The 72,089-nt window shown below is 40.5% G+C and overlaps 3 protein-coding genes across 3 annotated transcripts; 1 reads left to right on the top strand and 2 right to left on the bottom strand.

Moving 5' to 3' along the window:
• Positions 1-4,485: 4,485 nt before the first annotated feature.
• Positions 4,486-5,415, bottom strand: LOC134288308 (cathepsin B-like). Its single transcript, XM_062852740.1, has one exon. The coding sequence runs from the start codon at positions 5,413-5,415 to the stop codon at positions 4,486-4,488; it is 930 nt and encodes a 309-aa protein (XP_062708724.1).
• A 30,036-nt stretch (positions 5,416-35,451) lies between these two features.
• On the bottom strand, positions 35,452-36,694 carry LOC109402651 (cathepsin B-like). The gene has a single exon (XM_062844200.1). The coding sequence runs from the start codon at positions 36,662-36,664 to the stop codon at positions 35,495-35,497; it is 1,170 nt and encodes a 389-aa protein (XP_062700184.1). The 5' UTR covers positions 36,665-36,694; the 3' UTR covers positions 35,452-35,494.
• A 12,331-nt stretch (positions 36,695-49,025) lies between these two features.
• On the top strand, positions 49,026-50,094 carry LOC109413157 (cathepsin B-like). Its single transcript, XM_029855474.2, has one exon. It carries the CDS (start codon positions 49,059-49,061, stop codon positions 50,091-50,093), a length of 1,035 nt encoding a protein of 344 aa, XP_029711334.1. The 5' UTR covers positions 49,026-49,058; the 3' UTR covers position 50,094.
• Positions 50,095-72,089: the final 21,995 nt, after the last annotated feature.

Below are 72,089 nucleotides of genomic sequence, written 5' to 3'. Positions count from 1 at the left end.
GGAATTCCTCCATGAGTTTCTTGGGAATTCTTCCAGGAGTTCCTTGTGAATTCCTCCACAAGTATAAATTCTTTCAGGAGTTTCCCAGAATTTCCTCCAGGAGTTTTTTTTTTCAAGAATTCTTCCAAGAGTTTTCCGGAAATTTGTAAAGGGAATCCCCGGTAACTTCTCCAGGAAACTCTCTTGGAGTTCCCATGGAATTCCTTCTGGAGTTTTCCAAGAATTCTTCCAGGAGTTATTCAGGAATTTTTCTAAAAGCTTCCCATGAATTCCTCCAGTAATTCTCCGTTAATTTCTCCAGGAATTCCCCGGTATTTTCTTTAGGATTCAGGAATTCCTTCTGGAGTTCTACGGGACTTTCTCCAGGAGTTTTCCAGGAAACCTTCCAGGAGTTTCCTAGGAATTCTTCTAGGAGTTATTTAGGAATTCTTCCAAAAGTTAACTATGAATTTCTCTAAGAGTTTCTGGAAAAATCCTACAGGAGTTCCCAGGAATTCGCCGGGAATTCTTTCGTAAATTTCTCCAGAAGTTTTGAGGAAATCCCCCAGCAGTTCCTCGGAAATTCCTCCAAGAATTTTCTGGGAATTCCTTTAGGAGTTCCCCAGGAATGCTTTCAGGAGTTCCCAGAAAATCCTCCAGAAGTTTATAAAGAATTCTTTCATGAGTTTCCCGGAAATTTCTCCAGGAATTCCCTGGTTATTCCTGCAGGAGTTATTCCGGAATTCCTTCTGGAGTTCCCCGGGACTTTCTCCAGGAGTTCCCTGGGAATTCCTCCTGAAGTTTTTCGAGAAACCTTCCAGGAGTTATCCAGGAATTCCTCCAAGAGTTTACCAGAGATTCCACCAGGAGATTCCCCGAAATTCCTCCAGAATTTATTAGGAAATTTCTCCAAGATTTCCCCGGAAATTCATCCATGCATTCCCCGGTAATACCTCCAGGAGTATCCCAGGGAGTTCCTTCAGAAAGTCGCCAGGGAGATTCTCCAGGAGTTCCGCAGGAATTCCTTCCTGAGGTCTCTGGGTATTCCGCCAGGAGTTCTCCGGGCATTCTACCAAGACCTCGTCAGAAATTTCACCAGAAGTACCTCGAGATTCCCTCCAAGTGTTCTTCGGGGAATCTACCAGGAGTTCTCTAAAAAGTTCCCTAGCAATTCCTCTTGCAGTTCCTTGAGAATGCCTCTTGAGGGAAGAAATCCTGGAGAAATTCCCGCAGAACTTCAGGAAAAACTTCCGGGGAACTTTTGGAGAAAATTTCGGGGAACACCTGGAGGAATTCCCGGGGCACTGCTGCAAAAAAATGCCAGGGATCTCCTAGCAAAATTACCGAGGAACTCCTTAAGGAATCCCCGAGGATAATCAGGAGGAATGCTGGTATTAAAAAAACCTGGGAGAATTCCCGAGGTACTCCTGAAGTTATTCCCGGGGAAATTCTTTAGAAATTCTCGGGGAAATCCTGAAAAAAAAAATGCCGGGGATCTCTTGGGAATATTGCCGAGGAGTTCCTGAAAGAACTCACGTGGCACGCGAAGTCCTGGAAAGTTTTCAATAAACTACAGTGGTACTCTTAGAGGTATTCCCTTTAAACTCCTGGAGGAATTCCTTAGAAACTCCAGAAAAAAATCCTGAAAGAACTTCCGAGGACCTGAAGAAATTCCCACGAAATTCCTAAATATCTTAAACTTTTAAAGAAATTTCCAAGCAACACATTGATTAATTCTCATGGAACTCCTGGAGGAGTTCCCGAGGAACTTCTGCAGAAATTCTCGGAAAACTCCTGAACAAAATACCGGGGAAATCTCATAGAAAAATTGCCGCGGAATTTTTGAAAGAATTCCCAAGTAAGCTCTGGAAGATTCCCGGGTAGCTCCTAGAGGAATACCCGAGAGCAGCTGTAATAATTACCAGGAATTATTACATTTTTCAGAAATTTCCGGGAAACTCCATGAGAACTACAGGATCTCCTGATGGACTTCCTTGGGAAACTTCTAGAGGAATTTTCGAGGGACTCCTGGAGGTATTGCCGTGGAACTGCAGGATGAAATCCAAAAAAAACTCCTGGGCGAATTCTCGCGGAACTCGTACATGCAGTACCGATGAACTTCTTTAGGAAATACCGGGGAAACTCCTGGAATAAATTCCCAAAGCAGTCTTGGGGAATTTCCCGGGAAATTCTTGTAGAGATTTCCGATGAACTCAATAAGATATTCCCTGGAAAAGTATAGATGAATAGCCTCGTGAACTCCTTAGAAACTCCCGGGATAATTTTGGAAAAAAAAAACCGGAGGAATTTCCCAGGAACTCTTGTGGGTACTCTTAAGGAACTACTGGGGAGCTACTGTTGGAGGAATTGCCGATGAATTCCAAGAGAAATTCCCGTCGAACATGCATGATTTCTTGAGCAACTCCCAGAAGATTCGATGAAAAACTTCTGCAAGAACTCCTAGAGGACTACCTGAATAAATCCTTGGCAAACTCCCGAAGAATATTTGCATAAAGTCTCGAGGAGCTTCTGGAGAAAAATTCGAAAAGCCCCAGGAGAAATTCTCGATGAACTCATGGAAGACCTCTTAAGAAGCTGCTGAAGGAATTTTCGAGGATTTCATCGAGGAATTTCAAGGAATTTCTTTTGGAGTTTCTGGAGGTCCTTACAAGGAATTTCTGGAGGAATTCAAACAAAGGAGGAATCCTCTCCCAAAAAAAAAATCGAGAGAATCCTGTAAAATTTTTCAAAGAACTCCGGAAATAAATTCCCTTGTCAATCTTGGAAAAAATCCTGAGAAATTCCTAAGAAACTCTAAAGGTGATCACAAGGAACTCCTGGCGAAATTTCCGAGTAAAGGTTCTTCCCAGTATCTTTATATTCATCTGAGGCCACTAGCTGTTTTAGATAAATTACCCGGCTACCAGGTTTACCACTTGCTGTTCTTTATTGTATTACAGATTCTCCCCAAAATCAGAAAATTCCCTTCTTTGCGAAATAACTAACATTCGTAGATAACTGAAGTTATTTTGAAATTTACCATAAGACAAACCGCGCTCATTGCCTCGCTGATTTTTTTTTAGTACAAACTGCAATGGTTTCAATAGTAAAACTTCATGTGATTATTACATCTCTTTTCGCCGTCCATTGATTAAATAAGGATTTCTGGGGGATAGCTGTCAAGATATTTTACGCACCACACAAATGTCAAATATTGTGGCACGAGTAACGCAAAAGTTATCCCAATTCTGTGCTTTAGGAAGCTATTGCCACAATACAGTTGTGATGCAAAGCTCAGTGGTTCTCAGGGAAATTTCAGGGGATTCCATGGGGTCTTCAATGCGTTTTAATGGGTCTAACAGGCGTTTCAGGGAGCCTCAGAAGGTTTCAACTAGTCGCAGGGGAGTTCCAGAGTTCAAGGAGGCCTCAGAGGGCTTTGAGGGGCTTTAGGAGAGATCTAATGATTGTTTCGGTGAGATTTTTGGTACGTTTTAGGGGCCTCAGAAGCGTACCAGGTGGTTTCAAGGGGTTTCTGGGATTTCATTGGAGTTCCGATGAGTTTCAGGAGCATCTCAGGGGCTCTCAGGGTGTCCTATGAGGCCTCGGAGACGTTTCAGGGTGTCTCAGAAGCGTTTCAGTGGATCCCAGAATAAGTTCCATGAGGCTTCAGGGGCTTAACGGGCGTTTCAGGAGATCTCAGGAGCATATCAGCCGGTTTATGAAGTCTCAGGGACGTTTCGTTGCTTCTCAGGAGAGTTTCAGTGGACTCCAGATGCGTTTAGGAAGTATTTTTTTTAATCTTTTTATTAACTTATGCTAGTTCTTTTCACTTTCAGGAAGTCTAAATGGGTCCCAAGAGGCATCATGGCGTTGAGGAACCTGAGAAGTATGGCAGAGAATCTCAGGAGCATTGCATGAGGTTTCAGAAGGTTTAAGGGGCATCTCAAGGGGTCTCATGCGATCCAGGAGGGCAAAGGGCGTTTCAGGAGGTCTCCGGAGGATTCAGGGGGTCATAGGAGTGTTTAAATGGGTCTCAGGTGTCCATAGTGAGTCATACAGCCTGTCGTTATACAGCTTGTTGCAATCTATAGATCTTCTTCCCCTCCAAGTAGGGCTTCATGTTGTGGGTGGAGGCTTGACGCTCTCCTGCCATTTGGATCAGAGTCTGGTAACGGATACTCTGCATCTGGAGATTTCTCACCACTGACATATCCACTTTCTATTGATCGGATGATTTTTTTGCACTTCTGCCGGGCTGAAACTTTCGAGTAGCAAATTGACATCAACGACTACCGTGTTTTTTTTTTCGAGATATGCTCAATGTTAATTTTCTTTCAATAGCACAACGCTGAGGTCAATAGCAAAAAGCAAATGAGCCGATTGAGAGCAAGCTACCTACTGCGGGCGGTCAATCAAGTCCAAACTCAGTAAAGAAGAGACAAGATTATTCTTTTATATTTCAATCTATCTAAAAAACATCTTAATCTCGCCATAATAATAATCTCATTAAAATTCCACATAGCTGGGCAATCCAGCGTGAACATTTTCCTCGATGCCACAATGGTTTTCACCCCTCACAATCTTGAAGAACCCACAGTCACCCCAAACCTTTCCCCACGTATTGGCCACCAGCCAATACTTGGTTCCCTCTTCAACGCCCCATCCGATCAACTTAATCGCATGTCCTCCATTCAGGCGTCCAGTTTTGTGCCGATAAACTCCACCCGAATGGGGTACCAGATCAGCATACTGCTGGATCACCGCCTGTACCGGTCCGTTGATGAAAATCTCCTCCATAATCTTCTGCTCGTCGGCAGGAACCGAATACGCCACCCGGCCAAACCTTCTATCCCGCAAGCATTCAGTCACGTTGTAACCCGCGTTGCACTTACTGTTGCAGTTCGGTTCATCCGGATGTTCTCCCGTGGTCGGACAATGCGGCGGCATCGGGTACGGATGACATCCTTGTTTGGAGCCGTACGGTCCTCCGCTGGAAACGCCCTGCTTCACCCAATAGGACCAAATCGGCCCGGGAAAGCCTCCGCCACTGCATCCACCACCGCATTCGTAACAGCAGGACAGCAAATCGAACGCGCCGAACACGAACTGTTTCTCGCCCTTGGAGTGGATGCACCACCGGTCGGTCATGGCCGAAGCTCCCGAAACGTACGCGCACGATCCACAACAGCCCTGGGTGCGGATGTCCTGCAGACTGGGGCACTCGGGCCACCTTTCCCGGGCGTCAAACGATTTGGGAAGCAACACATCCTGGGGCAAAATGTTGATGGCCGGATGAAGGCGAGTTTCTTTCAGTTTTTCCAGAGGTATTCCTGGGATATCAAGAAGCCACGCAAACGAGGACGTTGTGCTGTTGAGAAGGATTTTACCGTGAACGGCTGCAGTGAGCACTAATGTTGATAGGATGATGTGAATCATTTTGATGGTGGGATGTTTTGTAATTGACAACGTTGATGAACGGTCTTCTTTTATACTTTTCGAAATCTTTTGTTACAAGCGCTTGCAAATTTGTAACAACGGTTGCTTCCTAGTCTTATCAGCGTGAATCTGTATCACCGGTGCAATACAGGTCTGGTTGTTGCAGGTTGTACTCATTAGAAGTTAATCCAGGTCAAATCTCACTGTTTACATAGAATGTTTGTAAATACGAATCAAGCGTGACACACTTCTACTGGCGTTGACCTGGAATTGAGGGATCGTTTCACGTTGCTCTCTTCTGGAAATGAAGCTAATGTCACCTTAACACGTTGTGAATAAAGTTACAAGCTAACTATTTCCATTATACGAATGTTTAGAAATAATTTTAAATACCAACAGATTTTATCACGATGGACATCGGCAGAAGTGTGAGACCAGTGTATGGGTTCTACATATTTTCCTTAAACAGGGGTGGAAAATTTCATGATCATGTCAAACGAGTCGCAGCCGACGGTCAGCGCAGCCCTCCCTCCTAGCTCTCAGGTAAACATTACCAGAACGGTAAGTACCGACAAAGGAGCCATCTCCAAGATCATCAAGGCAAAACCAAACGAAAATAAGTCTATGTCACCATTCGTTACTATCTGTTTGTAAGGGTGCAGTACAGCGAATGTGATGCGTGGTTTCATATTTCGTATGTTGAATTGCATCAGTCAGTAGTGGAGGAAATATGCCAGCTGTGCCCTGACGAATGTTTCACGAATTTACGGATCTTTTTAAAGGCGTTCTTTCAGGTTTTGTTGATGCTTTAATGGGAGAACAGGGAATTCAGGGGCATTTTAATACTATTGTTACGATCTACCACTGATAATTTTGAATTGTATAATTAAAACCGCTCACCAACAATTATTGTATCTACCCTACAACCAACACACTACACACGCACTCGATCGCCGAACAGATCGATGCTCTAGTACCATGTAGAACCACACAACACAATCAGTTATTAAAAGCAATGGGGCACGTTCGGTGTAGTACCAGATTTGTAGTAATGAGCTGAATTTTAGTATGGTGAGTAGGTCAGTTCTCTGTTTCTGCAATAAAATGATGGAAAAAGCGTGGGTATTATGAGTCCTTGCCTAATTTGATGCTGTTTGAACAAAACTTTGGATAACTATGTTGTTTATGTTGCAAGAAATGGAGAAAATAACAACACTGTTGCCCAAAATTTTGCTCAAACAGCTTTAAATTAGGCCAGGAATCATAATACCCACGCTTTTTGCACTATTTTATTGCAAAAACGGAGAATTGACCTTCTCACCAACCTAAAATTCAGCTCATTACTACAAATCTAGTACTTCTCCGATCTGTCCTATTGAAATAGAACGCACGCTTCTTTTGCTATCTCGTCGGTCGGCCAGTCCGAAGTGACCAACTTACCTTACCGCTCAGGCTGAGGCCGGGGTAGCCTCTGCTGTACATAGAAGCCTTCTCCATTCCACTCGGTCCATGGCTGTTTGTCTCCAGTTTCGCACTCTGCGTAGGGTCCGCAGATCGTCCTCCAATTGGTCGACCCACCTAGCTCGCTGCGCTCCACGTCTTCTTGTACCGGTCGGATGACTCTCGAGAACCATTTTAGTCGGGTTGCTATCCGACATCCTGATGACGTGACCCGCCCACCGTAGCCTCCCGATTTTCGCGGTATGGACGATGGTTGGTTCTCCCAGCAGCTGATGCAGCTCGTGGTTCATTCGCCTTCTCCAAGTCCCGTCTTCCATCTGCACTCCGCCGTAGATGGTACGCAACACCTTCCGTTCGAAAACTCCAAGGGCGCGTTGGTCCTCTGCACGTAGGGTCCATGTTTCGTGCCCATAGAGGACGACCGGTCTAATCAACGTTTTGTAGATGGTTAACTTCGTGTTACGGCGAACTTTATTCGATCGTAGAGTTCTGCGGAGTCCAAAGTAGGCACGATTTCCTGCCACAATGCGCCTCTGAATTTCTCTGCTGGTGTCGTTGTCGTCGGTCACCAGTGAGCCCAAGTACACGAATTCTTCAACCGCCTCGATTTCATCACCGTCGATATGAATTCGGGGTGGCGGGCGCGGTGATTCCTCCCTGGAGCCCTTTGCCATCATGTACTTTGTCTTCGACACATTAATGACTAATCCGATTCGCCTGGCTTCACTCTTTAGTCGGATGTACGTTTCCGCCATCGTCTCAAATTTACGAGCAATAATATCAATATCATCGGCGAAACCAAGCAGCTGAACGGACTTCGTGAAAATCGTTCCACTTGTGTTTATCCCCGCTCTCCTTATTACACCCTCTAAAGCAATGTTGAACAGCAAGCACGAAAGACCATCACCTTGCCGTAACCCTCTGCGAGATTCGAAGGGACTCGAGAGTGTCCCTGATACTCGAACTACGCACATCACTCGATCCATCGTCGCCTTGATCAACCGTATCAGTTTATCCGGGAATCCGTATTCGTGCATAATCTGCGATAGCTGTTCTCGATCGATTGTATCATACGCCGATTTGAAATCGATGAACAAGTGATGTGTGGGCACGTTGTATTCGCGGCATTTCTGCAACACCTGGCGGATGGCGAACATCTGGTCCGTTGTAGCGCGTTCACCCATAAATCCAGCCTGATATTGCCCCACGAACTCTCTTGCAATCGGTGATAGACGGCGGCATAAAATTTGAGAGAGTATCTTGTAGGCAGCGCTCAGTAGTGTGATCGCGTGGTAGTTCCCGCAATCCAACTTGTCGCCCTTTTTGTAGATGGGACACACGATACCTTCCATCCATTCCTCCGGTAATACTTCCTCCTCCCAAATCTTGGTAATGACCCAGTGTAGTGCTCTCACCAGTGCTTCTCCACCGTATTTTAGAAGCTCGCTTGGTAGTTGATCTGCTCCAGCGGCTTTGTTGTTTTTCAACCGGCCAACCTCCTCCTCAATCTCTTGAAGGTCAGGGGCCGGAAGTCTTTCGTCCTGTGCACATACTCCTAGATCTGTTACCACGCCACCTTCGGTACTTGCAACGTCGCCATTGAGGTGCTCATCGTAATGCTGCCGCCACCTCTCGACCACCTCACGCTCGCTCGTGAGAATATTCCCGTGATTATCTCGGCACATGTCGGCTTGTGGCACAAAGCCTCTGCGCGAGCGGTTCAGCTTCTCGTAGAACTTTCGTGTGTCCTTAGCGCGGTACAGCTCTTCCATCGCTTTGCGATCTCGTTCTTCCTGCTGGCGCTTCTTCATCCGGAAGACTGAGTTCTGCCTGTTCCGCGCCTGTTTGTAACGTGCCTCATTCGCTCTCGTACGGTGTTGCAGCATTCTCGCCCATGCTGCATTCTTCTCGTTTTTTAACTGTTCACATTCGCCGTCGTACTAGTCGTTTCTGTGATTCGGAGTCGCGAAGCCTAGTGCTGTAGCCGAGGTACTACCTATGGCGGATCGGATGTGCCTCCAGCCATCTTCAAGTGTAGCTGCGCCAAGCTGCTCTTCCGTTGGTAGGGCCACTGCTAACTGCTGCGCGTAGTCTTGAGCCACTTCTACGTTACGAAGTTGCTCGATGTTGAGCCGCGGCGTTCGACTTCGACGCGTGGTGATAACTGTCGAGAGTTTTGAGCGCATGCATACAGCGACTGAGTAGTGATCCGAATCTATATTCGCACTGCGGTATGTGCGGACGTTGGTTATATCTGAGAAGAATTTACCGTCGATTAGAACGTGGTCGATTTGGTTTTCTGTTTGATGGTCGGGTGATCTCCAGGTGGCTTTGTGGATATCTTTGCGGGGGAAGAAGGTGCTTCGGACTACCATACCACGGGAGGCTGCAAAGTTTACGCATCGCTGGCCGTTATCATTCGATACGGCGTGCAGGCTGTTTCGCCCGATTACCGGTCTGTACATTTCCTCCCTTCCTACCTGCGCGTTCATGTCGCCGACAACGATTTTCACGTCACGCGGCGAGCAACCATCGTACAGTGACCCCACAATTTATGAATCGGCAAAAATGACCACGGTTTATGGATCACTCATTTGATCAACATGGTGATTCATATATAGTGTACAAAATTAAGGTGATTCATCGGTGTGGGGTCACTGTATGTTTGCTCTAACTGCGCGTAGAACGCTTCTTTCTCGTCATCAGGTCTCCCTTCGTGTAGGCAGTGGACGTTGATGATGCTGTAGTTGAAGAAACGGCCCTTAACTCTCAACATGCACATCCTTGCGTTGATCGGCTGCCACCCGATCACACGTTGTCGCATCTTGCCCAACACTATAAATCCTGTTCCCAGTTCATTGGTGGTGCCACAGCTTTGGTAGAAGGTAGCCGCTCGATGCCCGCTTTTCCACACTTTCTGACCAGTCCAACAAAGTTCCTGCAACGCCACGATGTCGAAGTTGCGGGGATGTAGTTCGTCGTAGATTATCCTGTCACATCCTGCGAAACCTAGTGACTTGCAATTCCATGTTCCAAGTTTCCAATCGTAGTCCTTATTTCGTCCCGTGGGTCTTTGCCGATTGTATCGAGTCGTATTTTCTCCTATGTTATTCGCAATGGGGATTTTTACGGGTGGCTTATTGGGCCTACGCCAACACTCCTGTCTCACCGGAGGGCCATCGTGCCAGTTCTGTTTAACGTCCCAACCAACACTGGGACGACCACGCTGATGGGGCTACCACCTTGGATCTAGCTGGGCGTGGTGCAGCGTTTCTTACTCAGCCGCTGGATGCCAGAACAGACGCTGTTTGAGCCGCACCTCCTTGGTGAACAGACACTCGGATCATACCTCCTCAATCTAGCTGAAGTTAGAGGACAACAGTGCCCAGGCTGCACTACCAGCTAAGCACACAACTCTTAGCTGGCGGTCTTTGTCATCGCTTGACCCGTGGAAGCATGAGGTAGGAACTTGTGAGGACCAGAGCTATATTGGACGCTCTCCTTATCGACTCACCGTTTTGCAGCCCATGAAGTGACCAAATCGAGTCCAAATTATCCCGTCGTCGTCGCAGCAAATTTGCTATTTTGTTTGTCGTTCTTTAGTGGATTTTTCGCTAGTGATAAAGACTGTTTTTCCTCCCACGGTTGAGACTTTTCCGTCGTGATCATATCACGGAGCGTACCACGGGTCAGTGTCACGAGTGACCATCGTAATCGTGAACAACTATTAAGGGGTATTCGGGGACGTTTCAAGGGTCTTTAAGGACAATTCAGGGGATCTCAGGAATCTTTAAAGGGCGCTACAAGGGGTTTATAGGGCGTTTTTTGGAGTAATGACAGAGTTTCAGGGGGCTTTAGGAATGTTTATATGGCGTTCCTAGAGGTTTTAGGGGTATTTGATAACATTTCACGAGTTTTTCAAGGAGTTTAGGTGCGTTTCAGGGGATTTCTACTAAAGGCGTCCAAAGGGGTTTCAGAGTCATTTCAAATTAATTATGATATTTCAAAGACGTACACACTCAGTTGAGCTCGGCTAATTTCCATTCTTTTGCCGAGATTTGCACAGCCGAGTGCTCGGCAATCGAAATTTAACTGAGATATCAGAAAAAAGTCAAGTTTATTCATAGCAGCACCCATGGGTGCCGCTATCATCAAACAATAAACGTCAAGCGTTTAGCCGAGATTTCAGCAAATGAACTTTAACCGAGATTAGCACAGCCGATCTCGGCATTCTGTTTTAAGTGTGTATCAATGGGATTTTCAGGGAGGTTTCAGAAGCGCTTCGAGGCATTTCAGGTCAGGGTCATATAGGGGGCTTTAAGAACGCCCTTGAATCAAAGGGAATTTCAGGGGCGTTTTAAAATATATTGTGATGGGAACTCTGAAAATCATTTGAAATTTCCTGAAATGCATCCAAAATCCCTCCAAAACTCTCATGAACTCCATCTAGCGCAACTGAGACACACAGTAACGTCTTTGAATCCTACCAAAAATACTCTGAAACTTTCTGAAATGTCTCCGAAATTCCCCTGAAGCCCCTCGGACCCCATGTAACGCACCGAGACTCTCTGAAGTCTCCGAAAACGTCTCCGTACCGTCTCTGAATCCCACCGAAAATGCTCTGAGACTTCCTGAAAGGCCTCCGAAATCCCCCCAAAACCCCCACGGACCCCATCCCGGGTAGAGGTAAAATACTGACGATCAAATAGTGATATTGGTTTGATTGATATAAGAGATAAAAGATTTGAAAATAATATCTGAAAAATGTTCCTGGAACATCTGAACAATATCAAAATTTGATATTTCATGATCAAACGAATAGCTTGCTGCTATTGGTTAGATCTTACAAAATCTAAATATGATGTGATGATGATGTTCCAGGAGTAAATTTTTGATTTTATTTTTAGATCTTTTATCTCTTATGTCAATCAAACCCATATCACTTTTTGATCTTCATATCAAAATATGCTATTATTGAGCTCTTTTCCTCTACTCGGGATGTAACGCGCCTGAGATGCTCCGAAGCCTTCGAAAACTCTTCCGTAACGCTTCCGTAACGCCTCTGCATCTCACTGAAATAGCTTTGAAACTTTCTGATATGCTTACAAAATCCCCCTAAAATCTCCACAGACCCTTTGTAATGCACCAGCATAAAATGCTTTGAGACATTCTGAAATGCTTCCGACACCCCCTTAAGACACGCTTGGACCCCATGTAACGCACGTGAGCCTTCGGAAACCCCCAAAAATGTACTTGTAGCGCCTCCAAAACTCGTCGGATACCCTCTGAAACTATCTACAATGCTTTTATAACCTCGCTGAAATCTCCTGGTACCCCACTGAAATCCCTTGGGACCCCCTGAAACGCCCCTGAGACGCTCCTGCAACCTCTTTTTGCTCTCCTCCATAACACCCCCTGGGCGCCGTTGCAATACCTGCCGTCATTATTAAACTTTCTTATGCGCAATATTGGTTCTGAGTGGATATCTCTATTTTTATGCAAGTCATTGAAAAAGAAGCATAAAATAAAAGTGCATAAAAAGAGGTTTCCTAAGTAACACACTTGTCACCGAAGAGTCACGGTGGCGCAGGTTTTTGTTGCGCAGAAGTCACTGTGACTTACTTCTAACAAATCAACACTTACTTGCTAGTAGTAAGTCACAGTGACTTCTGCGCAACAAAAACCTGCGCCGCCGTGACTCTTCGGTGACAAGTGTGTTACTTGGGTTTAGTGTACTTTATCCAAGATCAGCCACCCTGATTCGATGGAAGTGAATGCCGCGAAAGATAGAGCAGTGGTTACAAAATACGGAGACCTGTGCAGACGATTCAGGTCTTGTCGACGTAGTCCCGGAAGACGAGCCTGTATTAGCTAACGTACAGGAAGCTCAACGGTGGCGTCAGCGAGACCAAGAACTTCAAGATGAGCAGAACTGCGACAGACTCCAGATCAAACAACTAATGAACAAGCTGCTGCAAGTTGCAGAGCGTCGTGCTACGTCCCTAGCGAATACGGTGGTGCAGAACAACTGCACGAATCATCACGATAGCAGTTATCAACCCTCGCGTTGACAAATTAGACTTGTGCATGCTGAGCTGATCGTAGACCAAAGAAAAGCATAACGAATATAGAGCTGCGGCAAACTACATCGGAAAGGTTTTAGCAGTATACCGGCAGAACATTCGATCCTCAAGTTCTATCGTCAGACCCAGTTCTAAACCAACAGCGATCACAGTACCTTCCAACTTCTGAGCTGTATACACGAGCTGAGAACCATGGGGAAACAAGATTCCTTACTACTAATGCAGATTTCGTTCGATGTTTTAGCGCAATGTATTTTGCCTTCATCTTAGATCATAGAATTCTGTTTGATTTGAGAGATTGCTTGCATAGCCATATTTGATTTGAATTACATAAGAAACTGTCAGTTTTCCGGAATGTAGCACCTTCTAAATGTTGTACACCGTGCGGTTTACTCTCCCGACACCGTGAGTAAGCCGTTTGTTGGTATTTCACTCGCGAGTTGCTTCACGATGAGATCAATTTCATCCCTGCGAGTGAGCATCATGGAAGTTACAGGGAAAGGGGGGGGGGTCAGAGGTGTTTCATGGCGTTTCAAGACGTTTCATCAATTTTCAGAGGAACTTTAAGGAACATCACGGGCTCTCAGGTGAGTTTCAGAACTGTTTCAAGGGTTTTAGAGCTGTTCAAGGGTTTCAAGGATTTCAAGATGTGTCAGGGTATTTCAGAGCAGCACTGAAAGACTTCACGGACTCTAGGGTAAGGTTAGATTTAGAGGGGGTCAATGATGCGTTTCAATCATTTCAGGACGTTTCAACGGGTTTTAGAGGAGGACTGGGTGGCTTCACCGGATCTCGGGACAGTAACAGGGGTTTCCTAAGATGTTTCAAACCGTTTCAGGACATATCAGTGGGTTTCAGAGGGGTTCAGGAGGTCTCATTTGTGTTGAGATCATAAGGGATAATAACTTGCTCTCATGTGAGCTACACGGGCTTTTAGATGCGTTTTAAGACGTTGCAGTGCATTCCAGGGGGTTCAAGAGGAATTTCCGGGGGTTTGAAGGCCTTCACAGGCTTTCAGGTGAGTGTCAGCGGGATTGAAGACAAGTTTTTACAGGCGATTCAAGGCATTTTAGGGCAGATGGTTTCAGACGGATTTTGAAAAGATTTGAATAAAGTTTCAGAGATGTTGCATGGCGTTTTAATGCGTTTTATGGAGTTTCGGAAGACTTTTAGAATTTTTCAAGACATTTTCGCGTTGGGAGAGATTCAGGAGGGTTTAGAGCAGTTTCAAGGTATTTAGGCCATAAATGGTGAGTTGAACAGGGGATGTAAATGTTAGGGGACTGCAGATGGTTTCAGAGACGATTCAAGACTTCAGAGACTCTCGGAAAGGCTACAATACGTTTCAGACTGATCACGCTAATAGATCCAAAGACCTATACTCAAGGGAGTTTTGGAGACCCTTAAGCGGATATTGAACTCACTACTTGACAGCACATACTTGCATGAGGCTGTGTAAGCATTCATTTCATTCGTAATATCCCAATAGATCACGGATTACGCTAGTAAATTTGATGACCAGAGACTCTAGGGAGGTCTCGGATACTCTTAAGTCATTGAAATCATAGCTTGAAATAAAAAATGTAGATGCATGAGCCTATCTGACTGTGTAGATCTTATGATTTATGCTGAAGAAAGGTTTTATGGACTTGTCGAATAAACCACTCTTTATTCAGGTTTTATGGACTTGTCGAATAAACCACTCTTTATTCTTCACCGTTAAACACACCGTAAACTACCGTAATCCTCACTCGCAGCTTCTTTCCCGTAAACCACCCTCCCCAAGTACTGCAACTGAACTGAACACAATCAAATTCCGTTTAAGTATTATTACCTCTTCCTAATGTAACCTTGCGTACCTCCCTAACTCTACCTGAATGAAGATTCCAGTGCATGTGTACACACCTAGAATAAACCGTGTAGCTTTAGGTTTCCTGAACCTGACATGTACTTGCGTCTTTTAAGACATAAATTTACAGGTCAACATATAATTTTACGTCTTGTAAGACTTCATTTCAAATGAGTTGTCAACATGTTTCGTTTTTCGGACTATATTTCACAAGAAAGGTGTTCCAAGTAGCACACATGTTCCATATGAGTTAATATGATTCTAATAAGGCTAATTTTGATCATATAGGAGTTGTATTTTCTCATGAACCTCATATGTGCTACAGGGGGTAATTTTCAGCTACTGGGCTTAGCTGCTAGTGCAGCCTGATCAGTGTTGTCCTTCCGGCTTAAGCGTCTGTTCACCAATGAAATGCGGCTCAAATAGTGTCTACTCTGACATCCGGCGACTGAGGATGAAATTCGGTATCGTGTAAGCTGTACCGGTGCATTGGAGATGAGTCATATCTCTGAAGAACTGACGTTGACAACCTCAATAGCACTAACGCTAGAATATTACACACTATTAGAGATATGAAGACTAGACGATCTAGACAAAATTATGAAACTAGCAACACACAGGGTTGAAAACAAGGTTTAAGCTCAATAGAAAATCACCATTTTGTAACAGTCGTTGATGGATCAAGTACGATAGGGACGAGCAAATTCAAGACTATCACTTCGAGAAGTGGCTCACGTGGCTGCAGTTTCTAGCATGCGTAGCGGACATCAAGATTCTTCGTTGCCATCACGGACTATCCCGTCTGCAGAAAAAGGTACGATTGTCCAATTGCATACCTTTGTGGATGCAACCGAGAACGGATTCGCGACAGCCTCAGTTTCCAGGAGGGAACTAGCATTTGAGTGCACTTTAGCAGGAGCCAAAACACGGGTGGTGCCGTTGAAGTTCCTCTCTATACCCCGATCCAAATCTCAAGCAGCAGTTATTGGGACCAGGCTGGTAGACTCTATCCAGGAGTCCCTCTCGATTAAGGTTCAAAGGCGATTCTTTTGTACTGATTCCCGGGACGTCATGTGCTGGCTACACTCGAACCATCAACGATACAGTCAGTACATTTCCGAATCAACAAGCTTCTAGAAATCACGGACCTACGAGATTGACGGATGGTTCCTTATAAATTAAACATATCTGACGATGGAACCGAATGGAGAAGTTCTCTTGACTTCAGCGCCTCAAGCTGGTCGGGCTGGTGGTTTCATGAAACTGATCTTCTAGAACCAGAAGAGCAATTACCTATCTCTCTTTACTGCTACCACAAGCGTAGTTACTTGGGAGTATTTGTTACCCTTTCGGATAGTTGGGTCATTTTCTCATTAGTGTCTGTATCGTAATAAACTTTGTAAACATGGGATAATACAATACATAACTCAGCCTTCTAATTATGTACTCAAGTGAAACTTCCTGAATTTCCTGATGTTGTCAAGTTCCCGTAAGTAGGGTTTTAAATGTTTCTTGTTCTTCCATGAGATACAATCTCTATGACTTTAGATATTGTATAATCAAAATAACAAAAATATAATATTACGGGAGTAGATCCAATGTACTGAAGGATGGCAGTGGGTAATCATAAATATCTTGGTAATATGCTTATGACTCAACATAAACCTTGTGGTTAAATTAACAAAACTCAATGCACAAAAAAAGAAACTCCAGTTGCTGTAGATGTTATATTCTAGGCATTCTAGAAACTTGGATGATTTAGACAGTTTTTTTTTATTTTTGAGCAACCATGTCGAAACGTGAAAAACATCGATTTAATAACGCTTGGTAAAAAATTAAGGCTCAAAGGATAAAACGGTCGACTACTTGCACAGGAGTCCTGGGTTGGAAAATGTCGAAACTCCCACCATCAATTCTTCATTGAAACAAACAATCGCACTCACTCAATTCAAATAGAACATTTTAATTTGAATTTATTTGTTCACCACTCGACTATTCATCTTCCTTCGGTCAGCTGCCAACGGCTGTCGTCCACAACCCCTCAACGCATTGTTATTTTTTCCTAACACCACACAGCGCCGTGTAGCGAGGATTTGAATATCTCATTCACCAATTTACCCACGCGACGCTTCATTGCAATTTTGCACCATTTAGTGGACAATTAATGTTCCATTCGGCAATCATAAATATTAATCAAATTAAGTCCACAACTGTTCGGGTGAAACGGAAAAATACGCGCGCGTGGTCCGGTCGGTCATCTACAGAAGGAGATACCCAATCCGCCCGACAACTCATGTGGAAATGATGATTTATCCCTCGGACGTTTTTTTTTCTCTCCCACATTTCCCCGTTACGCCACGCCACGGAAAGGACAACAATTTTTTCACACTCAATCTTGTGCGACGATTACAATACGACGACGACGACGACGACTTCAACCACCGCAATCCGAGATTTGATTGATTCGAGCGAATGGTATGTTCCGGTGAATTACAATACAGAGCCGGAAAGTGTCATCAATTTTGTGTTTGGCAAAAGGACGGCCGCCTGAAGAGGATGCGCCTCAACGGATGCAATCTATAATAACGTCCAGAGGTCGGGGCTGCTCGGCGAGAGTCACGCGTAGGAGTCCACCGCCGCCGTGGATTCGCCGGTGCCCGGAACGGATGGTGGGACGGTGACGGACGGGACGCTCGCTATTTTACTCCCAAATTTTTCGATTAAATTCACATTCTTGTTTTGGTGATGTGGCGGTGTAATCTACTACTCTTTGATTTGAAAAGCGTTCTGTTCGGCTGTCAAACGAGAACCGATACCGCACAAGGAATGATGGATCGAAAAATGAAAATTGTTACGAATTGTAGTGAATTTGTTTGGGTTGAAACGTTGAAAAGGCGGATCGCTTTTCCAAGGAAAAGATTGATTGATTTGATTCGAATTTTCATTGTCTCGAAACAGATTCACTCAACTGTTGGAATAAATAGAGTTCTCCAACTGTATGACAGACAGAACCCATAACATGTAGCTATGTCCATATTGCTCGTGGACTGGACATAGACTTCTACTACTTTAACATTCCCAGAGTTAGAAACCGTTAACGATTATAAATTTGTATTCAAATTATTACTGACGAAACTTTTTCATTTCAAAGACATTTTCATAACAGATTGAGTGATAAAATTGGCTGTTTAGTTGTAAAAATAACAAAAAGTTTTAGTACGATATTTGGCCAGGCCTTAAAGGGTGATACGGTCGAAACTTGGTCACACATTTTTTTCCATAATTTTAGACTGCGTTCACCAAAACAGCTGATTTTTGGACCACTAATGTTACATTATATGTAACTTATGCCATAAAATTTTCATCAAAATCGATTAAGTATTGGTTGATATATAGATAAAACCATCGACCTACCTTTTTAAAATTTTGTACAAAGGCACTCCATAGTAAATTTTCGGAAATTCAATGTCAGTAAAGCATAATTTTGATTATAGAACTACCAATACTGCTCCGATTTTTATCAAAATTTTACTGTGACAAAATTTTGACCGTATCACCCTTTATAACCTGAAATATAATAACAAAGGCGGATATAATTAAGTTAAAAATGCAAGTCAAGAATTAACTCTGGATTTTGACATGTCACTTGACCAAGAAGGTTCGTGTTTTTAATAAAGTTGTACTAATGGCTAATGGATTCAACATAGTGGAAAATGTAGTATGCAATTATAAATGCACTTTGTCGTTGCGTTCATTTGAATAAGAGCATTTTTTTTTAATTTTCCAATGAAAAAACATGTAGTTTTTATTCTTAACTGTTTGATTTAATTTACAGCTCTTTTGTCCACTGGGGCACTATGTGAGAGATTAAAAGTGACAGCTGTACTTACAGTTTGTAAAATTCTATTCTACCATATCAAACTGGTCTTTGTACTGCTTTCACTTTGATACTCTGTTTATGGTAGAATGATGAGTACGAGAATGTTTAAGTGTGGCTGTTGTTCTTTTTTCAGTCGAATAGAGGGTCCATTATGAGTTTCTGTTTCACCGGGACCAATTAGTCTTGTAGAGAGTTTCAAAACCGAAAATCCATCGCTACATGGCAATATGTAGACGCTTTTAACGACAGATCTGTTAGAATCCCAAAATGGCCGCCACAATGGCCGGCTTCAGCACCTACTTATGATTTTGAACGCACAAATCTCGTTGTAAACAAAACCACTGATCTTCTCGTTATGAGTATATCACAAGTGAGCATGAACAAAATCAAAATAGCACTGTTGTTTGAAGCTTGTTTCTTGGGATTTGTGCGTCTGAATGAGCACTGTTTAAGCCGGATTTCAAGACGTTTGTCCTTAAATTAAGCCATTGTTTGGCGATAGACAGATGCAAAGTTACTGAGATCCTAAACATGAGAAGGCTCGTGAGACTCTCGTGTTTTAAAAAAATGTACCATATTTGTGACGTTTAAATGACAAATTATTCAAAAGCTTATTCCCATCCAGCAAAACATCTATACAATGCAGAATAGAATGATGAAATGGAATTCTTAAAAAAATTTCAAAATAAATCTTTGAAGGTGTTCCTGCAGCAATCATTTGATAAACATCGGAATGAATCTTTGGCGAAATTCTCGAAGGAATCCTTTGAGAATCCGAAAAAATATTTTGAAGTTATTTTAAGAGCAATTCGTGATGGAGTAGGAGATCCCTGAAAACCCTTGAACGTGTTTTCGAGCTAAATCTTTATAGAAGAATTCTCGAAGGATTCCCTAAAGAAAGCTCTGCAATATTTTTTTAAATCATCTACTGCAAATCCAGAAAAATCCATGTCCTGAAGAAATTACTGGAGCAGTTCCAGGAGGAATTCTTAAAAAAAATCATCGGAGAGCGTCCTGGAGTAACTCCAAGAGGAATTCCCGAATGAATCCTTGGTGAAGAGCATTTCAGGCCCAAAATACGAAAAAAAAATATTATGAATTTCGTGACTCATTCACTTTTGCATCGACTCAAAACCATTTTCCTCACCTAACTTTTGAAAAGAGAATAAGAAAAAAAAACATAATTTTCTTCTTCAAAAAATTATAACACAATAAGTTTTTCAGGTTGAAATGATACCTTCAAAGATGATTCAGGATAATTGAAGGACTTTCAAAAACAAATACTTCCAGCCTTAAAATTTTCCAAGCATAGCAGGACGGTCAAATGCTTCTATTTTTTTTATTTTTTTTTTTTTTTTTTATTTTTCATCAATTTTCAAAACTAGCAAAATGAAACAATTTTTTAGATTTGTGGTCAGAAAAAGATTCTACGGACATGGTCCAATGACAAAAGCAAACATTGTTTCCTACATTGAATCATATTTGAATTAAAGTGTTTAAAAAATAGGGGATCTTGTAAAATGTAGATCAAATATTTTCTAACTGTTTCACTGTTTTGATAAAAAAAAATATATTTCTCGGATATGTGAAGTTTCAGACCGTCCCGACTATTAATAAGATCCAAATTAACAATCCTGGGCTAATTGTCAAATTTTGAAGCAGGAAGTAAGCTTTCTACAGAAAAAAAAAATTAAAAAAATCGAGGGCTAAGATGCTAGAAAAATGGAATTATACAACATCCAACATACAGAGGATGGACAAAATGATCGGAACAGGCAAAATTTCCACTTTTCAAAAATGATCATTTAGTTGTAACTTTTCGAAAAGTGCATCAAATAGTATCAAATTTTCACTGTGAGTTCATCAACTAGTTATGTATCAGTGGTCCAAATTTTAAAAAGATCCGGCTATTCTACACGAAGTTATAAAGATTCTTGAAAAGGTATAATTATCCGACAGCCAACTTTGAGCTGGTATATCTCCGGATTCAATGAACCGAATGAAATGAAATTTTGACCATTTATGACTTATATAATAAACTTCGAAAAACGTTTGACTTAACTTGAAATTTTCAACAAGAGAAAAAGTTATAACGGTTTCATTTATTTCACGATTTTTAAGTAAATTTATCTATTTTTGATATGCATCCCATTACTTTTTCAATTCAATGGCGGCTGTGTTGTTACTTTCCTTAAAACACATTCGCATATTAGTCAGTTAGAAGGAAATTATATGAACTATAATTTGCATCTTGAATTTTGAAACGATGTTGAATTTTTGAATAATTTGGTGTTTTATTAGAAAAATAATCTAGTCGTTATAATTTTCTTTCATATTAAGAATTTAAAGTTCAGTTGAAGGTTTTTCATAGATCATTATGTAAGTCATAAATGGTCAAAATTTCATTGCATTCGGTTCATTGAACCCGGAGATATAGCAGCTCAAAGTTGGCTGTCGGATAATTATACCTTTTTCAAGAATCTTTAAAACTTCTTGTAGAATAGCCCGATCTTTTTCAAATTTGGACCACTGATACACAAACAGTTGATGAACTCACAGTGAAAATTTGATACTATTTGATGCACTTTTCGAAAAGTTACAGCTAGATGAACATTTTTTTAAGTGAAATTTTTGCCTGTCCCGATCATTTTGTCTATCCCCTGTAGATTCGCCATGGATATTACTCTCAGTGTATTGGTTCAATGAAAGTCCTTCAAATATCCTGAAACATTATCAAAGACATCATTCCATACTAACACGTCGTTTTCGAGTCATATTTTTTTAAGCAAAATATTAGGTTTTTTATCATACGCCCTTTCAAAAAATAAGGTGAAGAATATTGCAAAACTAATTATATGAAAAACATCTTCAGATAGAAACGCATACATGAGCAAAATTTCGTTTGATTTGGAAAAGGTCACATCTACTCGATGCGTGCGTTGAGCGAGAAACGCTCAGAAGTTTACGAAGGAATTCTTGAAGGATTTCTGGATATAACCTTGAAGATTTTTTTTGCAAGAATACTTGAAAACATTCTTGAACACGTTTATTAAACGAAACATTAGAGTAATTTCAATAAGAATCATTCAAGAAGTTTCTGATAAAATGAAGGAATCCTTGAGATAACTTTTGTAGAAAAGAATTCGCTAGGTTTTCTTTACAGAAACAACTGAATGAACTCTTGTAGAAGTTTTCAAAAGAATAATAGAAGCAAGTCCGGATTTAGTCATCGGTGTAATGCTAGATGAAACTCGTGCTGGAGTTCCCGAAGAAACCCTTGGAAGTATTCTAAAAGAAATTATTGGAACAATTTCTGAAGAAACTCTTGGAGTAATTGCTGATGGAAACCTTTGAGGCATTTCTACAGAAACTCTTGAAGGCAAGCCCGTGCACAAGGGGGATTACGAAAAATCCCTCCCTTGTCGCCTTTTTATGTGCACGGGCCTGCTTGGAGGAATTTTTTGAATAAAATTGAAGGTGTTACTGAAGGAAAACTTGAAGGAATGCATTACTGCTGCAGTCCCGCTCAAAGAATTTTAAAGAAATATTTAGAGAAATTAATTAGCAAATCTTTGAAGACATTTTTAAAAGAGCCCATGTGGATATTCCTGAAAAAATATTTGTAGGGAGTCCTGAGGGAACACGCGAAGTAATGCGTGAAAAAGAAAACGGGAGAATGTGTGAAGGAATTCTTGGACGAGTTCCTAAAGGTATATCTGGAGATGTTCTCGAAGGGTTCCATGAAAGAATTCCTGAGGAAATCCTTGGATTATTTGCCGAAACAATTACTGTGGAAAATTCTAAAGCAATCCTCTGAGAAAATGTCAGGAGGAAGCTCTCGAGAAGTTCCTGAAAATCCAAAGAAGGGAATTTAAAAAAAATAATCATAGAAGGAATTGCCTAAATAGGTCTATGGTTTTTTTACTAATCCATGAATAATAGAAGGAACTCCTGAAAGAATCCTTTGGGAAATATGTGAAGAAATCGTAAGAGGAATAATTGAAAAATTTTTGTTAAGATTTCTGAAAAATGCTTTGAAGAATTCCCGTTAGATTACATAGATAAATTTGCTGAGGAACCATGAGGCTGGAGGAATTTCTGAGCAAATCTGTGGAAAAATATTAACATACATGGAGAAATCGCTGAAGGCATCTTTTGTGGAATTTTTTTAATGACTTTTTAAAGGAGGAATTTCTAGAAAATATTTTGAGAAATTTCTAAACGATTCCTTCGAGAAACTTTTGATAAAAAAAAAACTTAGATAAATATTTAATTGAATATTTGGAGAAATATTTTAAAAGATCCATAGAGACTCATACCTCTAAAAGCATGAATTTGAATAAAGTTATTGAAGAGATTCCTGTAGAATTGTTGATATTCCTAAAGGAATAGTTGCCAATTTATCAGAAAGAATCATAGGTGGAATCGTCGAAAGAAATATGGAGGAATCGTAAGAGAAATTTGTGAAGAATTTCGTGGAGGAATCTCTGGCGGAATTCTGAAGGGGGAAGTTTTTGTTGAATTACTTAGAGAACTCTTTTGACAAACAACTGCAAAATTCCTTGAGAATTTCTATGAAGAATACTTGGAATATTTTTGAACTCCTTGGGGGCATTCCTGAAGGAATCGTAGCAGGAAGTTTTCTGAGAAATTCTGGAGTAATTCCTGAAAAAATCACGGAGGATTATCTGAAGGAATTCTGTGACTAATTCGTAAAGCAAGCAGAAGATATTCTTAGAGGGTTCCTTGGAGGTCTTGTATTTTTGTAAAAACTGTTGGAGGAATTTCTGACAGAATCCTTGAAAGAATCATAAATGAAATCTTTAGATCATTTCCTGTAAGAAATTTCGGATTTCTTTCCTGAAATTTCCATAAATTTCTAAACGAATTGCTGATCTCTAGATTAACTTATTATAAAGCTGCCCCGATGAAACACAAGTAGGTTACACATGTCTACGTTACCCTTTACTGGCTTGTACCAATTTGCTGGTACGTTGAAACGTACTGGGAAAAACTTGAATTTAGAATACACAGAATGTTGAATTATTGGCAAATTGAGGTATGCGGAGTGTGAGAGTAAGTCTTTATAATTAGAAGGCACAACCGCGAGCATGTTCAGAGGTTGGCATCTAAGCCGAAAGAGAGATGAATTTATAAAAATAAGAGTGTTCATGGTGTGTAGGGGAATTCAGGTATTTTTGACAGACCGTTACGCGTATACATATCGTCCCCTTAATGCTAGAACTAGGTAACTCGAAAATAATAGTTACGAGAAAAATGACTTTGAAAATTTTACAATTTTTCATGCAATTGTTCCAAAAGTATGGAGCCTCTAAAATAATTATTTTTTTGCATTGATTGCTTATTAAGCTTCTATACTCTTTCTGCTACAACAAAAAGTTTTGAACTATTTTGGTTTAAACCTTTGATAAAAACAATAAATGGTTGAAAAATTGTCGAGTTACCTAGTTATAGCATTCAAAATGCAACAGAAGTAATGGAGGATATGTTCTGAGATACCCAGTTTTTACCACTATTGATATCATTCTTTTCAGTTTTCTTCTTGCAGTATGCAAATTTAAAAGGGTTCACATATTGAAATTAACTTGTAATTACTGATTTTGCTAGGATACATGCTATATCACCACATGAAACCTCAAAATGTTCATAAAATAATCGTCTACGAACAATCGCAGTTTTTAGCTAAATCAATACAAGTAAAATATTTTATGTTTTTAGGGCTAAAATGGAAAAAGGTAGTAGATTTTCAATCTACTAACAAAAGAAAGACAAGTAACATTTCCACGTCCAAGCGTCCGACAGCTTTTAACCTGTGCGATTGGAAATTGATATGATTTTCTCAGTTACCTAGTTATAGCACTTAGTTCTTGTATTCTACACTGAGATACCTAGTTTTGAAAATGATGAATATTTTTCTCGTTTATAATCGTATTTCATTGCTCTTTGTATATATTATAGAGCTCAAAAAGCTCGATATAATGGTATATTCAACTCAAAAACGTCAAATTTCGAGTTACCTAGTTCTAGCATTAAGGCTCAAATAACCATCATTTAGTCATCAGCAATCATCAAATATGCAAAAGCAGTTTTCTTGCTAGAAATCCAAAAACCGCGAATGAAAATTATTTCACTGTTATCCAGATGGTGAGTAGAGTACAGTGATAAATTTTCATCAAAATTGGTTGTGATTTCAGCGAAAAAACTGCTTTTGATTTTCTGGTAAAGGATGATGGTTTGTTTCCTCTTAAGGGGACTATATATTTTGGACATTTACGGCAAAATCAAATGGAAATGTCCAAATTACCTGAAACACCCTACTTGGAGTCAGCTTGGCTTTCTACACCGCAGAATTGTTACATGTTCTGTGGCTTAGTTGGTTAAAGCGTCGCGTCGGTCTAGCGAATACGGAGTTGTGGATTGGAAAGCCACCAGAACGCGATTTTTTTCACAATTTCATTTATCAATTTGCCAAATTATCAACATTCTGTGTCTTCTAATTTTCAAGTTTTTTTTCTGTACGTTTCGACGTACCAGTAAATTTGTACATGCCTGTGAAGGGCAACATAGACATGAATATTAACCCTCTCTCTTTTCATAGTTTGCACCATCTTAATAGCCTGTGGCCTTTCTTGTAGATTCGGCATGTGAGACCACTTGGTAGGCAATTTTCCATCCTCCCTTATTTTTACAATAAGGCCGTTACAAATATTTTTTTACTTTTTGTCCCACCAATTTTTTGGCTGGTTTTATTTGCCCCCCCCAAAATGCAAAATGCAGCCAAAAATTGGAGAAGGAGGGTGGGGGGCAGACAAAAAGTCAAAACTAAATTTGTATCAACCATTAGGTATATTAGCTACATTGATAAATGCAGCTGCTCGCTTCCGCATTCAAGTAGCTCGACCAGAATCTCATGCTTTTCAACTGCCTTATTATTTTTAGCTTATTTAGAGCCTCTTAATCACACTCAGTGCTGGTAGTGCAAAGAAAATTTCCTATCTGATCAATGCAAATAACGGGCATTGACGCAGTCTGCTGCTGCACACCTTTGGTATTTGTACAAAAACCTCCGCATAGCGTTCCGATCCACACTTGATTATGCTACAGTCATCAGACTCTCTTTGTGCTGCCTTTTTAGCTCCTCTACTCATGCCACGTTATACCGCTCTTCTTCTTGTTCGTCCATCGCATAAAAACAGTAATACCAAACATCAACTCATCCAAATGTCCAATGGACATTGCACTAAGGGCCAGAATCACAATCTAGCGGAACTAAATTAATTATTCCAAAATGAAGCATTTTCGACACATGGTGTCTTCGACAAAGTTGTTTGACATCAGCAGACGAATCTATTGCTAAGAACGTAGTAGTTCGCAACTCATCCGCATAGGTGGCGCCACCATCTAACTTCTTTGTTTTACGTCCTAGAGACTTGGCGTCTTCGGCAAAGTTGTTTATTTTGGCAAAATAAACAACTCTTTCTCAGACGTCAAAATTCCACAGCCTACTGTGTTCGAGTTATTTAAAAAATAAAAACCAACCAATGAAAAAACAGTTTTTTAAGCTAATTTTGACATTTTTATCAGAAACCATGTGAGTTTAATTTTTTCCTAATGCATATGTGTCAAACCAAACACATTGTACGGGACTTCGTGGGCTTCGTGGCCGTGCGGTTAGCGGCGTCAGTCGTCTAGGCGTTTCGTAAGCCTCGGAGTGCGGGTTCGATTCCCGCTCCAGTCGGGGAAAACTTTTCGTCAAACGGAAAATTCTCCATTGGGCCACTGGGTGTTAAGTGTGTTGTTCGTTGTCTCGTGTATGTAATGTTCAGTCTGTGAAGCCTCTGGCTGAAGACGGTGTAGTGTCTTTTTAATATGTTGAATATTATCATTAAAAATTAAAAATAAAAATACAAACTCGAAAAAACAGTGTAAATTTCATGCCTTAATATCTCGCAAAGCGCAAAAAATCGCAACTTCAAATTTTCAACAAATACGAAGCAATACTAGGTGAACATATTGCCAAAAAATTGGAGAGGTATTTTTTGGTGTTTTTGAGATAATAGCTTTTTAGTAACCGTATAAACATCACCAGGGTGCGATGACGTCACGTTTTCGATTCCCGCATCTTGTACCATTGTTTAGGGAACCCAAATGCATTGTCAATGGGGGAACCCAATTGATGTTGGCTTCAAACAATCCTATTGGGTGGGAATAGGGATGTCATACACGTGATAAACATAAGTAGTGCCAGCATGTAACTTTTTACTGTTACACATTAGATAGTTTATGTCTTCGAAAAAGTTGTTCATTTTGACTTAATAAACAACTCTTTCTTAGACGTCAAAAATCCACGGGCTACTGTTTTCGAATTATTGCATATAAACTAGATTATATTGATAAAAAATGACTATAAAACACATTTTGATGCAATAGTATGAACTATTTTAATTGTTTTTACTTTTACGATACATAGTAGGTCAAGCAAATGTCAGTTTACTATTGTCAGCATGGGTCAAGATATCTTATCATTTTTTGCATGTCATTTTCAAAATATTTTAAGCTTAACCTATTTTGTCAATCATTTTAAATTCTAGAGCGCGAAATATCTTGTAAAGCTCGTGGATCTGTTCCTGGATGGAAAGGACGTTGATAGAAGATTGTGAAACTCAAGCTCCACGAAACTGACATGTTCATGACCTACTATGTATCGTAAAAGTAAAAACCCAGATTAATCCACCTAGTGGTGATAGTGCCTTTCTCGTTGAATAAGTAATCAGTATTTTTCCGTCGACGTTAGCCAAAGTGTTCCTGAATCCTGAGGATACTCTAGAACAGAACAAATCCCTTTCTCTTTCTTTTGTCACAGTGCTCGTTGACTCGCCAATGGGGAGATGATAAATAATAAATGTATTTGATGAAAAAATTCCCAATCACTTAAGCAAAATCTAGTTAAGCGATTTGTTGAGAAATTTTATGGAGGACTCTTTTTCACCTTAAAATTTAAAAATTCTTTGATTCATTTCTTTGTGCCCTTCCTCAAAATGTTGAATTCCGACTAAAATTTTCCAAGAAGGGGAGGGAGGAGAAAATCGAAATTTGTGTCAGCCGTATTCAGAAAAGCAAGAGTTTCATCAAAGCCATAATCAAATTTGGAAACTTATTATACTCTCAGTTGACTGCTTGACCGCCTTCACTAGCACTGGATGCCGATCATTATCAAGACAATTCGATAATTTTTTTTCTGCACACTTTAGTCTATATTTTATTATCGTTGAATATAAGATTCTTATAAAACTTGTCAAACACGTGAATGAAACCCATTCCTTTTAACCAATCAGTTGCATCAAAATTGGGCGCAGCAATTTTAAACGCAAAAGGGGATTGGTGCGATAAAATTTAAATTTTCACTTTCGTAATTTCAGCGAAGCAATCAGGATTGCCGATAACCTTAGGTGTGGTCAGAGACTATTTTCTTGCTGACCGTTTATCTCCGGGACACCTGGAGTCGGTTCCGGATCACAACTGGTGTTACCCAAAGATGCGTAGCCTTAAATTTGAACCCAACCTTATTGAAAATATGAAAACCCCTTTAAATCATATCAGTGACATTATTGTGCAGTAGTTCAGTAAAGACATTTAGTAGCTAGCGAGAAGGTAGGTACCTTCAGTAAATGAGCAAATCGTGCCCCCTAATTTTATCAACGAATTTGTAAGTTAATTATTGTACTTATATTCGTACTTATAATTTAATAAATATGAGTTTGCAGCTATGTAGCTGATTATGACAAATACCTGTCTAATTTCTGCAGAAAGAGTCGGTGGTATCGTGCACCTCCCGCAACAACCGGTTCAGATATCTTATTATCTGGATTTATTGGCAATTATCGTTGACAAATAACGAAAGCAGCTTGTTTGGCGTGACGCTTTTCGACCTGCTATTCTTCGGTCTGCATCAGATGCCTTCAGCTGGATTCACCACTTCGACCCGGTCAGTATGATATGATCTGAAACTATTTTCCTGCTAAAAGCCCAGTTTCATGTTCGAAAGGAATCGCTCAAGAAAGTTCTTGACCGATTCCTGGCAGAAACTTTCTATAATGACTGCCATTGGAACTGTTATTTCTTCTTAACTGCGTACTGCAATCGAAGAAAAACGATTTCTTTAGTGATTCAGGCAAGGAATTTCCCATGCATTAAGATAGGGTGAGAAATTCCTTCCGAACTGCAAACAACTCTTTACCGTTCATCTGGTTATCGAAAAAGCCGCTATTTGATGTGTCATATGCATGAGTTTGGATTAGTTATTTAATTGATCACTTCCGGCGGGACACCTGGAACCGGTTCTGGAACACTAACGTTTCAGATGTTATCCGAAACTATTTTCCTGCTTACCGTTCATCTGGTTATCGAAAAAGCCACTATTTGATGTGTCACATGCATGAGTTTGGTTCACTTTCTTAATGTGCCACTTCCGACGGGACCCCTGGAACCGGTTCTGGAACACAATCGGTTCAGATATGGTCTGAAACTATTTTCCTGCTAAACATTCTCCTGATTATCTAAAAACTCGCTATTTGATGTGCCGCATGCCTGGGTTTGGTTCAGTTTTTTAATTGGCCACTTCCGGTGGGACACTTGGGCCCGATTCCGGAACACAACCGGTTCAGATATAGTCTGTAACTATTTTCCCACTTACTGTTCATCTGGTTATCGAAAAAGCAGCTCTTAGATGTGCCACATGCCTGGGTTTGGTTCACTTTTTTAATTGGCCACTTCCAGCGGGACACGCGGAACCGGTTCCGGAACACTACCGGTTCAGATATGGTCTGAAACTATTTTGCTGCCTACCGTTTATCTGTTTATCGAAAAAGCCGCTATTTGATGTGTCGCATGTATGTGTTTAGTTTACTTTTATATTTGGCCACTCCCGGAGGGGCACCAGGAACCGGTTCCGGAACATTACCGGTTCAGACATAGTCTGAAACTATTTTGCTGCTTACCGTTCATCAGGTTATCGAAAATGCCGCGGTTTGATGGGTCGCATGCATGGGTTTGTAACATTTTCATAACTGGCCCCTTCCTGGGGTACCGGTCCGGAACACCTAAATGGCCATAACTCCGGAACGGCTGGACCGATCCGAACCATTTTCAATAGGAAACAATGGGACCAGATTCCGCGTCGAATGAACCGTCGGTCATTAAAATCGATTGAGGTTTACTGCAAAAAAGTGATGTGAGTTTTTTGTACACATACACACATACACACACACACACACACATACACACACACAGACATCACCTCAATTCGTCGAGCTGAGTCGATTGGTATATAAGACTTGACCCTCCGGAGGCTCTATCAAATTTTCATTTTTGGAGTGAACATATAGCCTTTCGGTACACCTTGGTGTACGAGAAAGGCAAAACAATTAAAATAGTTCATACTAGGGTATTGATTCCCTTATTAAGCATATGGCTCCCATTTTCATCCCACGAAAAACAAAGGATTCAAGCGCTGTTTGTTTTGTTTCTTATTTTTGTATTTTTTGTTAGAAGTGAGCACCCATGAAAACAAAAAGAACGGAGTCAATCGGTGCCGCAATCGCTTGTTTTCGAATAGGATGAAAATGGGAGCATGAGATTACTAATGGCACACATACCCTATTTCATTAAAATGTGTTTCATAGTCATTTTTTGTCAATATAATCTAGTTTATATGCAATAATTCGAAAACAGTAGGCCATGGAATTTTGACGTCTAAGAAAGAGTTATTGATTTAGTCAAAATGAACAACTTTTTCGAAGACATAAACTATCTAATGTGTAACAGTAAAAACTTACATGCTGGCACTACTTATATTTATACTGTTACTAAAAAGCTATTATCTCAAAAACACCAAAAAATACCTCTCCAAATTTTTGGCAGTATGTTCACCTAGTATTGCTTCGTATTTGTTGAAAATTTGAAGTTGCGCTTTGCGAGATATTAAGGCATGAAATTCACACTGTTTTTTTCGAATTTGTATTTTTATTTTTTGCCTTTCTCGTACACTAAGTGTACTGGAAAGGCTATATGTTCACTCCAAAAATGACTTTTTGATAGAAGGCCCGGAGGGTCGAGTCACATATACCAATCAACTCAGCTCGACGAATTGAGGTGATGTCTGTGTGTGTGTATGTGTGTGTGTATGTGTGTGTGTATGTATGTGTGTATGTGTGTATGTGTACAAAAAAACTCACATCACTTTTTGGCAGTAAACATCAACCGATTTTTATGACCAACGGTTCATTCGACGCGGAATCTGGTCCCATTGTTTCCTATTGAAAATGGTTCGGATCGGTCCAGGCGTTCCGGAATTATGGCCATTTAGGTGTTCCGGACAAGTACCCTTGAAAGGGGCCATACATAAAAATGTAACAAACATATACATGCGACACATCAAACAGCGGCATTTTCGATTACCTGATAAACAGTTAGCAAGAAAACAGTCTCAGACCATATCTGAACCGGTAGTGTTCCGGACCCGGTTCCGGATGTCCCGCTGAAAGTGCCAAATATAAAAGTGATCCAAAACTATGCATGCGACACATCAAATCGCGGCTTTTTCGATAACTAGATGAACAGTTAGCAAGAAAATAGTCTGAGACCATATCTGAACCGGTAGTGTTCCGGAACCGTTTCCGGATGTTCCGCTGGAAGTGGTAAAATATAAAAGTGATTTAAACCCATGCATGCGACACATCAAAAAACGGCATTTTTGATAACTTGATGAACAGTTAGCAAGAAAACAGTCTCAGACCATATCTGAACCAGTAGTGTTCCGGAACCGATTCCTGGTGTCCCTCCGGAAGTGGCTAAATATAAAAGTGAACCAAATCTATGCATGCGACATATCGAAGCGTGGCTTTTTTTTTGATAATGAAAGGTTGGCATAAAAAAAGACTCAGATCATATCTGAACCGGTAGTGTTTCGGAACCGGTTCTAGGTGTCCCGCCGGAAATGGCCATATATAAAAGTGAACAAAACTTATGCATGCGACACATCAAATCACGTCTTTTCTGACAACTTGATGATTGCTTATCAAGGAAGTAGGCTAAGACCACATTAGAGACTGCCAGTAGTGCCGAAACTAGTTCCGGGTTTCCCTCCAAAAATGGCTAAATATAAAATTGAACCAAACCCATGCATGAAACACAGCAAAGCGCGGCTTTTTTGATAACCTAATAAACGTTAGCAAGCAAATAGGCTCAGACAATTTAAGAGACTACCGGTAGTGTTCCGCAACCGGTTCCGGGCCGGAAGTGAAACCAAACCCATGCATTGAGGTATCGTGGCTGTTTAGGTAACATGATGAACAGTTGCAAGAAAATAGACGCAAGCCATATCAGTGTGTCGCGGAACCGATTCCGGGTGTCCCGCCAGAAACGGTCAAATGTAAAAGAGAACCAATACATGCGACATTTCAATGACTCATTCAGTAACAAGATAAACGGTTAACCAACAAATAATCTCAGACCATATTTGGGAGAACCGGTAGTGTTCAAGAACTGGTGACAAGACGAGTAACCCATCGGAAGTGGTAAAATATAGAAGGGCACTAAACCGTAGCGGCGTTTTTGATAATCTGATAAACGGGCAACAAGAAAATAGTCTCAGGGCACATCTAGAACTTGTAATAATATTTGGAATCATGCATGCGATACATAAAATCGTGGCTTTTTCAAAAATTTGCTGAACGGTTAGTAAGAAAATCACATTAGTTTTCAGCTTTTTAGGTAAGGCGCTGTCCATAAACTACGTAGACTTTTTTAAGGCCATCTCAGACCCCCCCCCTCCCCCCTCGTAGACTTTTGTCCATACAAAATTTTCAAAATTTGTATGGAGCGTAGACTTTGGGCAGAACCCCCCCTCCCCCCTTAAGAGTCTACGTAGTTTATGGACAGCCCCTAACCCGATGAACAGTGTTGACAAGAACATAGTCTCAGACCATATTTGAGACAACCGGAATCGATTCCAGGTGTCCCACCGGAAGTGGTCAAACGTAAAATTTTACAAAACCCATGCAAGCTGCACATCAAGTAGCGGAATTATAAAAGTGAACGAAATAAATGTCGAGGCGATAAATCAAATCGTGGCTTTTTTGATAGCCTGTAAACGTAGGGTAAAATTATAAGTGAAGAAATGGACAAAGTCTTCATATATGCAAAAGAACAAAATCGTGATCAAAGCGATCCCTTCAAATCACACCATTTCAGATTCCAGCGGTGTAAATGGCGTGCGGCTGGTTGAGCCCTCGCTCTTCTCATTGCGATTGAAATGTGAATGGAAAATTTACATTTTCTGCATTTTTTTTCGTAAGAAGGTCAAATTTTACATGTATCGTGTTACCAATGGTAATAAAAAATAGCCTAAAGTGTGCTGGAATAAACATTGGCGAAGATCACGAAGTGAACATTGATTGTGAATAAAGTTAACCTTACCTCACGCTCACCCCGCTGCCGTAGTGCATGGAATGGAGTAATAATGACCAATACACGACTAGGGTTAAGGTAGTCAAGCAGTGAGAGGTCTGGATTCAGGAACATTTTGGCTAACGTTGACGGAAAGTCCATGGGTACATATTCAACGAGAAAGGTACTATCACCACTAGGTGGATTAATCTGGGTTTATTTATTTTCAATGATAATATTCAACATATTCCCGTTCAATGTGTTTGGTTTGACACATATGCATTAGGAAAAAATTAAACACACATGGTTTCTGGTAAAAATGTCAAAATTAGCTTAAAAAACTGTTTTTTCATCGATTGGTTTTTATTTTTTAAATAACTCGAACACAGTAGGCTGTGGAATTTTGACGTCTGAGAAAGAGTTGTTTATTTTGCCAAAATAAACAACTTTGCCGAAGACGTCAAGTCTCTAGGACGTAAAACAAAGAAGTTAGATGGTGGCGCCACCTATGCGGACGAGTTGCGAACTACTACGTTCTTAGCAATAGATTCGTCTGCTGATGTCAAACAACTTTGTCGAAGACACCATGTGTCGGAAATGCTTCGTTTTGGAGTAATTAATTTAGTTCCGCTAGATTGCGATTCTGGCCCTTAGTGCATTGTCCATATACCATACGATTCATCATCTTATATTATAGTTATGTGAATAACTGAAAAAATCTCTAAGATACATGTCCCATGTCAAGCATCATAGATGGGAAACTAATTTTGAGCTCTACCTCCACTCATCCGATCATCCTCGTTAATCCACGTATCGCACATATGAATATTTACTCGGAAAGTTAATTAAATACACTCCTCGTCGAGAAACCTATTTTTCCTTCAATTTAGCCACTCGCAATCACACATTCGTTCATCTAGTTTCACTAGTAATCCCCTCGTCTCACACATTCAAAACCAAGACACGATTGGACAGCCATATATAGTTCCTTTGTATCAACCGGTGTGTGCTAGTGTCCGGTGATTATCAATGAATGCGTCCGTCTCTTGGGACATCCAGCTCAGTCATTAGTAAGAACCCTTTCTGTCGTCTTCTGCCGCAGCCAATCAGCTTTTAATGGCACACAGCCAATCGTTAATGAAACGGCCCTGGTCAAGCAAGGGTGATCCGCAATGTCCGCAGTCCTCTCTCACAGTCGTCACCATCTTCTACTAAAGTAAATACAAAATCGTAGATATGAACGGACACCATCAGCATTACTGTGCAGTGTGCCTAATCTCCTCCACTGTATTATCCCCAGGATTGGCTCTGCAATGGGAATAGAGTGTGTCCGAACCAAGTTCGAGTCCGAAATGTTTACCTCTGGGATTATATTTGCATCGGTTACGGACGACGACGGTGTCATCAGAGATGCCAGATATACAGATTTTTCTGTATTATACAGATTTTTGACCTTCTATACAGACAAGATACAGAGTACAGAAAAATACAGATTTTTGAAATGTGATACAGATTTCTACAGAAAGCATAACATTCGAACTTATTTTCAATAAATTTAACGAAAACTGTATAAATTGCTGCTTAAATTTTAAAGAATGTATGAAAATTTGATCATTTTCACACATGTTTTGGAAAAATAAATAGCAGTAGAAATTAAAAGCCATCAAAAAGTAGTACATTTTTTTTTGGTTTTTATTAAAATTCTGGACACTCGGTGTCTACTTTACCCTCAAATACGGCAATACAGAAAAATCTGTATTGATACAGATTTTTGATAAAAATAATCTGGCATCTCTGGGTGTCATTCTCCAAACTGAGTGTGTGGTGGAGGCGGAGGGTGTTTGTGCAAAAATCGGTTTCAGGATTTTGCTAAAATTACCGGAACGTCCGGTCAAAGCTAGGTTGTTGGTTCGAGTGGACCGGAGAAGTGGGAACTAGTTTATGCAAAGGACCTCCGCTCCATTCAGATTAGGAAGCGAACAATGACTGTGTCGGTAAATATTGACTGGTGCATACGTGCAAGTGAGCCTTAATTATCTTTTAACACTCCTGTCCCCGGAGATGGTGTTTGTAGACAATGCTCATTGAAAGATAAAGCAAGTCATTTCAACAGAACTCAACATTGATACTGGGGAAAAAAGTTGTAATATGAAAAGACAAGCTGGAAAAATGAACGAGCAATAACAAAAACGATCGTCGAATCGAAATAATAAAAACAGAAAAATATGATAACATACACTGGTATTATGTGGTCGAATTTCGGAGATTTCGGATCACCACCTTGAACAACTCTGATTTCTGTAGTTCATTTAATTTCCATAACCCTCACATCATTCTCACTCAGTTATAACCGTACCCGGCGAAGTACTCACCAGCCTCACCCTGTCGGTGGAAGTTGGGCAGACCGGCGTGAATGTTCTCCTCGATACCGCAATGGTTCTCACCACGGACCATCTTGAAGAATCCGTTGTCTCCCCATTCGCGACCCCACGAGTTGGCCACCAGCCAGTACTTGAGCCCGTTCTCCACACCCCATCCGATCAGCTTGACGGCGTGGCCTCCAGACAGAGGGCCCCACACGTGCCGATAGACTCCGCTCTTGTACGCGTGCAGATCCAGATAGGTGTGGAAAGCAGCCTGAACCGGACCGTTGATGTAGATCTCCTCCATGATCTTGCGCTCATCATTTGGCAGCGAGTAGGCCACACGTCCGTAGCGACGATCCTGCCAAACATCGGTCACGTTGTAACCCGATCGGCACTTCTTCGAACACTTGGGAGTATCTTCGTCCTCTCCTGGAACGCGGCACTCACCAATCGGATATGGGTGACATCCCTGGCGGGAGTTCAGCGGACCTCCCGAAGAAAGACCCTTCTCGACCCAGAATTGCCAGGCGGGTCCAAGAGTACCGCCACGGCAGCCCTGTCCGCACGAGTGACAGCAAGACAGCAGATCAAAGGATCCGAAAGTGAACTGCTCCTTACCCTTGGAACGCACGCACCAACGATCGGTCATGGTCGAAGCCGCAGACACAGCCCAGCAAGAACCGCAACATCCTTGATCGCGGACTTCCTTCAGACTGGGGCACTCTGGCCACTTCTCACGAGCGTCAAAAGTGTCCGGCAGAACCAGATCCTCGACGTCGGCCAAGATTCCCAGCGGCAGCTTGGTGCGCTCCAGATCGGCCATGTTGACACCGGTGCGGTATCCTGCCGGGGGTTTCGGGTTGCTTCCGGGCTTCCATGATCTCGTCAAATTCTTGAACTTAGCCGCCAGCACAGCGGTGGTTTGATACTTGGCCCCGAAGAAGGACTGGTCTCGACCGCTCGGGTACTGTCCTCTGGGGTACTGGGCACCGGAGTTTTCACCAGAGTATTGACTAGGATATTGGTAGTATTGATTGTCCTGGTAGCCTTGGTAGTTCTTCGAAGAGGACTTTGCGGCAGGAGCGCCATAGCCTTGGGCCAGAGCGGCCTGGCAGCAGGCCAATACCAGCACGAAACGGAACATCTCTTCCGGGGGAGATTTGCGCTGTGCACCCTCAAGCGAGGGAGAAATACAACTTGTGGGATGCTGGCGAGCTGATGCTTATTTATAAGAAAGGGAAACTTGTAGGTAGTGCTTTGAACTCGGATGTGTCTTATCAGTGAGGTTGTGAGAACTGGAGTCGGAACAGCTGATCGATTTGCGCTGATTTGCTATCGCTTTGTCTGTGATTGACCAACTAGGGAATCTACCATTATTAAAATGCTAATTTGACGATTTAGCATTTGCATCATTGTGAATGAAATACATATTTCACTCTGTAACATTTTGCTGATAGCATCTTTCAATTGCTTTCTTCATTATTTAAATTTGTTGTCATAGGTTGAAAATGTAGATTAGATAACGATTGGCTATGAACGAATATGATGTAGAAATATATATATACATATATATATATATATATATATATATATATATATATATATAAAATGCATAGAGCCTTTGAAACACTCCTGCATTTGCAAGCCAAGAAAGCCCTACAAATAACAACTGGGGATATGCTCAATTCAAGATTTTGAGAAGCAAAAAGTCTTAAAACTGCATAATCCTCTTGCTGTTGTATAGTTTTTTTTAATTGAAAGCTTGATACGATGATATACGATGGTATAAACGTTCTTATAAAAGTTTTGTTTTTAGAATTGAACTGAACAGTTCCATTAAGGCGAAACTGGAAGCATTTCCTCACTCTTTGGTTTTCGATTTTTTATTAAATAACGAAGCAATATTTTCAAAATTGGTTTTCGTACACATGTAAAGGATGGATCAAGGTATCTTCAGATTTTATTTCGTAAAGGAAAATGTTTTTAGTTTTTTCTAAAACCATTTTTGAACGAAATTTCACAAAAAAATGGTTTTAGAAAAAATGGAAAACTTTTTCAACACAAAAAAAAAATTCAGAAGATACATTGATCCATACTCAACATGTGTACGAAAACCGTTTTTGAAAATATTGCTTCGTTATTTAAAAAAAATCAAAAACTGAAAAAAAATGAGGAAATGCTTCCAATTTCGCCTTAATTTGGAAATTTCAGGAATTTATTCCAGTATATTCTATGGAAATATATTCAACTATTTCACTGCACTCTTTTTCAAATCGCTTGGCTATTCTTTTGGAAAGTTCTCGAACAATTCCTGTGCATATTCTGGAATTTCTGGAATAAAAAAAAAAAAGATTTCCGAAAGAATAGCCGAAAGAATTTGAAAACAGAAATGCTGAATCAATTTTGAAAGGAACTCTCGAAAGCATTCTCAAATAAAACCCCGAAGAACTGCATAATACATTCCCAAAAGAATTTTGCGGATGAATTTCCTTGGAAATTACGTAAGAAGCTTCTAAATAAGTTGTCAAAGAAAAAACTTAGGAAATTGTAAAAGGATTACAAATGCAATTGGCCAAATCTTACAAAAAAAAATAACGAAAACCATTCCAAAGAAGCTGTTGAAGAAATTACGGTAGAACTTTCCGCAAGTATTCGATAAGAATAAGAATTTCCAAAGAAATTCTCAAAAACCGAACGATTTCCCAATGGCCATGGCGGAGAAATTCTCAATCGAATTTTTGGGAAATCATCAACGAAAAATCTCAAATAATTTCAAAAGGAATTACCAAATGAAATGTTAAAAGAATTCCCAAACTAATTTCGAATGAATTCTGAAAGAATTTTTAAAGATTCTTTTCATAGGAATTGCCGAAAGAATTTCCAATAATAAATTTACTAAAATTCAAGCATTTTGCGTTGCAGTCAACGAATTTTCACTCTTTTTGCATAAATAGAGAGCACAACATATTATATTTCGATCATTTGAACATATTTTTTGCATCAAATTAGTGGGACTCGAGATATTGGTGATTACATAGGCCACTTAAATTTGAGCAAAATTTCCAAAAAATAATGAAGATTTGTATTTTTCAGTGATAAAAAATCAATTAAAAAAATATTATATTTGAAACATCAGATACAGTAAAAATATCAGCTGAATCGGAGCATTGGTTAAACGAAAATTTGCATTTTGTGTAAGTCATGTTATTATTAATGAAATCTCGAAGAAATTATCAAATTAAAAATCCCATAGAAATTACTGCAGCTATTTACAAACGAAATGCAGAACGAGTTTTCAAAAGAATTTCGAATGGCATAGATAAAGAAGTTCTCAAAAGATTTCCCGAAAAAACTGCAGCAGTAATACAAAGACATTCTCACAGAAATTTGCGAGGAAATTCTCAGAGTCTTTGACAAATGAATTTTCAAAGGCTATACTAAAAGAATTTCCAAAGGAATTTCGGGAAGGATTGCTTGAGAAATTCGAAAAAATACAAAAAAAGGTTGAAATATTGATAAAACATTCTGAACGATTTACCGATGAAGTTTCTAAAGTAATTGCGAAGCAGCTTCCAAAATAATTTCTGGAGAAGTTGCCAGAGTAATTACCCATGATATTTTCAAAGGATGTGGGTACCGAAAAAATTCTCAGAGAAATTTCTGAAGAAATTTGCCATTTCTTAAAGAATTACTGATCGATATCCAAAAAGAATCTTGATTGCTTACAAATTATAAATTTATTTTCAAATATAATCGATTGTTTAATGAATAAATTACATATTTTCTATACTCCAATATAAAGAGCTTATTCTTCTGATGATGACACGATTATATTGATTTCACTAGTTTACAAAATAAAACGAAAGTCGTGAACTTCTGTCAACGACCAATATTTTTGAACCACATTTTAGTGCTGATTTCGAATCCGACCTTCAAAAATTTTTAAGTAGAACAGTTTTTGAGTTTTAGCTCAATATCGAGTTTTACAACTTTTCAAAATATGTAATTTACTATAATTCAAATATATTGCGTTTTGTTCAACCAATTTTAAATCTTTTTCCATAAATTAAAAGCTGATTACAATACCATTCGATCATCTGAATACAGGTTTTGCGTCAGATTGATGAAATTCAAGATATTGGCGAGTTTTAGGGACATTCTCCTTGAATTTTAGCAAAATTCCCAAAAATTTTGGAAGACATGTATTTTTTCAATAAGAAAAACCCGATTTAAAAATTCTTTCTCAACGTTTATTTGACATATCATATGTAGGCGAGTTACAGTAAAAATTTCAGCTCAATCGGAACACTGATTACGGAGGATGATATATTTGAAGTGAGCGACTTTGCTTAAAAATAGAACAGAAATCGATTTCAAATCATCACCCTTGTATGGAAAGTCGAAAAAAAAATCCGCTCTACTGTATTTTTTTTCTTTCGCGTTTTCGAACTCAGGGCATGATTCTACACCAAAAATGATCATCAGCTTACCGAGTTCCAAAAAGGCTGTAAACTAGTGTTTTCAATATCTTTGATTTTATAGTAAAATAAAAAAAATACTTTCCGTGAATAAGATGACAGTTAAATATTTAAACACATAGTTTTTATATACATAGTTTTTTTTTTTCAATTCACGCAGCTGAAAGATTATCGAAAACGATAATTAACAAAATTCTGCCAAAAATGCAGATGAAACTGACCTGGAATTCTTTTGGAAAATTCTTCACCAGCTTCTTCATCAATTCTTCTGGGGTTCTTCGAAAAAAAAAAGAAGTTACTTTGGATATTCTCCAAATATTCATCCAGAAATTCTCTCAAAGATTTCTTTTACAATTTTTCTTAAATCCTTCCAAAGATTCATTTGCAAGTTTTCTTTAGGGTTTGCTTTACAAATTCCATTTGGTGTGCCTCCATAAATTTCTTAAAGGATTCTTTTAGAAAATCTTGCATGGCCCAGGAGTTTCTCCACTGCTGTTTTTATTTTCAGAAAGTTTTCTCAGTATTTCTTCGGAAACTCTTCTAGAGGTTTTTCCAGAAATTTATGTCAGGATTTATTTGAAGAACATTCTACAGGATTCTTAAAAAAAAACTCAATTTTTTAGAAAATCTGCTATGAATGTTCTTCAAAAAATCTTGCAGAAAGTCTTATAGGGAATCATTTGTAAATTATCTTCAGTGAAATTTTCTTCAGAAAATGTCTTTTATAAAATCTTTTATAATTTGCCTAAGAAATTGCTCCAAGAAATTTCTCGGAATTTCTACAGAGCTTCGTTTATAAGTTGATCTAGAAATTTCTAAAAAAAATCCCATTTGAACCACCAGTGAATTCCTTCAGAAATTCCTCTATAAAAAGTATGATGTATTTTAAGAACCGTTAAAAAGGTTTATCCAAGTGTTTCTCCGGATACTTCTTCTTTCAGAATATCTCTCCTGGAATCCACTAGGAAGTTTATTGAGGATTTGTTTTGGATTTTTTTCTGGATTTTTTTAAAGAAATTGTTCCACTTAAAGTTCTACAAGAAGTTTCTTGAAAAATTTAAAATGGTAATCAACCATAATAATGAAATTTCATCCTCTATTTTCATCATCCGTTCATCCATATGTCCACATGGGGCACAAGGTTGTTTTTACTAAGTCTGAAGTTTTTATTAACAACCTGAAGCAGTCTACAAAGCTCTGAGGAACCTTCTGACCAAGGCGGCAACTTATTTGCTATTGGATTTTTTAATGTGTTTTCCAATATTTCTAAAAACAATTAATTCGACTTTTTTTGTTTTTGAAAATCTTACACTGATGCTGGGTACACTGTCTTCATCATCATCATATAGTCCACTAAAATATACAGTCCACATGAAAAACGCGCTATTGAAAAAAAAGAACAACAATTAATCCTAGCGGCGATGGCCCATTTTTCGTGCCTTCGAAAACACGTTTCAACAAAACTCAAGTGGCATGCTGATGAATATCGTACTTTCATGCGCTTAACAATAATCCATTTCATGTCACCAGAAACCATATCGTTTATCTGGTTTTTGAAAATTGAGCCATAAACTCTTAACCTTCAAGGACGCATGCCTGTTTGACACTAAAACACGTTGTATTTGACAAGCGAGGTTTTTTTTTGGTAGTGGTGTACTTTTACTACGGCGCACGTCCTAAAGAGTTGAAGAAACGCCGCAATCTTGAACTTTGAGCCGCCATTGAGGTCGTCATTTTTGGACTTTCAACTTCTTCCCCATACCAGATGTACTACTCAATGTTTTGGAGGCTTAAACTCCATTAACCCTCTAATACCCAATCCCGCCTTTAGACGGGGTATAGTTTGAGCATTTTTGTAATTTTTGTTTCGTGGAAAATCAATTTTTTTTATATTTTTGGCTAATACTTAGGACTGTTCTGTATATCTCAAAATGGTTTTTGGTGTATTTTAATACGTATTTACATTTTTAAAAAATCATTGAAAAAATGATGTTTTAGTCACCTTTTAGAAGTCATTGTTTATTTTGTATTGAATCGCTACAATTAACATATTTTAAATTTTTCCCAAATCATTCTATCCTTGTTTAATAGTTTAAGGGAATCGAATACACTCTAAAGTTATTTTCCTTAAAATTACACGGAAAATAAAATTTCCTGTGAAAAAAATTTAAAATAATAATATTTCAACAATAATCATAAAATCTCAAAATCTTTTCACCTCAAAAAATCCGTTCCCCAAATTGGCTTCCAGGAAAAATATAAAAGTGTGGGGATGTTCAAAAATAAAAATTAGAAAAATCAAAAACTGAAATTCACGAAATCAAGAATTGAAAAGAATCATCTTCCAAAACATGTTTAAATCGATTTTAGATGACGAAAAATTATATTTAGATCAAAATCAAAAATTTGGGTATTAGAGGGTTAAACAGCCGTTATCTTAGATATGGACCACCATTTTGATTATTCTGGTTACTATTTTTGGACTCCTCATCATACCAAATATACCCATACTGAATAATTTATTAGCCTAAAACACCATTGAACAGCTGCCATCTTGAATTTTGGGACGCCATCTTACATTTTAGATCGCCATCTTGGATATTTTGGCCTTGGATGCATACTGAAATTGCATGTTGTTAGAGACTAAAATTCCATAAACCCTACTGAGATGTTAGGTTAGGCGCACCACGATGCCGTTATATATGTTCAGTAGGCCTGTCCACTTTTCCATAAATGTTCTCTGATTCTCAAGTCCACCCGCATATTTGTATTGTCATCCTAAAAGAAGTAACTGGTCAAAATGTCAGCCAAATCCATTGAAATTAAGAGGTGCATCAAATCAATTTTGTGTTTTCCCACTATTTTCGAACTTCAAAAAATCAAAACTACACTCAAACTTGTCAAAAATTAATTCTATTGGCAGAAATTGAAAGATATACTTGTTTGCAACAAGTTCTCCAAACAACGTATCCCAATAAAATTAAAGGAAATATAAAACAGTTGTTTTATAAGCAACCCGAGGACCGAAAATACGCCAGCAATCGTTATAAAAAAACATATTGCATGGTTTTATTGCCTAAAACGTTGAACAGCCGCCATCTTAAATTTGGGGCTGCCATCTTGGATTGTAGACTGCCATCTTGTATCCTGGTCGCAATTTTCGGAGTTCAGGTTCAGACTTTTTCCCCAAATTACCAAATATAACCATGTTGCATGGTTTCAGAGCTTAAAACACCATTATACAGCCGCCATTTTGAATTTGGAGCACTATTGGATTTTAGGCAACCATCTTGAATATTCCGGTCGTTATTTTTTTAATTCCAGACATCGTCTCCATTTCAAATAACCCCATATTGCATGGTCTTAGAGCCTAAAATCGATTAAACAGCAGCCATCTTGAATATTGAGCTGCTTTTTTTTTAATATTAGGCCGCCAATTTTGGGCCGACATCGAGGAATTCATTTTTTTTTTTCCTCCCCTGTTGGGGAAATTAAGCCACTGCGTCCAATAGGCTGAACTTTTGTGGCATAAACCTCATAACCTCCAGTGTTGATTTTTGCCCAAAAATACCTATAAGATGCTGGCAGAAGAGGTCCTTGGTGAGGGTGTGCAGGTGAGGGCTCTGACACATGAGGCGACTCTGAAGGTCAAAGACATTGATGAGATCACCGAAGTGGAAGAGCTCGTCACGGCACTGCGGCAACAGTGCGATGTGCAGGTGGCCGCCGCAGCCGTTAAGCTACGGAGAGGGCCAGCAGGGCAACAGATAGCTTTGGTTCAGCTACCTGTGGCGGACGTCAAAAAGTCCGTTAAAGTAGGGAGCATAAAGGTGGGTTGGTGTGTATGTCACCTGACATTCCACGAGCCACCAGAGGTTTGCTTCAGGTGTCTGGAACCAGGCGCTGCACAGGCGCAAACTGTGCAGGCGATGCGGCGCTGAAGGTCATAAGGCCCAAAGCTGCACAAGTCCGCCCATCTGCATGATCTGTACCGGGAAATCCTCGAACAACAGACATCCGATGGGTGGTCCAAGGTGCCCGGCTTTCAAGAGAGCCGCAGTGAACAACAAATCACAGTGCAGGTAACGCAGCTGAACCTGAACCACTGTGATGCGGCTCAGCAACTGCTTTGTCTGGCGGTTTCTGAGTGGGAGACGGATATCGCCATCATATCGGACCCATACCGAGTACTCGCCGGCAACGGCAACTGGGTCGCGGATGGGACCAGAAAAATGGCGGCTATATGGACGACGGGTAAATACCCCATCCAGGAGTTGGTGCCTGCTACCTATGAGGGCTTCGTGGTCGCCAAAGTAAACGGGGTCTTCTTCTGTAGCTGTTATGCGCCTCCGCGGTGGCCGATCGAGCGGTTCACGCAAATGCTGGACCGCTTAACGACCGTGCTAACAGGGCGAAGGCCGGTGGTAATAGCGGGTGATTTCAATGCCTGGACCGTGGAATGGGGAAGCCGTTTCACGAACCAGCGGGGTCAGATCCTGCTAGAAACACTGGCCATCTTAGATGTCGACTTGGCTAATGTCGGTACCAAGTGTACCTTTAGTCGAAACGGAGCGGAGTCAATTATTGACGTGACCTTTTGTAGTCCTGGCCTAACAAGTAGTTCGAACTGGAGAGTATATGATGGCTACACTCACAGCGACCACCTGGCGGTTCGCTATAGTATCGACCACAACAACAGCAGACAGCGGATAGAAGAAGAGGCGGCTAGGCCAAGGCCAAGCCCTCGCAGGTGGAAGACATCATACTTCGACGAAGGGGTAGTTAGGGAGGCGCTCCGCCGTGAGCGAAACTTAATCGGTTTAGACGGCGACGAGCTGGTAGCGGTGCTCTCACGTGCGTGTGATGCCTAGGCGAGTCCACCCTAGAAATGGGAGGCCACCAGCTTACTGGTGGACCGACGCGATTGCGGACCTGCGCCGCGCCTGCCTACGGGCTAGGCGGCGTATGCAGCGAGCACGATCAGAGGAAGAGCGAAACGAACGGCGGGTGGTGTTCGCCGCTTCAAAAGCCGCGCTTAAGACCGAGATAAGAGCAAGCAAAAAGGCCTGCTTTGAGGGTCTCTGTCAGAGTGCCAATACGAACCCGTGGGGTGACGCCTACAGGGTCGTTATGGCCAAGACGAGAGGTGTGATGGCTCCTACAGAGCAATCTCCAGAGATGTTGGAGGGGATCATTGGAGGACTTTTTCCCCGTCATGATCCTAGTCCTTGGCCTCCTTTCGTAGGACAGCCGGGGACTGGGGCTGGCGATAAGAAGAGGGTCACCGATGTGGAACTTGCGGGGATAGCTAAGTTCCTTAGCGTAGGAAAGGCCCCTGGTCCGGACGGAGTTCCGAACCTGGCCTTAAAAGTAGCTATTGCAGAGGCTCCCGAGATGTTCAGGTCTGCTATGCAGAAATGCCTGGACGAGGGAGTTTTCCCAGAAGCTTGGAAGAGGCAGAACCTGGTACTGTTGCCAAAGGCGGGGAAACCACCCGGAGACCCGTCGGCATATAGACCAATATGCTTGATTGACACGGCGGGGAAGGTGCTCGAAAAGATCATCCTCAATAGAATGTTGCGGTTCACCGAAGGCGAAAATGGTATTTCGAGTAACCAGTATGGCTTCCGGAAGGGGAAGTCCACCGTAGACGCTATATTGTCGGTTACAAAAAGCACTCGAGCCTAAGAGGAGGGGAATTCGCTTTTGCGCAGTAGTGACTCTGGATGTTAGGAATGCGTTTAATAGCGCCAGCTGGTCTGCTATTGCCGATGCGCTCTTGCGTCTGGGGATACCGGAGTACCTGTACAAGATTCTCGGAAGTTACTTTCAGAATCGTGTACTAGTCTACGACACGGAGGTGGGTCGGAAGTGCTTTCACATAACCTCAGGAGTCCTGCAAGGTTCCATCCTGGGTCCGGTGTTATGGAATGTCATGTACGACGAGGTGTTGAGGTTAGAGTACCCAGTGGGAGTGGTGATTGTCGGATTTGCCGACGATATTACGCTCGAAGTCTACGGTGAAACGATCGAGGAGGTGAAGTTGACTACCAACCACTCGATCAAGGTTGTGGAGGCGTGGATGCGTTCCAGGAAACTGGAGCTGGCTCACCACAAGACTGAGGTGACGGTTGTAAACAACCGGAAGTCGGAGCAGCAGACGGAGATCAGTGTAGGAGAGTGCACTATCCTGTCAAAGCACTCCGTCAAACACTTGGGCGTGATGATCGACGATAAGCTTACCTTCGGTAGCCACGTCGATTATGCCTGTAAAAGAGCCTCCACAGCTATTGCGGCACTGTCCCGGATGATGTCCAATAGCCCTGCGGTGTACGCCAGTAAGCGCAAGCTTCTGGCTAGTGTTGCTACGTCCATACTTAGGTATGGCGGCCCGGCGTGGGGCACCGCGCTAAGTACTAAATCCTACCGACGGAAGCTGGAAAGTACTTACAGGCTTATGTGCCTGAGGGTTGCGAGCGCGTACCGTACCGTGTCACACGACGCTCTCTGCGTCATTACTGGTATGGTGCCTATCAGCATTCTTATCAGTGAGGACATGGAGTGCTTCGAAATGCGCGGCACAAGAGGCATACGCAGGACTGTCAGGATGGCCTCTATGGTCAAATGGCAGCGCGCGTGGGACAGTTCCACCAAAGAAAGGTGGGCCCATAGGTTGATACCGAGGGTAGATAGTTGGATTAATAGGCGCCATGGGGTAGTTACATTCCACCTGACACAGGTCCTTACAGGTCATGGTTGCTTCCGACAGTATCTACACCGTTTCGGGCATGCGGATTCTCCCGAATGCCCAGTGTGCAATGGTTTAGAGGAAACGGCGGAACACGTTTTGTTCGTGTGCCCGCGTTTTCGCACAATGCGTGACCGCATGCTTGCCACATGCGGGGAGGACACAAACCCGGACAACTTGGTCCAGAGGATGTGTAGGGATGAGTTTCCTGGAACGCCGTTTCAACGGCTATCACCCATATCGTCTGGGAGCTACAGAGGCGGTGGCGCGGAGACTCGGAGAGTGGCTAGTCCAGATGCAGTATAAGAGGTGGTCCAGGGGTTCGGAGTCGGCTTCGTAGGTCATACCGGTGCCCTGCGGTCGAGATCGACCCTTACAACGATTAAGTGGCCGCGGAGAGGAAGTCCCGGTAGCGGTGCTGTCGTGGCGTCAGTCTACTGGGTTGGATCTGAGCCCGCGGTTGGAAAGGGATCCCCGGCAAGGGTCGGGGTAGGTGAGACCCTGCTGTCTGCAACCTACGGATGCATCTGATAGGGCCTGAAGGGTAGTGATACCCTTCCTTTGCGGGCAGGTCAGATCGGGTTGCATGTGGGCATCAGTTCTTGATGTCCGCTCAGCAGTAGGGCGCGGGCGGGGTTGACCCTGCCCGCCTTCCGAGGACAAAGGGAGTGGCGAGGACCACTCGGGAAACTGGCTAAGCGCCAGCATTCTACCGTGATGGACTCTCCAAAGCGAGTCGTCGATGTTCGTTGCTGCAGGCTACGCAGCTAACCTTGTGGGTGCGATGTGCACTAGCCCCTCTCTGAAGCAATACCTTCTTGGTGGATCCGGAGAGACGTAGGGTTTGGCGACCATAGGAATGGTTTAGAGGGTACGAGGAGAGAGTAGTCAGGGCTTTTACTTTTGTTATAGAAGACAGCCTCAGACCTACACTACCCTAACCTTCTGTTAGGGTGTCTGTTGAGCAGATTATCCCCCTATGGTTTAGAAGGAAAAAAAAAGATATCTCCTCAATTCGTCGAACTGAGTTGATTGATATATGTGACTATACCCTCCGAGCCCTTCTATCAAAAATTAGTTTTTTTGTGTGAACATACATATTATAGTGTTTCAATACACTTTGGTGTACGAGAAAAGTAAAAACGTATGAAAGTCATAATTCACACAGGGAAGTGGCGCCAAAAAGTAGGAGATGAAAAGTGTTTGTATCAGCAGCATTATTTTAATAAGAAAACGGAAAGAAAACCTTTACCAGTCAACCACGTCGTTAAGGATTTGATTGATATCCTTTATACGAGCTGACACCTTGTCCCCCTGGGCTCCGTACTCGAAACCTCCTCATTCCGAACCATTTGAGCTGACATCCCGAAACTAACGATTTGATAACGATAACAGCGCAAGGAAATCAACCGTACACGCTTTTCTTCCGGCCCACTTTGCATTAGTATGCAAATTTTTCCACACCGAAATCGACACCGAACAGCGCCCGCCGTGCGACGTCCCAAGAAGGCGGAAATAATCCATCGATCATACTTCAATTTCAACGGTCCTGTCAAGCTCCTTATTTCGTACCAACTCCGTGCTTGTTAACCCTGCCCGCTGGCGTGGATGGCTTCCCAGCAGCAGATGTAAAGGTTAATTGTAAATCTTCTCAAGTCGGTCGGTCGGTCGGTCTCGCTAATGTTTTTCGTATTCATGGAGGCTGTTTTCTTGATCTCAACAATGCGATGCGATGGTTCCCACCCTAAACGTGTCGGGATGGAAGGATGAATGAATGGTCCCGCATCGGTGCGCGTTGACGACGAAGGTATATGACGACCACGACGTCGAAGATCTTTCGCATTTGATATGGGGGAATTTGTAACTTTACACACGTGTGTAGATAGGGAATCGGGTCTGGTGATTGACAGCTCGTAAAATCTATAATAGGCTTCATTATTCGGGTTCTTTGCACGGATTGTTCCGGAGAAAAATAGATTTACTCGTGTAGTTCACACCGAAATCAGAGGTTGAAGTGCAATGTTTAAATACTACAGTACTATTTCCAGAATTATACCAAGTTTTATTTTATAGCGCGAGCCAGTGTAGAAAGAACTGCTACAGAAAATGATTCCATAACATATCGAGAGCAAAAGCTGTTGATGTGCATAATCTCTCCCGCAACTGATAAGGTTCCGTTGAACCGTAACATCAAGCATCCTCAATCTGACAAAACACAAACTATAAAAGTCCATTGCCCGAACCCAGTCCGCACAAAGTTGCCTTTCGACGTCCAACGTGAAAACACTTTCACCACCGGCAGTCGGATCAAGATGAATCGCTTCATCTTGATCGTGGCGGCATTGGCGGCGCTCAGCGTCCCAGCCGTTCTCGCTCAGAACTACAACTTCGCCCCCTTCAACAGTCGGTACCGTACCACCGCGTCGATTGCTTCACAAATTCGGAACCTCACCAGATCGTGGGTAGCCGGTAACAACACTTTGCCACCAGCGGCCTACTACAAGGGTGTCCTGTACGATCGTCTCGGGGAAACCCGTTTGGCGCCGGCGATCCTGGTCAACCCGGAAGACATCGCACTGCCGGATACCTTCGATGCCCGTCAGAAGTGGTCCATGTGTCCCAGTCTGAACGTGATCCGTAACCAGGGATGCTGCGGTTCGTGCTGGGCCATTTCGGCCGCCTCGGCTATGTCCGATCGTTGGTGCATCAAGTCCAAGGGTAAGGAGCAGTTCTCGTTCGGAGCCGCGGATATGTTGGCTTGCTGTCACGCTTGCGGAGACGGATGCAAGGGTGGGTATCTGGGTCCGGCATGGCAGTACTGGGTCAATCAGGGTGTGTCCTCGGGAGGTCCGTTCCGGTCTCGCCAGGGATGTCATCCTTATCCGATCGACGTGTGCGATGCGTCCGGTGAGGAAGCTGACACTCCCAAGTGTTCCAAGAAGTGTCAATCGGGATATAACATGACCGACGTTTGGCAGGATCGCCGCTACGGTCGGGTCGCTTATTCGATCCCGGCTGACGAGCAGAAGATCATGGAGGAGATCTACTTGAATGGGCCGGTTCAGGCTGCGTTCATGACCTACCAGGACTTCCACGCGTACAAGAGTGGAGTCTATCGACACGTATGGGGTCATATGGCCGGTGGTCACGCCGTCAAGCTGATGGGCTGGGGTGTGGAGAACGGCATGAAGTACTGGCTGGTGGCTAACTCCTGGGGCGAAGATTGGGGAGACAATGGTTTCTTCAAGATCGTCCGAGGGGAGAACCACTGCGGAATCGAGAAGGACGTCCACGCCGGTCTGCCGAGCTTCAACAAACATTTGGAATTTGAGGGAATTCATTTCTGAACGATGCTGAATGTTTAAATTCCAATAAAAATAATTTTGGAAGTCTCAAAATTAGTTGATCGACTTTGATGATGACACCATACATCTGTATTCTACTTCAATATGCATTAACACGCTTTGTTCACGCCACACGTGAACTATCTTTGTTCCAAGCTATTTTGGCCACCACTCTAAACCATTGTTCAAACGGGTGTCCACTGCATGCGACACTGTATAAACTCTGCTGTGGTCTGACTCTGCTCGTTTGCTCATCATCGCAGTAAAAGCGGTTGAAATGTACCTAGTCGATCGATGAGCTGAACAATGCATCTCCTGCTTGCCAGCCGTATCCATCAGTATACGGGGCAGAGTAATGCTCTTCCAGCAGCCAACCAGCCCCCCTTACCTTCTTATCGCTTGCTATCAATTATTGAGCAAGATAATAGAAAAGATCGAGAACTTCTAGTTCAGTACTACAGTTGACCGCCGACCGACACAACACGGTCCATAGCACAGCATCTGTGCTCCGCGCGCGTCGTCGCCCGTCGCACCCTCGCCCACAGACCGGGAACGGGTGCAGTGATTAATTGCCAAGCTGTATATAGTGTATATAATGAACTTTCTTTATAAATTGACTATGTACAATAAACCTTATGAACTAAAATAAGTACGTGAATTATATAGGGGTTGTGTGCTAGTAGTGGACCCTGCGCCTATAGTGGACCCCCTTCATAAAAACTCAAATATAAATGCCCAAATCAACTCTTTCCAGGCAACTTCCACCGGGGGAACATCAATTACATTGCTACACATCAGTTCCTGGCAAACAAATGACCCAGTGGCCGCAACAATCGGTTATTTTAACTATTTAATGAATGTAAACACTCAAAAGGGTCCACTATACGCACACTCAGGGAGGGTCCACTATAGGCACCGTCGGCGGCGTGACAGCTAACATGGAAATCAAATGGGGGGTCCACTATAGGCGCCAAGATATTTGTAAATAATCCTATAATGGACCCCGGTGGTGTCCATTATAGGCAACATCGATGCGTATTTTCAAATGCGTTTTTCACTGGAATAATTTATAAATGTGGTATGTTTGACGGTCTTAACATAAAGAGGGGACGTGAAACTTGGTAAAAAAATCCACTTTAGAACAATCCACTGCCTTAAAATAGCTAAAAAGCCGCAGAAGTAAATTTCGATGGCTTAGGGGGTCCACTACTAGTGCCCAAACCCTACGTGAAAGAACTCAGCGATATTGCACTTCCTGACTGCTGCACCCTGGCTTTGAGAACGGCCAGCTCATTCCGGCGTCAACGTAGTTGATCGCCGATCGAAATAGATCACACGGTGCAGCCGATCTGCGCTCCGCGCGCGACCTCGAGTCTCACGTTTCCCTGTACTTCGCGAGTGGGAATACTAGGGCAATTATTTGCCACAAGATCGATGAAAATATCTGTGTAAATTAGTTAAATATATTTGTACATACGCAAAACGATATATTCTGTGAATGACTGTCAGTTGTTGGAGGAGAAAAGGCGTTCATCTCATGCATTAAGTGCCAAGACCACTGTCTCTGATCCCATTTGCTATAGAGCGATGGCTCACTATTTCTCCTATGGCCCGAGCTCAAATCGGATCTACTTTCTCGGCGTCACACATGTAACAATAGACTTACGCAGCGCGGTATTTGGTTGCACACGAGTCAACGTCAAGTAGTTTTTGCATGGGACGAAAATAACATAACCATATAGTTCCTTCGTAACCAAGTAAAAGAGTTTCAGAGAGGTTCTAGGATGTCACTTCCCAAGTAACATTTTAAGTTTTGTTCGGCTCTATAAGAGATCTTCATGATCAATTTTATAAATTTTACAATAAAACTGATTTATTCATCAAAATCGCTTGATAACCTCTTTAAGCGCATTTTCCGTCTAAGTGGACCACTTTCAGAGAGGTTTTGCAAACCGTATTAAGAGTAGCAATAAAACTGTGTTAAAACCTAGTTGAAAAAAATGTCCATACACAAAAAGAGGTTATGATGAATGATGTTGTTTTTTTTAAGTTCAAGTTTCAAGTGGGTTGATTTCAAGACGTTTCTGAACGTTTCAGTAAAAGGAAGCTGTTGTGTGAGGGTAAGTTTGAGGGAGTTTTAGGGTGTTTCAGAAAGGCTTTGTGGTGTTTTCAGAGGTTTCACAAGTTTTCTGGTAAGCTTCAGGGGGGTGTTCAGAGCTGAGTTTCAGGGAATTTCAGTGAGACTTCAGAGGACTTTACAGGCTTTCAGATGGGTGTCACGGAGTTTTCAAGGGGGTTTAAGAGATGTTTTAATGCAATTACAGGGTAGCTTCAGAGGATTTCTAGGGATCTTAAGGGGCTTCACAGACTTACTGATGAATTTTAGAGGGATTTTAGGACTGTTTTCAAATGTTTGTTTCAATGGGTTTCAGAGACATTTCAGGGTGTTTACAGGTTTTCAGGCGAGATTCAGCGTAACTTGGGGGCTCCCAAGGATGATCCAGAGGGGTGTTATAGACATCGATGTGTTTAAGGGGCGTTCTAGAGGGGTTAAACTGATTATGTTTGCTGTTCAGGGAGTTCCCAGGTACTGTTGACCAGGGATGCCAGAAGAGTTTCTGTATCACATGTTCTTTATTTCATACAAAATTCGGGTGGAATATCTGAAACCTATATATGCAAAAGAAAATTTTGTATTTCATATAAACGCATATAAATTCTTCATAACTGAACTTGTAGTTAGATAAGAAAATATGTGTTATTCTATGCGATTACAAACCTTATCAATAATACAGCGAGAGGTCACAAGATATGTAGATCTCATTTGGTATTTATGAACCCTTAAATACGCTCATGGCGCAATTGTTAATATGTTCGATCCATAAGCGGACGTCGTGAGTTTGACTCCCATCATCTACACTTGCAATTTCTCGACTCTTGAAGCTCTAACGGACCCTGATACTTGGGTATCGGCGAAATGGAAGAAATACGAAAGTTCTATCACCAGAAGCTCAATGCAATCAATAATGGTTTCATGCCACGAGCCGAATTGTGCCGAAGCAAGGACGGAAGTACGTGAACCGACGCGACTTAAGGTTTTCAAAAAGTGTAATCAACGCAAAATTCCTTCAGAGATTCCAGCAGTAATTTCAATATTGCATTCTCCCGGGATTGCTACAGTTGATTCCTCCGGGTTTTATTTCGAGATTCTTCCTTATTTTCCTTTCCAAGTTTCCAAGTTTCCAAGTTTCTTGGAAATTATTTAGGCATATTTTCCGGCATTCCACCAGAGGTTCCTTCATTGATGCCTCCCGGGTTTGCTGCCTGGTTCTTCAATGGATTATTCCAGAGATTTTATCAGGGACTCCTTCTGCGGGTATGTTTTCCGCATTCCATTCATGCCATGAGATTCATGCCATAATTATTTGATATACACTACTCGTCATAAGTACGGACTGACTTGAAAACAACTCAGTTGAATATTGCATCACCCCCAAAATTTATAAACTGCTATAGCATCACCTGGAAACAGCTAAAATTTTGCTGTTGAATCTCGAAATCCTGATAATATGCAAAGGTACAGTTATCGATCAAGTTGTTAGGAAGGGCAAGCAGTTTGATTCGCAATTCTACCGCTGGGTGACGCTATTGAGCATGGGAAAATGAGAATTTCTAACTAGTTCTATCTCGTGATCCTGTTGAGATAGAAAGTTCAAGTCTTCGGCAAAGTTGTTCAGAAGGTCATGGTGTAACCGTTCGCTAACTTTTTCAAGAGATTTATTTAAACACGGTGGCTTATGCGCCACTCTCGAAGAGTGACCACCGGTCGTGTTTGATTTGCCCGACTGATTTAGAGACTTTTCTCTCAGGGAAAGTTGGACGGCTCGCGGAAAATCGGCAGAACTTTCTTGAAACGAACCCCAAACTCAATTTCTTAGGCTACGAAAACTAACGGAAATATCAAAGTAAACAAAACGAAACATGAAGTTAGTGAGTAATTTTATTCAAAAAGGCAACATTAAACGCAATGGATCTAAATCCAAAAATCCCACAATGTATTAAAAAAATACAAACATTCATTCGGGTAGGACGTAATAATAATAAAAAACGTACGGTGAGGAAGAGTTTCATGGCCATGAACACAAAATGACGTACCTGCGCAGGTTTTCTCGGTGTATCTCGATGCTGGCGTTGTCTCGAAGATGGCGAAGGAAGGCTTCGGCGATGGCGGTGGCTTGATATCGGCCATCGGCATGTCCGGGACAAACACAAATGGACCCGTGAGCCGTATGGCCGAAATATCGGTGCGGAGGGAGTGGCGGCTGGACGAAAGCTTTCGATTTTAAACCTCGAGAGTTATCGAATCCCGGGAAGGTCCTCTTCCGGTCGACAGGAAGGCAACAGTTTCCAGCGACCCGGCTTCGCGTACTAAGATTCCTGCTATGGCGGAGTGGGGAATGTTACACTTCCTATCTTCCGAATTCGGATCTGACTCGCGGCGTGCAATTGGCGACACGCATGGCGAATTAATTCTCGTTCTCCGGTCCTCGGGAATTGGCTAGCAGGACCTTACCTTCGGTAATTTGCGTCCGACAGGAGACTTCGCTACGTAGATGAACTAGCGATTTCACTCACGCCCCCGTTTAGCTACCATTCAGACGGGCCTTTGCTGGGCATACGGATCACGATCCACAAACTAGAACGGCGGTTCACTCCGCCAAGGGAATCCAATTTCGGCGCTGACGACCGCCGAAGAACGCACAAAAATCACTTCAATCACTTCTAATTATTTACAATTACTTTTTATCGTCAAAAAACTCTAAAAATTTCGCAGAATTTGCGAATAAAAACAGACCTCCGTCCACTATGTACAAAGAAAAAAAGAAAAAAAAAAACAGACAAAAACGTTTTACACCACTTGAAATAAATTCACTCACTAAACTCTTTACCTCAATTTAAAAAAATTAACACAAACTCAAAATCCAACTAAACGGAACTATTTTTTTCTAAATTCACGCACTTCTGCTCTCCAGCCGATTTCGCAGTGAAATGGCAGAGTTGAAGTTGCGCTTCGCTTATCATAAATCGCGCAAACTAATATCAGATGGCCGCGAAGAATATTCTGCGCCATCAAAATATATTATACGCTACGTTTCTTATATACACGTTACATAACTCAGTCAGGACACAAACCATACACGAACGATATTCTCAAATGTTCAAATTCAAACTTATAAATTCCAATTGGATTTTACTAGAAAAAGATAAAAACGTCAAAAGCTACAAATTTACTAAAATCATCATGAAAACTAATAAATTGTATAAAAAATGTGCATAAAAATCAAAACCGAAATATTCAATTAAATAATAATTTAATTTAACCGAACTCAAAACTTTATTTTACTTAAAAACGTCAAAACGTTACAATTGGCATTATAATAAATATCAAGTAAAAAAGCCCCGAATCACTTGGATTAAAATGACTCAAATCTGAATCACTGGAACATGAAGTGAATCAGACTCGAATCACTTGAATAATTTGTGATGCCAACGACCTCTCGAACAACTTTGCTAAAGATTGTACCTTTCCATATCTTCAGCGCTTTGAGATATAGTAGCACATATGTACAGTCGGAGCCCGCTGCTCGTTGAGCCACAACCTCCACCCAACCAACGAATTCGATTCGTTAGTTGGGTGAAGTGACAGCAGCACCAGGGGCGTGAGCATTGTTTTTTTTTAATCATATTTAGGTTGCAAGTAAAAAGTAAAATTTTGCAAATTTTTCAGTTTGTTTCATATTTAGAGCAAAACTGTTACGTCTCGTAAGATACATATATGGCCAATAATGCAAGAATGAATTATCTTTAACCATTTTTGTGAAAATTCAGAAAATTATGAAACCACCTGGACCAAAGTTCAAGCACAAAACGTTTTCATTGATCGATAAAATAAGGATGTTTGCATTTGTTTCGAAGTAATTTAAAAAATGTTTTTGTTCTTATATAGAAATGCTTCTCGATTATAAGTATAAGAAACCAAAAACTCATTTGCTCGCCCCTCGGTCTTACACATTGGTTGTCATTTTCAGTTTGACACTGAATTATAACATCTGTCAGGATCGAATGCGCCCTTTGCGCAGTCAGAGTAGTATTGATCATCCCTAAGGGAGAAACGTCAGATACCGATACGCGGTGGAAGAGAGAGTCGAACACGCCATCGAGGAGATCACCGGTCGCGAGAAGAATGTAAAAAGTGATACGAAAATGGACATTGAAATAGTTGGAAATAAAGTTTGTAATTGATGTGAAAGTCTCGGTGTTAATAAGTTGTATTACGATCCGACAACATCCAGGTGCTTTTTAGTTGGCTGACAGCTCAACTAACGGAGGCCCAACTAAAAAGCCAACCAACTATTAAACCCCCAACCAGCGGATCCCAACTGTAGTTGTTTTGAGGTGATGCTAAACTTTTCAAAGTGATACAATATTCAACTGAGTGTTACATTTTCAAGCGAGTTTGTACATATGACGGGTAGTGCATTCCTAACGGGATTCCTACAAAGATTTATTTCGGAATTCCTCTCAGGATTTTTACAGAGATTCTTTCAGCAATGTATTAACTCTCCGTAGGATTCTTCCACAGATTCCTTCAGGGTTTTCTCCACAGTTCTTTCACAGATCTGTTTCTGAAAGAATCTTCTGAATCTAGCCACATACACGCGTACTTTTTACTGTTTACTGTTTGCGGCGAATAACTCTCCCGGCAAGGAATTTTACGAATCTAGTCACGTACATGCTCAGTGTTTTCTTTTCTTGTTGAGTGTCTAAAGGAGACAATATTTTCGCGCATAACTTTTATGAGAGACCAGCGGCGATCGTACGCCCACAAGACATATATCCGCAGTGACACTCGCAACGTAAAACAAAAAAAAAAATGTTCCCGCCAAAACAAAAGCACATGGGTTTCGCAAAATGATAGATATTTTTGAATGTGTTTGTGATAAACGGCATGAGTTGCTCAGTGACACGAGTGTAGTTGCTGTTAAACCCTATATAATGGAATATATAGCGCATTTAGTTCACCGCTGGACTATCGAACGAGTTTTCAAGAGTGCGAAAACGTAAATAAAAGTACGCGATTGCAACAAATTCAATTCGATGTTTCCAGAGCACATATTCAGCATAAATCAAAGAAATAGTGCATCGAAGACACTAACAGGATCTGATGCAATCTCGCATTTTTTTTTTTTTTTGACGTTTTCGCTCTTATGAAGACTGAGTGCGCAGTCTAGTGGTGAACTAAATGCGCTATAATACTTTTAGAATCTGGCGACGCTTTAATTATTATTACATAACTGTCGCGCTTATATAAGAAGCTAATGGCAGATAATCGCCATATTCTGACTTTTCTTGAGAGGCATTATAAGATGCCTCAAAAAGGTGCAAAAGAAAACCTTATAAATACATGTGTTTGTATCTAAAACATGACTATTTGAAGCTGTACGCAGGGATGGGAACACTCACATGGAAAGAGATACACTCACTTTCTATTTTAGAAAAATCTATATAAATAAAAATGGATTGGTGTTTGTATGTCACAAATAGGCTCGGAAACGGGTCAACAGATCGACATAATTATTTCACTGTTGCGTCCCGAGCAGAGGGGAATATCAAACTAATAACTATCAAAACACATAATCTGTTTTTATATCTTGTTTTGTTATTAGTAACTTATCAAACCATTACTTTACCATAACATGTTTTGTTTGGCAATCTTTTTTTGTTATGATGAAGCTATTGATATACACCCGTAAAATAACATTTAAATAATCTCTTTTGTTTGTTTGCTATTGAGAGTGTAAAAATATTTGATACACAGTAGCACAACAATAACAAGTTTTGAAATTGAAACTAATTTCACCTACATCATTCGAGATTTACATTGCACAATGGTCCGAATCAACGTTTTAGCAAGAAAAAGTTCCTTATCTCTGTTATCGTTAATTTTAGGCGTTTGGTGTTTTCAGATAAGTTGCTTGCATTTGTTTATTGTATCTTTTCCAAAAAAATGTCTTCGGGTAAATCTGGAATAGAACTTAAGTCATAAGCGATCGAATTCTTCAAAAAAGTTGTAGGCAATGCTATTTCGAGCAACTTTGCCGAAGACACCTTTTATCTATTTGGGGTCTACAGTCTACTAGTGGTTAAGGCTATGGATCGCCAATCCTGAGACGGCGGGTTCGATTTGGTCGGGAAAATTTTCTCGACTCTCGACTCTCGATTGTGGATGGGGCACTGTGAGCAAGCCATGATGACTAGCAATGATTATTGATATGTTTTGAACGCTTGTTTTGTTATTCATATAGGGTTTCGTTTCATTTGGCTGGAGCACCTATTTTGTGCACTTTATGCTATAACTAACTCTATTTCAAACCAATTGATTTGAATTTTGTATAGGGTTAGATACTGTACGTAATTCATCGTGTTCCAATAATGTATAAAATTGATTTAGTGGCAAGTGCCCAAACTAGGTCCACCTGCCCAAATAGTACATCACGCAGAAAAAAGCATGGTAAAATCAAAAATATTTCAGGTAAGCTCAAATAAATTGTCAATTTGTTCTGGCAACAAAAATAAAACTGTTTGGAGCAAATCGAACGTCACATTTGAAGCATATTCAATCCATTTTTGAAACAAACATGTATCTTCTGACTGATTATGTTAGAAACAAATGTAAAAATTTTTGTTTTTTTTTGTGGCAGGTCGGCCTTACGGAAATATTTGTTTTCCAATTAACGACGCGTAGTGCGTCATCAGCATCATTGAAATCTGGCTCGAAATTTCAAAGTGATAAAACTCAGTTACCAAAGCGCAAATTCGGATGAAAATGTATCATCCCATATGCTCACTCGTGGTGAGTGTGATGATACTTTTTCTACTGCGTGACTGCAAAATTTCCCGTTTTTTATCACTTCAAAAACGCGAGGCAAACAATCATTGAAAATTAAAAAGTCAATGATTCCTATGAAAATTCTGTGATGCACCAAGTCACCTTAAATTTACAAAATTATTTCCTTCTCTAGGAAAATCCACTTCCCGCGTGGCACTTTCAATACCAACATCATGTAGATGACATACGCTCCCGAAATCAATAGGATTTCGTGGAAACTTTTGGTGAAACTTGCCTTTTTTGCAAGAGGAAATCTTGTTTGGTGATGCAGCTGGAACTTGAGAGTTTTGTTTATGTTCTCGACGGTGGAACGGGGGGCTTTTCAATGGGTATTGTAGAAATCAATATGTAATTGAGTTTGTTTTAAAAATTAATATTTTAGTTTTAAATATTTTATCAGTTTACCGAATAAACATGAATATTTTTGTTTCAAACGAACGAAATTTGTCTCCGTGATTATTATCATTATTACTTTTTTTTACTAGTTTTATATCATAACTAAATTTGCTTTCGGATTGTTATCAATAACTTTAAAATAACAAAATTTGTTATTGAAATATTTTCAAATCCATTGTTATTATGTTGTTATCGAAAATAACAAAACATGTTATTGAATTGAACTTCCAGGAACATTTTTTTGTTATGATTTTTGTTATTTTGCCGCTTATGACAGCCAAGCTGATAACATAGTATGTTATGTTAATAACATGAAAATAACTGATTTCCTAATTCAGTTATTTTGCTAGAATAACACAGTTTATTATGCTGTTGTTATTCCCTTCTGCTCGGGGTTCGTGTAAAGCTTCAACGTGTTCGTCCGAAAAAAATTTTGCCAAAATCGACCGGGAAAGCAATAAAAACGGCAAAATTTAAAAAATCCATTTTGTGGGCCATTTTCTTCCAGAACCGAATGTCAAGAAACATAGTAAGCAGTATAGATAGTAGAGTAAACATAGATACGCGGACATCGCCGAGTAAAATGTTTCAAGCGTGTGAATAGTATTTTACAAGAGTGCGGCGGCTGAATATGACGTCATGCGTTCCATCTGTGTTTTTGGAATCATGACGTCATGCTCGTTTGGATACAGATTTTGACAGTTCGTTTGGATACAACGGATTCATCATCACGGATCTATGTTTACTCTACTATCTATAGTAAGCAGGAAGTACGACGTTTGCCGGGACAGCTAGTGTTTAGATAAATCCAAGGTTAAAGTCCTCCTTGGGAACCGCTGTGATATGATATGACAATAAAAATTAATCTTTGAAAACTCTTCAAGTGCGTACAACTCTCGATTTAATTTATTGATGACACAAGACAGGCGCACATGTTATTCATCTTCTTAATAGCTCGACGTTCGCATTGAAACTAGGCCTGCCTCTCTTCAATTTAGTGTTCTTGCAATTAGAGCACTTCCACAGTTAGAGGAGCGGACCTGGTGTGATGGTTAAAGCACGTGACTATCTCGCCGAGGACCTGGGATCGAATCCCACTCCCGACAAACTCACAAAAAATGTGAGTTCTTCCTTCGGAAGGGAAGTAAAGCGTGGGTCCCGAGATGAACTAGCCTAGGGCTAAGAATCTCGTTAATACAGATAAAAAAAAACTTCCGCAGTTATTAATTGAAGGATATTCTTTGCCAGCCATTGCATTAATTTGTACATTGTGAGGCAAAGACAATGATACACTATGCCCAGGGAGTCGAGACATAGTCTTAACCACTAGGCAAACTGGAGAACCCACATGCATTCTGATAAACTTAGTTAATGAGAATTCTAACAAGTAACATTCTCATGTTGAATGAACTGGAGCTGGAGGAGGTCTGGAAAATCATTATTAATCCAAAATAATATCGTTTAAATTTCATGGCGATTCTAAAAACTTCCTTTTAAAAAAACCTCCTATTAACTGATCTTCAAATTTGTGAAATGCTTTGGTAAATTTTCCTAAATGCAGCCTCACAATTTTGAGACGGCCTCCTAAAATTCTGATTTTCATCGATACTTATCCAGCTAAAAGGATTGACTCCAAATTACTGATAAACCAGTCATCTCGTTTTACAGTAACTACGCAACAACTACCCCATCGGATTCAATTTTACGTCACTTTTATGATGGAACCAATGAGCCGAATAAAACAAAACTCAAACAATCACCTTAAGGGCATTTTTGTTGCCTCCGAAAATAAAGGACCGGCTCTGGGTAGTAAAATCCGAAGAAAGAAAATGGCAAATAAAAATGTTGTAAAAATTTCCTAATCCCCTCCTTGACAGCAAAAGTTGTGACCACTCCCGTGTCCCATGTCCGCCGAAACTGCTGCTGCTCAGCTGCACCCTAACATATTTAGAGGATCTACGTCTTTCCTGTGCTGCACCCGTGTGCAAATGAAAATAAACAGTTTCATAATCGTAATAACCTATAAAAAAAGGAAACCTTTTTTCTTTCCCATCGACGGCGGTGCCGCGGCGAAACAAAAGGCCTCCTGTCGCGAAAGGAAATTAGATCATTCCTATGCCTAGCAGCAGCAGCGGTGTCACATTGGCGGAGTTTCTTTCCATTATCCTCCGGGTGGAATAAAGTGTTAATTTTGATTTTGCGACGTCGTCCTCGGCCGGTAACCCTTCAGCTTTTTGAAGGTTTTACGATCGGAAAAATGCTTCGTTTATGATAATATTTGCTTTATTAAGAAAGAAAAGTTCTTTAGGCTCCGTTGATGTCATTACCGTCAAAGTCCTCCATGAATGAATGGAAAAATGCAAATGATCCAATAAAAACGAGTCCGTACCGATGACCAGGAGGCTCAAAAATAAGTAAATTTTTAATGCGTTTCATTAAAACCGGGGTGCGGTGGTAGTGATACCAACGTTAAAGGAAGTCGATTTCATCAATTTCAGATGGAACGAAAAATAATCTCACTTCCAAAAAAACATTATGACACGTTTCACCTCCTGTCAGCCCTCCTAGAACCATCGGGTCATTAACTCCGGAAACCGCAACGAATCTAGTTCGTTACCGCCCCCCGAACACATACGGTGAATTCGGTTACAAATATCGAACAATTTAGCTTTCAATTGCCACCTCCGTCCACAGAGATCCTGGAACAGAGATATCAAACCGCACGCTTACCTGTGCTGAAACCTGTAATCAATCATGGACGGGAGCTGGAGACCCACGTGTCCGGGTTTCACGCGTGCGTCCACAGGGGACACTGCAAGCCTATAATTTGGTGGCCGAAAATAGTTGCACCTTTCGAAATTGACCACACGGACGGACGTTGCATCGGGAAGGCTGACTGTTGACCGACATCAGACATGCAGTTTCCAAGGTGGCCATGTCGCGGAACATTGATTTCAAGGAAAGATGGAGGTCCTAACATAGCAGCAATCAGCTCGCAATAGGACAGATCGGTGAAGTACTAGATTTGTAGTAATGAGCTGAATTTTAGTATGGCGAGAAGGTCAATTCTCCGTTTCTGCAATGAAATGGTGCAAAAAGCGTGGGTATTATGATTCCTTGCCTAATTTGATGCTGTTTGAGCAAAACCTTGGGCAACAGTGTTGTTGTTCTCTCCATTTCTTGCAACATAAACAACATAGTTATCCAAAGTTTTGCTCAAACAGCACCAAATTAGGCAAGGAATCATAATACCCACGCTTTTTGCACCATTTCATTGCAGAAACGGAGAATTGACCTTCTCACCATGCTAAAATTCAGCTCATTACTACAAATCTAGTACTACACCGAACGTGCCCCATTGAGCTCACGGCTACTCTGCCGTTCTATGCATAGTTGTATTAGGCCGGAACAAATCTCATTTTCTTCTTTTGTCACAATACTCGTTGGCTCGCTAAGGGGGAGGACAATAAATAATAAAAGTATTTGACGAAGAAATACCAAAACAATTCGGCAGAATCTATAAACTCATCGGATTTGTTGAGAAATTTTCTGTGCAACTCTAATTTCACCTTAAAATTTAAAAATTTCTTGAATAATTTATTGGTGTCCCCCCTTAAAATGTTGAATTTTGACCAAAATTTTCCGAGGGGGCGGTGACATAAGAGAAAATCGAAATTTGTGTCAGCCTTATGTTGAAAAAAAAAAAAACTGAAAACCCCTTTCGCCAAAGTGGGGCGACCAATTGAAATTCAGTTTTCGTAGTATATTGTGAGAAATCACTTATAAACAGAGAGAAATAATAATGTTTACATGTATGTATACATGTCATGCATTGGCGTAGCTAGAGGGGTTCCAGCGGTCCCTGGCACCCCCTAGAACAAATGTGGCATCCCCTAGAATTGAAAGTCACCTAGAATTTAAAACTTCACACAATAACTCCTATATTTATTAATGGCACATTTGATCAATCTTAAGCACACCGGAATTGCTTATATACCTGTTGTACGTTTTGGTGTTTTGGATATTGAAAAGAACTTCAAAAGCTCTTCAAAGTTGAAGAAAATGCAACTTTTTTCGACTAAATGCACTAGTTTTCACGTGAATATGCCTAAAATGTATCAATTCTATTAGCATTTCATTGGTTTTGAGAGGCCTTGTCCCCCCAACTAGGTCACAAGTTCGCGCGTATGGATATAGTGAATAAAAGAGTTAGTGAGTCAGTGAATGGGGCAGAGAGTAAGTGAGTAATGCGACATGCACTACACTAAGGGTACGGGTAATGTCACAATAGATCTAAAAACTGGTCGCAGTGACAGACCCGAACAGGAATAAAAAAAAAAGAGTTAAGTATGTATGAGCTGCTTAAATTGCACTTTGAGAATAAGTGGAGTGTCCCAGTCCCTTATTCGGTTGGATCTCAGTGTAATTGGTGCCAGCTCAGATCAATCACGGAGAAGCAACCATTGACATGTATAGTCAGAATTGATCGTTTTGTTTTTGATCGGGTGAGTATGTGACAGAGCGTTAATGATTAATCATAAACTTAATCATGATTAATGATTAATGATTAAGATTAATCAAAAATCATCAATCATAATCACTAAAATTTCTTATTTAATCATTAATCATTAATCTTAATCACACTGATTTCGCAATTTAATCATTCATCAGTAATCATAATCATAAGAAAAAAGAATTAATCAATCATCAATCATTCATTACCAAAAATGATTCACCATACAAAATATATGATCCAACTTGAATTGGTTCAAATGCTGTTCTAAGTGTGATTCTTTTTTCAAAAATCTTCCAGACAAAGTAATTTTTACTTTTGAAACTTCAAAAATATTTGCAACAGCAAAAACCTTTTAATCATTTCCAGTTTTTGTGATTGATTAATCATGACTAATCATGATTTTTAATCAATGAGCCGTTTTTAATCAATAATCATAATCTATAATCACAGATAAAACCAATTTTAATCATTAATCATAATCTTTAATCATCCCAAAAATCAAATTAATCATTAATCATAATCAATAATCACCGAAATTAGAATTTTAATCATCAATGGTTAATCATGATTAAAAATTTTGTTAATCATGAACGCTCTGGTATGTGAGTTAGTTTTTAAATGTAATAACTTAATAAGTGAGTGAGTGAGTCAATAAGTATTAAAAAAATGAGTGAGCTAGTAAATTAGAGAGTAAGTGAGTTTGTGAGATGGTGAGTTTAAGAGTTAGCGAGTGAAAAGTTGGAAAGTTAGTGGGTTGGTGAATTAATAAGCAAGTGAGTGGTTTAGTGAGTGAGTAGCGAAATAGTAAGTATATAATCGAGTGAACGAGTGGGCAAGTGAGTTAGTGAATAGGGAAATAAGTGAGCTTGTTAGTGTTTGAATGTGTGAAGCAAGTATGAAAGTGAATGAGTTTGGTAAAAAGTGAGGGAGCCTGTGAATGGATTAGCGAATAACTCAATGTTAATGTTAGACTAAAATTGAAGAGTTATGGTTTATATACATCTAGCTCCCTTCCTTGGTGAAAGTAAAGTTGTGATACAGAGCATGGTTGATATTTCACTACCAGAACTTTACTTCCACCAAGGACGGGAGCTAGATGTATATAAATCGACACTGCTTTTTCATTTGGGCCTAACAGACATTTTCGAGTTCTCTTTATCGATCCTCTCTTTGTTTTGTCACAGAATGTGTATCGATTTTTGAGTTTTGGTTTAAATGCGAAGAAGACGACTACATGATGCTATAGAAACAAAAAGTATAATTATTTTGTTTGTTTTGATCAAGTTATTAGCGAAAGAGAGAGTCGACGAAGAGAAATCGATCAAGTCAGTTAGGGCCTTATGCAAAATTATTGTCGAGTATGAAAATAATCCGTAACCGGTTTCTATCAGTTCAAAGCAAAAATACCTAACGTTGAGCAGTCTTCCAGAATTATTTCTTAAAATTCTTTGCATATTCAGAGATTTATTTTCTTTCAATAATTACCCCACAGATTTCATTGTTCTTGCCTCCAGAGATTCCTGAAAAAATCATCTGCAGAGTTTCTCAGGAATTTCTCACGAGATTATTTAACAAAATCGTCCACAACTTCCTTTAGGAGATTTTCCACAAAATCCTTCACATATTTTTCCTCCAGATTTTTTCCTGAGATTCCTAAGTTGATTCCTCAAGAGATTCTTCCGAAATTCCTTCTGGAATTACTAAGGAAACTATTCAGAGGTTCTTTTAGAAGTTCCTCCGGAGATCATTATGCAAATTAGCCAAAAAAAAAATTACTTTGGGTTTTCTATGAAAATTATGTGAAGATTCTTTTGGGAATTTCTCCAAACATTTATAAAAGAATTGTTTTACAGATTTCTGCTGAAATGACTTTATTTATTCTTCCAGCGATACTCCACAAAATGTTTTCCATAAATTCCTCAAGAGATTCTTCCGGGAAACCCCTAGAGGTTATTTCGAAAATTTGTCCACAGCTTCCGGGCAGAACCTCCCACAATTAGCTCGTTTTTTCTAAAAGAGGATATTTTTTTTAAAGATTTCTCCAAAGTTTTATTTAAAGGTTCTTTTGGTCGCGTTGACCACCCCACACAATAGTAAGGGTATTACACATAGTTTAACGGACGTTAAAAATTAAACGCATCAGTGCATTGATCGTTTACTTAACCGGGCAAACCGACCTTTCCACGAAAATACATAGTCGCACGCTTCAAGTTCTGCATTCCACGCTCGCGTCCCCATCACTCTACCGAGGAAACCGACCGACCCACGAAAATAGGGGAGTAATATTCGCGCTTCAGATTCCGCATTCAACATTCGCGTCCTCATCTCTCTATCGATAAAATGGACCGACTCAAATAGTCGCGTGCTTCTTACTGTATTGAGCTGAGAGTATAGGGGAGACTGGGTAGACTTGATCCCTTTTTCTTAATTTGTCTGTAACTTTAAGAAAAACACAAAACATGATCGGTTTTTGTACAGAATGGAAGGTAAACATCTATCGCAAATTTATACACAACAGTAAGACTTTAAATTATTGCTAAAGTTTTTAGAACGGTTTTTTTATGGAGGCATGTTTATGATGTATTTTTCAAAAATGGGTCACAATTGATCCCCTTTTCAACACATGGTTAATTTAAACGGAAAATAACTCCAGAAGCTTCTTATTCATTTTCATTTCAAGTTTTCTTGTATTTATTATACACTAAAACCCCAATTTACGCTCACTTTTTTTGCGCCAAACTCAATTTGCGCCACCCGATTTACGCACTACTTCCCAAATAGCGCTCCCTCAATTTACGCTCCTTAGGCGTAAATTGGGGTTTTAGGTATTCGGGAACAAGTAACATGTGACACATACATATGATACATAGAGGGTTATGTTAGATAGTAGGGTAGAGGGTTAGGTAGAGGGTTCGGGTAGAGAGTTGGGTAGAAAGTAGGGTAGAGGATAGGGTAGAGAAAGGGGTAGAGGGTTAGGGTAGAGGGTAGGATAGAATGTAGGGTAGAGGGTAGAATAGAAGATAAGGTAGAGGGTAGAGTAGATGATAAGCGTAGAGGGCAGGGTAGAGGGTTAGGGTAGAGGGTAGGATAGAAGGTAGGGTAGAGAGTTAGGGTAGAAGATAGGGTAGAGGGTTATGTTATAGGGTAGGGTGGAAGGTAGAGTAGAGGATTACGTTACAGGGTAGGGTAAAAGGTAGGGTAGAGGGTTAGGGTAGAGGATAGGGTAGAAGGTAGGGTAGAGGTAGATGAGAGATGAGATTAGAGATGAGATGAGAGATGAGAGATGTGATGAGAGATGAGATGAGAGATGAGATGAGAGATGAGATGAGAGATGAGATGAGAGATGAGATGAGAGATGAGATGAGAGATGAGATGAGAGATGAGATGAGAGATGAGATGAGAGATGAGATGAGAGATGAGATGAGAGATGAGATGAGAGATGAGATAAGAGATGAGATGAGAGATGGGATGAGAGATGGGATGAAAAATAAGATGAGAGATGAGAAATGAGAGATGAGATTCAGTGGTTCTCATGCTGGGATCACGGGCCATGCTGTTTTCGCAAGAAACTAAAGGCCGAGAAGGTGTGAATGTTTGAAGGATTCTTCGTCTCAAGGAATATGTATTACAATATTAGCAGCAATATAATATATGGTTCCGGGTCATTTGGCCGAACGCCATTTGGCCGAATGCCGTTTGGTCGAATGCCGTTTGGCCGAATGCCGTTTGGCCGAATGCCGTTTGGCCGAATGCCGTTTGGCCGAACTCCATTTGGTCGAAAGGGTCATTTGGCCGAATGCCGTTTGGAGGAAAAATGAATGATGAAATAACGTGTCTGTTTGCGAACAACCGTCTAGTTATCCCCAAGTTGCGCTAAAGCCCCGTATAGTAGTTACGAGGAGTACTCTCCTCTCTTTTTGGTAAAACCGATCGTATACGATTGCAGGTAGATAGTAGGCAGAGTGATCGATGGATCGATCGCTAGGAGAAAATTTGAAATATACCTAATCAGTGTACCACGAAGCTCCATGGAATATAGTTCGTTTTCCTAAACGCGTACCGCAGTTCAAACGTTTTTCGATAACCGTGTCTGAAGTGCAATTGCAAGTGTCGAAGGTAGTGAAGTGGCTCTGGACTTGCCTTTTTTAATTATACAGTCCACTAGTGTTGCAGTCCAGAACAGTGACCATGGCATTGTTTCTCGTTTTAGTTTATCTCAAAAGACCAGCCTATGATTCAAAGAAAGAAAAATCTTTATAAAATATCGGTAGTTTCAACGCCAACTAATCAATGAATATCAAAACTAGAAGGAATAGTGTATATGTACCATTCCTTGGCCTAATTTGCAAACCGCCTTGACAATTTTGACCATAACTCATGAATTAATAGCACTAGAAATAATATGTTGATCCTATTACACACTCTAGGCAATTATTGTTTCACTAATTGGAAGTAAACTAACGTTAATATTCAAAAATTTACTTTATTAAGTTGAAAAGATTCGATGCGATGGTATGCAACGTTGGTCTATGGTACAAAAATAGGCCTATTAGTGGATACAACATTGGCCTATTGCTGTCCATGCACTAGAACCACTTATTATCTCATTTTTTCAATATTTCTACTGAAGTATTATCTCTGTTTGTTCGCCAATCTTACTTGTAAATTACATTTTCGGAGCAAAATTTTCAAAAAACTGTAAATGAATTACTTAAACTAAAGTTCTTTCTTAATTTATTAACGGTAACAGCGCAACCCTATTATTGTGTTATATTTTTACACTCACCGTACACAAAATCTTTCTTCCTGTTCGTTCTTTCTGGTTCTTACGCAAGCAATGTTGTTGACGTCACTTTACCGGTGTTGTTGACATCACTTTAGTGATGGGCCAAGATTTGTGTACATAGTGAAAAAAATGTCCTCAATATTCGGCCCACATTCAATTTGTAAAATATTTATTATTCGTTGAAAACAAATATACAAGTTCAAAATACAGTCTTTGACCGTCGCATCAAATGTTCAGTTATTGAAAAGTCAGTTCGAAATGTTCCAGATTCATGCCATTTATGATCATGTGTATAGACTACCCACTTAGCCGAAGAATCATGGCGTCTACAAAAGATAAACAAAGAGACATTTTCATTCAATTTTAATGCTCCAAAGTGCTAAAATTGAAACGAAATGTTACAGTTGTTTGCCGCATAGCTTTTCCGATATCCAGTTATGCGTGTTTGTTTGAGTTTTTGGTTAACGTTGAGATAGGCCGAACGAGGGGACTATGCCAACGAAGCATCCCGATACCCTATCATATGATTGAAAGAAGGAAATATTTCTGATGACCATATTGGCAGTTAGAATGGCAAAAACTTCCTCTGAATTCTTTTGATCATAATTCGGCCAAACAGCATTCGGATAAAACGACCCTTTCGGCCAGATGGCATTCGGCCAAACGAATTTAACCCAAAACATTTGCTCTTCTTCCTAGCACTTTCGGTTCTTGCGATATTCACGTGGCCCGTGACCATAGACTTCCTAGCACTTTCGGTTCCTGCGATATTCACGTGGCCCGTGACCATAGATTGGAAACCACTGATCTTTGCAATATAACTACATTGTGATAAGTACATACTCCCTAAAGTGCAGAATGCGAAAAACCTTTTTACTTTATCCTCACACCTTTAGTTCTCGAGAAATTCGCTTGGCCCATGACCGTAGGTTGGGAACCACTGAACTTAGCAAAACTGCTAAATTATTGATTGTAGTTAAATAACTTATAACCTTTGCACAGGTTAGGAACTTCGATCTTCACAAACTAATTATAAAACTGAAAAAAAACACTCCTCGATTTACGCACTAATTCCCAAATAGCGCTCCCCCCAAGATACGCTCCCCCAATTTACGCGCCCCCCGTTTTGAGCGTAAATTGGGGTTTTAGTGTATTTGAAATCATAAGATTTCCTTAAATTGTTAAGTATATGCCGTATTTTGAAAATGGGGAGACTTGATCCCCATTTTTATGGTGTGTAAAAAAAATAATTATCTGACATGTTTTACCATTGAATATACTAGAGTTCCGAGTAAATAGAGGCTTCCAAAAAGAATTTTATTTTTCACATGTATAATGTGTGTGTCATCCTCGAGGGATCAAGTCTCCCCATGCCACTGTTGTATACATATATACTAAACTGCATTTATTAAAATATTTATATAACAGCCTTATTTGAATAAATACGTTTGATAGTATGTATTTTTTTAAACACTATCCCAAGTAACACACTTGTCACCGAAGAGTCACGGCGGCGCAGGTTTTTGTTGCGCAAATGTCACTGTGACCTACTTTTAGCAAGTAAGTATTTATTTGTTAGAAGTAAGTCACAGTGACTTCTGCGTAACAAAAACCTGCGCCACCGTGACTCTTCGGTGACAAGTGTGTTACTTGGGATGTGCTGTGAAATATTGACAGGATTGGTTAAATATTGAGATTTTTGGATTCGCCTAAAAGATTTCTGAAGGACAGAAAGCAAACCATCAGCCATTAAAAAATAATGCAATGCACAATCAAAATCAATTGTAACCAAAAAATTGTCGTCTGTCCAGCTGCAGTTTTGGAAAAAAAAATATGCTAATAGAAAACTGCTCTTGATTCCGAGAAAATGTGGGGGGAACAACCCAAGTAATAATCAGCAAGCCTTGAAGATTTATTCGTGTTTTATCCTGGTTTTATACGAGCATGTGAAAAAGCTAGTTGTTCTATACTAGTTTTATGTGGTAGTTTTTTACTTTGCACCATTGGCATTCCATAAAACTATCATACAACTTCTGCTATAAACATCGTCATTTAAAGACTTGCAAGTGGTCATTAATTGATTTTATCACTAATGATATGCCATTTCAATAAATCTTGCATTTGCGATTGTTGTCGGAGAGATTTCTTTTTGTAAACAAATAAACAAAACTGTGAGGCAACGCTTAGAACCAGCAAAAGATTTCGTGGCCGTATCATAGACCAAGAAATGCTGTGATAAGATCTTTACTTCTATCATAAGCTCAGTTATGACCACCTTAGGAGGGTTCAGGTATCAGTAGGTCGGCTCTAGAGGCACGTTCTCCTCCATTTGGGAAATTTGTGCCATCAATAAACAATAAACTTAGGAGGGTTAGTCCTATTGGAGAAATCATCAGGAACGCAGAGTTTTATCAGAAAAATATGTCGCCTAGCCGGGATAATTTATGTAAATACAGAAAAATCATTACTCAATTTTATGATTTCACGTACAGCGCTTAAGATCAAACTTAACGATTCAACGCGTTTCCAATATATTAATTTCAGAAAAATTATGTATTTTTCTGAAATTAATATAATGGAAACGTGTTGAATCGTTAAGTTTGATCTTTTGAAACTCCTCTATTTTGAAAAAACCTTTTTCACGCCCAATTCCACCGAGTATATTAAATGCATTTAACTTACTATTAATGCACAGTTTGTGTGGCGCACTTTTTTTTGCCATTATCACAGTCACATTCACCACAAATTTCCCGTGACATGCCTAACACATATTAAATAGGAAATCAAATCTTACTTCCAGATCGGCATCTTTCCAATTCATGGCTGCTGGATAAACAACCATGCATAATTTATTCTGACGATCGAACATTGATAGTAAAAAATAATCTAAACAAATATTTCACAAGTCACGAAGTCCTGTAGATCATAATAAGGCTGGACCAACTAGCCAGATCGTGGACTTTTGGAGGCATAAAGGAGCTCGAGAGTATTTTCTAGTCGGCATCAATGGTTTTATGGTTAGGGTTTTTGATTGGCTAAAAAACTTCGATAAAAACAAAATTGTTACTTGGGAAGTCTCCCCAGTCTCCCCTACGGATAATAAACATCCAAGCTTAGATAGCTCTTTACGAGTTATGTGTTTTACTAAGAGTAACCCATGTGCTACGTGTAATCGGCGGCCATTGAGGTAATTTAGCCAATTATTTTTAAATTTCTCAACGGTTATTGTGAGCTTCAATTATTTACTTCTGACATATAACATATAACATATAACATATCGCTTCAACATTATGTCAGCACCAGAGGTACAAGATTAATTTACAGAAACTACCAAACTCTTGTAACAACGGA

The sequence above is a fragment of the Aedes albopictus genome, chromosome 1 (genome assembly GCF_035046485.1).
Source record: "Aedes albopictus strain Foshan chromosome 1, AalbF5, whole genome shotgun sequence".
Taxonomy (NCBI): Eukaryota; Metazoa; Arthropoda; class Insecta; order Diptera; family Culicidae; genus Aedes; species Aedes albopictus.
This window is presented reverse-complemented; position numbering and strand designations above follow the sequence as displayed.

Bases quoted from the DNA above. Each gene is read 5' to 3' on its own strand.
- LOC109413157 (XM_029855474.2), top strand. From the start codon at position 49,059: ATGAATCGCTTCATCTTGATCGTGGCGGCATTGGCGGCGCTCAGCGTC.
- LOC134288308 (XM_062852740.1), bottom strand. From the start codon at position 5,415: ATGATTCACATCATCCTATCAACATTAGTGCTCACTGCAGCCGTTCAC.
- LOC109402651 (XM_062844200.1), bottom strand. From the start codon at position 36,664: ATGTTCCGTTTCGTGCTGGTATTGGCCTGCTGCCAGGCCGCTCTGGCC.